The sequence below is a fragment of the Eschscholzia californica genome, unplaced genomic scaffold (genome assembly GCF_041429995.1).
Source record: "Eschscholzia californica isolate CP2 unplaced genomic scaffold, dmEscCali1.0.p SCAF_5, whole genome shotgun sequence".
Classification (NCBI taxonomy): domain Eukaryota; kingdom Viridiplantae; phylum Streptophyta; class Magnoliopsida; order Ranunculales; family Papaveraceae; genus Eschscholzia; species Eschscholzia californica.
This window is the reverse complement of record NW_028238472.1, coordinates 4,841,526-4,913,614: the sequence shown is the minus strand read 5'-3', so window position 1 is coordinate 4,913,614 and position 72,089 is coordinate 4,841,526. Positions and strand designations below refer to the sequence as shown.

At 35.6% G+C, this 72,089-nt stretch overlaps 2 protein-coding genes across 3 annotated transcripts; both read right to left on the bottom strand.

The window, feature by feature from the left end:
* Positions 1–42,014: 42,014 nt before the first annotated feature.
* Positions 42,015–45,915, bottom strand: LOC147536478 (uncharacterized). Of its 2 annotated transcripts, none has more exons than XM_086639051.1 (7): positions 45,623–45,915; positions 44,214–44,583; positions 43,773–44,000; positions 43,327–43,681; positions 43,102–43,229; positions 42,880–43,015; positions 42,015–42,654 (listed from the first exon to the last, which is right to left on the bottom strand). In XM_086639051.1, exons 2-7 carry the CDS (start codon positions 44,555–44,557, stop codon positions 42,415–42,417), a joined length of 1,431 nt encoding a protein of 476 aa, XP_086495177.1. In that variant the 5' UTR covers positions 44,558–44,583; positions 45,623–45,915; the 3' UTR covers positions 42,015–42,414. The 2 variants fall into 2 exon arrangements, with proteins under 2 accessions (XP_086495177.1, XP_086495178.1); XM_086639052.1 differs by having other exon boundaries at positions 45,500–45,688.
* A 426-nt stretch (positions 45,916–46,341) lies between these two features.
* LOC147536477 (ATP-dependent zinc metalloprotease FTSH 2, chloroplastic) lies at positions 46,342–50,627 on the bottom strand. Its single transcript, XM_086644856.1, has 5 exons — positions 50,264–50,627; positions 48,459–49,694; positions 47,805–48,118; positions 47,444–47,684; positions 46,342–46,860 (listed from the first exon to the last, which is right to left on the bottom strand). Exons 2-5 carry the CDS (start codon positions 49,644–49,646, stop codon positions 46,519–46,521), a joined length of 2,085 nt encoding a protein of 694 aa, XP_086500982.1. The 5' UTR covers positions 49,647–49,694; positions 50,264–50,627; the 3' UTR covers positions 46,342–46,518.
* Positions 50,628–72,089: the final 21,462 nt, after the last annotated feature.

Here is a 72,089-nt window from a genome sequence, read left to right as displayed (position 1 = left end):
AATTGACTCAAGTTATATGTGTGACTCGCGAGAATAGATGATTTGAGTTGATTTTTCGGGTCTCTTTGAATCCTACAAGTTAAATAAACTAAATATTGTCATTGAGGAAAAAGATTGACTCAAGTTATATGTGTGACTCGCGAGAATAGAAGAGTAAAATATTACTTTATAGTTTATTATTTGATAATCTTTTGTTTTACTTTTTGTAGTATTTACAAAGACTACTCAATTCTGATGAGAAGAAAAGATTGGATTTGTGTCAAAGGCTCAAAAGGGCATACGAGGCAAATTTTGGTTTCAGAATCCAACTACTTGGTTGCTGAGAAGTTGGATTGTGAAAAAAGAGATACAACTCCAATCATCCCGTCTCGCACAATGCTTACACAAGAAAATGAAAAGCTTGGAGCTGAAAACATGAAATCAAATATGGCTTGTGCGAATTTGAGAACTAGTCTCACGGAGCTGCAATTTTAAGAATCATCTCAGTGTTTGCTTCTTCTTCGGGTTGACAATTCGCTTGAACCTAATTGAGTTGTAGCCGAGACAACCTAGAGATTCGGTTAGTATGTAGGCGACTCACTCTCGAGCCATTAGTGGACACAATGAGTCGAATTTAATCACTTGGGTGTGCAATTTTTAGTATCAAGATTAAGTATTATATAATCAAATGTAACTTGTATATATGATTCTCTTCTGCTGTTCATAATGTATGATAATACCTCAGAGTTTAATTAGTACGTTAATTAGTACATTAATCATAAAGAGTCAAAATTATTCAATTTTTTTTTAATATAACTAATCTTGGTAATTTTTTTCCCTATTATTTCAATTGAAACTTGTAAAACCAGCTACAAGATGTGGATGGACATGACGAAGTCAGTCATCTTACTAATGTTTCCACCCAAGTTTTGGTAGAGCTCGTAGAGGAACAAGCAAATATGATGAAGGGAAGTTTTATAAGGCCTCCCCAATTTTGTTAAAAGGCCTCCCCATGAACTATTTTACTTGCTAAATTATCACTGAGGGGAGGCCTTTTAACAAAAATGAGGGGGCCCTATAAAATCTCCCATATGATGAATATGGGAATGGACTTGTGATGTTAACTATCACTTCGGTGCTTAATTTCATCATCTTCAAAGTTATGCCCTAAGAACTAAACCTTGTCGTCGCTATTAATGGGATTGTTAGAACGACCAAACTCACAGGATGACAAGAAACACTTTACTAGGAAGAGTATACGAGAGTTCTGCTCCTTCTATTGGACAAGAACCTAGTTGATTTGTCATTCTATTGGTTTGTAGTTGAGGCAATATGAATAAAAGTACTTCCATTATTATTTTAGTTTCAAGAATAGTTTTTCCTTTTAAAATCGTTGCAGGAAAAAAAAAATTCGGAAAAAAAAACGAAGTGTTGTCAGGAGAAAACGGGTTTAAAAAAGATTTAAAGATGCATTTAAAAATAAATAAATTGTATAATTGAAAATCTTAGGATTTTTACTAGTTTTTTTTTTTGTTGAACTATCCTTACATTAATTAATGTAAACGTCACTACAATATTTATTAACTAAAATATAGGGAATATTACACCACTTTTTACTTCTATTTTTCGTTCTCGCCCATTTAGCTAGCTTGTCTGCATTCGAGTTGAGCTCTCTTCTAGTGTAATTGAATTGAACTCCATCAAAATTTCTTCTGATTTCTCGGATTTTCCTGATGTGAATCAAGGATTGCCAGTGAACTGTATGCTTTCTATTCCGGATGTGCTTGATGAGATTCATGTTGTCGCTTTCTATTATTATTGATTTGTGATTCTGTTCTTTAGCCCATTCCATGCCATATAAAATGGCCATTGCTTCACATTCCTCACTGTTTCTTGCCCTCGAGGTTTTCACTTGAGCTTCGATAAATTTCGAGTCTGCATTGCGAGCTATTAAACTGATTCCCGTATTGGATGTTACATTCACAAAAGATGCATCAACGTTAATCTTAATGAAATGTTCGGTAGGAGGTTGCCACTTATCAGTGGGTTTATGATTGATTTTCTCAGGTTTTTTGTTGGTTTTTGGGAATGTTTTGATCATTCTGACGATCGAATTAATATCGTTTATCTCGTGCTGGAAACAGTGATCACATCTTAATTTCCATAATATCTATAGAATACTTGCCAAGTGGATATCATTACGGGTGTAACAATGCTGGGGATTAAAGTTAAACCAGACATTTTTTGCCAGTGCACAGTGTAAAAGTGCATGTTCAATTGTTTCGATTTTCATACAAAAAAAAAACTTGGACTCATGATTCCTTCATTCAAACACACTATCAATCTTTCTCATGTTTAAGGACTTCCTCCTTCGTACTCAACTCTAGTTCTGCTGGGAGTCTTGATAGTTAAACGCTCAAGGATGGTTATCTTTGCAAAATAAAAATAAAATAGCCATTGTATATCTGTGAGATCTAGGGTTTTATATGGTCAAACATTCAAAGGTCTAGTCCAACCGTAAAGAACCAGTCAAGGTGCAATAGCTCAGAAGCCCAACCCAAGTCAGTCTCCCATTTCTCCTTCTGCTAAAGGCAGCCACCGGAAAGAAAACAATAAATATTAGTTAATAACTAACTTTAGTGTTTTCTGTTATGTTATTTTATTTTTCTGTTATTGTAACAGTTTTCTGCTTTTTCTTCCTTCTCACTTAAACTAACTTGTCTCTTACATCTATATAAAGAGATTTGTAATATAACATGGCTCTGCAATGTTAACCATTATTTTAGTGGTTACATCTTCTTGTTGTTGTCGAAGGGACCTCAACTTCAACATCTACTCAAGAAAGGCATATAAACAATTGTTTATCAAAGTGAATAATGCATTATTCATATCTAGAAATTATAATATGTATCTGGGAAACATCTGATATCTGAATATATAGCTAAATTGCAATCCGTACCCGACATCGATACATACTGTTAAGAAAAATATGCAATCTTATGCCAACAATACGAAAATATGCAATCTCTCACCTGCAATCTCAATATATGCAATTTGATTCAAAAAATTGCAATATGGTTCAACAACAACACACCAAAGAAAGGAAACCAACATCCTGAAAAATATGAAGAAGGTTTAACCTACCTCTTAGATATGAGAGAAAAAAAAAGTAGATGAATGAAGTGTTGAGTATTAATTAAATCGATCGTGCCCACCAACTTTTGGTGCATCTGCTGGACACTCCTCTTAAGCCCATGTGGTCGTGGGATCGAGTCGAGGTGGAAGCAGTTTGCCATCAAGATTTATCCTATGTAATTTAGGCTATAAATAAAGTAAATAATGTAATGAACTTTTCGGGCTTCAAGCCTCTTTCATGTTGTTGGGTTCTAGGCCTATTTCATTCGTGGTTTAAATTCGGCGGTTATCAGGCTTATCACATCTTCCTGATGTATCAATGTCTTGTAACGACTAACGTAGATCGTTGTCGAATTCTCAAAAAAAAAATTAAATTAAATTGATTGTAACTTCATTTGTGGGGTCCACATTTTTTGGTTGCTAGACAGCCCATATAGCTTTGAGACTTCAAAATCTATGGGCCTGGTAGAGTGCTTCCAAATATATGTGTCTGGTAGAGTTCTAGCTTCATCGGTCTTCTTGCCCTTGTGCTTTGTGAATTACGGGCTTGAACGGTGCAGACTTGGTATTATGTAAATTCTTGGTGTTCAAAAGGCACCTACGGGTTTCGCAACATGTAGGCTTCCTATCTTACAGGCTTCTCTAAAGGGCAGAATTTGAGGGCACAGTGTCGAAACGAAATTTTTCGGATACAAGCATCACTGTGAAAATAAGCCTTAATTTGACCCCCATACTCGGTGTAGGAATTGTGTTAGTGAATTCGTAATGGCAACCACTAGATGCATTGACATACTCGGCGTTGAAAGCAGAAACAAAGGCAGTAAAGTTGGCACTTTCTATAGCGTTGAGTATTCCTGAATATGATTGCGTTATTGAAAATGAGGCGTTAACAATTATTAATGCATGCTAGAGGGACCCAATCGAAGCACCCTGGAAAATCAGACCTGTCATTGTGGAGATTAAAAGTGAAGCCTTGAAACTCTAAAATTTATTCGTTTTACTTTAGTCCTAGGAAGACAAATCATAGAGCACATAAATTAGCACAACATGCTTTGATGCTTTCCATTTGAAATTAGATCAAACTATGGAGATTCTACAAACTCCTAGTTGTATTGTAAGTCAGTTAGAAATATATAGAGTCAACAATATTTTAAGCTCAAGTAGCTAATAAACTGAGGCATTTGCTTCCTTTCATTAAAAAGAAATGTTTTAACCCCATATGGCAGGCAGGGATAGATACATTCTAAGTTGCCAAAAAAAAAAACAATAATAAAATATTCATTACTTCTCGGTTAACAAGGGTTTATATCATATACTCTATGATATATGATACGCCACAAATTGCATCTAATTTTTATTAGTCAAAGTTTAATATAGTATTTTTTTATTGGGGTTGTAGGAGAATAATCCAAAATAACATCCTAAAAGAGTTTAGGATCCTACCTTGCCAAAATAACCGTATTGATTCTAAAATTTCCAATTAAAAAAAAATCATTTATGTTTTGTCAATTATTACATGTCCTCGGGACATTTGGAGCGCCAAATTTAACTTAATAAGTAAAAAAATTAAGTACCCTAAATGATATATCTCATCAAATAAAAAAAAAGTACCCTATTTTATAAGCTAAAAGAAATATGAAAAGAAAAGATGAAAATCAAATAGTAACTCTCTTGTGAACTAACAACTTTGGTGGAAATGAAAACTAACTTCGATTAATAGTTTTCTCATACACATTAGAGTGAAGAGAGATTGGTATATATAGGCATCACTGCGTGGATGTCAATCACCATGCATTGACACGTTTGATCCTAGCCTAAAACTCATACTTGATACACAAGCAATTTGAAGCTTTATCCTTTTAATTGATATTGTGTATAGACATTAGGCTAGTAAATATACTACCTATTTACATGGCACAATTTCATCGGTTAGCCATATATATAATACTCCCCCTTGGATGACCATGTTCCTCCAAATTTTTTATAGTCACCGCGACCATGTTCCTCCAAATTTTTATTGTGGTAGTTGTCACGGTCACGACTCGTATAGTTATGTTCCCGTCTTTCAGTAGAGACGGATGTAGAATAAGTTTTTGAAAAGTTATTATATCCTGTCGGACGGGTTTCTTGATTTTTCAGAATTACTTCCCTATTTTGTTCTGCTATAAGAAAACATGAAATTAACTCCGAATGACATTTAAAATTCATATTTCTATACTGCTCTTGCAGATTCCTATTGGATATATGAAACGTGGATACGTTTTTTCTAGCATTTGTTCCTTAGAAACTGGATAACCACAATGAGCCAATCTTGTAGTTATTTTAACTAAGACAGAATTGTCTTCTCTAGTTGTTTGGCCTATGGGCTTCGATTTCAAGCTTCCAAGTAATATAGTTTTTCCCAGATAAGTCGAGGGCTATAAAATCGACACTTGTTAAAGTCGACATATTGAACTTGAAAATTTATAAATTACCTGTAAAGTTTTGATAGTCCCTTTGGACTGACTGAAATCTTTTCTACGACTAGAGTCTCGTGCTGATAACGTTTCATATGCTAAAAGAAATATGAAAAGAAAAGATGAAAAACCAAATAGTAACTCTCTTGTGAACTAACAACTCTGCTGGAAATGGAAACTAACTTTGATTAATAGTTTTCTCATACGCATTACAGTCAGGGACGGAACTAGGAGTAGTAGTCAAGAGGGGCCGAACAAAAAAAAAAGTGAAAAATGTAAGTCTACCAGTGCTCAAACCCAGGTATCTCACGTCTGAAACTCGAACATCTACCATCTCACCCACACTACATATATATTATGAGTATGACTCGAACTTTATTTATGCGAAAAACCAGAGAGCAATCAGCATTTCTAAAATAATTTACGGCAAGTCAAGGGGGGCCATGGCCCCCTTTGACCTGCATGTAGATCCGTCCCTGAATTTACAGTGAAGAGAGATTGATATATATAGGCATCATTGCATGGATGTCAATCACCATGCATTGACACGTTTGATCCTAACCGAAACTCATACTTAGTACACAAGCAATTTGAAGCTTTATCCTTTTAATTGATATTGTGTATAGACATTAGGCTAGTAAATATACCACCTATTTACATGGCACAATTTCATTGGTCAGCCATATATATATAATACCCTAGATAATAGTAGAATGACCATTAATTAATAAGGAAATATGGAGATTCAACAAAAATAAATGCTAAGAAATTATATTTTATTATTTTGTGTTAGTTTGACATAAGCTCTTCGATCTTGAATTAATATTTAACAGTAGTAAGTATTGCACCGTTTTGTTTGAATATCATGCAAACTCCTTGAGTAAATATAGATCATCAATTTGGCAGTAACTAGAGAAAAATATTATCCAATGCATTTGCATTTTCTACGTAACGTACTCTGAAATCTGTATACAATAATTGAAGTAAATTAATGTTTAAATAAGAGACGTCCTAATTCAACACCCAAATAACATAGTATATAACGACATTTTACCGAGTTATACAAAAACGTTTAATTTATAAATAAAAATAATTTTTAACACTATTGATGCGAACTACAAGTTGTGAGCAAGCATGCGTCTGAAAAGATGGGTGATTTTTTAATATTACTACCAATAAGATAAAACATCAATTCCAGGGGAAAATTATTTGATTGAGGTTGTTTGTAATTAGTACCAAATATTAAGAAAAAAGAAGAAACTATGGGATTTTTGTCTAGTCAACAAAGATTTGATTGCTCTATATGCCCAAACCTTTAGTTGAGGAAAAACCTTTAATTATAAAATATATGGGAGCAAAATCTTTTGCACTAAGTAAATGAGGAGCTAATTCAAATTTCCTTAAGAGCATTATCATTTGTGCCAAATATGAGTTGTCATGGTAATGAAGAAATTAGATCTTACCAACCGAATAGATATGCCTCTTTAAAGAAAATATTCTTTTTATATCGGTTACAAAATATTCCATGATCCTTTAAACTATAAATATATGTACAGAGTTATACCGAAACAAATCATCTTCCTTAATCCTTCTCTTTGATGGCTTTGATGTAGTATTTGCGAAATATGAGATTTGGTTTACCAATTCGATTTTTGATGCTTCTCCCACCGCTTGATAAATATATTGACACACTATGTGTTGATTTATAATGAGGTCACAGAGCCGATTCCAATTTTATGACATCCTCCAAACATTTTTATGATCCTCGAACTCGAACTTGTTGGTTTTTTCTAATTGAACTTGTCCATTCTAAATCTTGTTTGAGAGGGAACAGATCTGCGGACTGTCTGCCGAATCTTTGAGATGGTAACTTAATTTCCCTTACTTTAAATTTATTTTTGTTTTAATTTGTGAAAAGCATTTTTTCTTTTCATGAGATTATTAAAGCTGCAATTATTTAGACCATTTTTTTTATTCTCAGTTAGAACATTATTGGGTTATTTTCGATTTCAATATTACCATCCAATTAGAATTATTTAACAATGAGTCTTTGCAAATTGCTTCTCTTTCCATTAATTAGGGATTCAAATTATTCAGATTCTTGTAATATAACTCATCTTGGTACTTTTTTTCCTTGTTTTCATGGAAACGTTTAATAACAACAAGAAGGATATGGACAGCGAAAACGAAATCAGCCAATCGATTCCGTCAAGTTTAAACCCTAGTTTTGACGGAAGAGCAGGCAGAGATGATGAATATAACATGGCTCTGCAATGTTAACCATATTTTAGTGGTTACATCTTCTTCTTGTTGTCGAAGAGACCTCAACTTCAACATCTACTCAAGAAAGGCTCACGAAAAGAAACACTTAACCATGAAGAGTACATGGGAGTTCCTCTCATTGCGACAAAACCCCAATTAATTTGTATTTGAGGCAACCGGATAGAGTAACTTGGTGATTATTAACAACTCAACTTTTGTTGAGGCATTCATAGATGTATTTACTTTTTTATGCAATTTCTACTGACAAGTTTAAATATTAGGGCGCGCTTGTATTATCAATTGTGATATGTATGTATAATATATGATATTAATTTCCCTTTGGTCGTGTACGGAAAATAGATTAAGATCTAATAGTAGATTACTCTGTAACTGAAGCCAAATATGGGTTGAGCTCTTGAGGACCAACTAAGCACCAATTTTGTTTTGTTCTGTATCATAAGTTGCGCATATTGGACACACTTCAACGCGCAGGAATGTCCTTTGTTTATATTTTTTCATGCACAAGAAGTTTTTTCTAAGGAAGAAAAAGAGTATGTGCCAACGTAATAACACAAACATTTTAGGGAGTCATACTGAAATGTCTGAATATGAGTTAAAAAAATCTTGTAACACGATTGTTGTGAATCGCGAGTTGCATGCAGGCAAGTACGTGTTGAAAGATAGATTACTATTTTAAGATTATTAGCAATAAGATCGGTTGTAAGTAACAAATACTAGCTAACAATTAAACAATCATCCAAGTGAGGTAATTAGTAGTTGAGGAGTTTAATTTTTGGGAAATGATAGAGTGACTTAGAAATTGGTACTTACAGGTGACATATTTCCTCATTTACAAATAAAAGCGGTCCCCACCGTAGTCAAACTTTGAAAAAACCTTGTCTTTTAGTGATTCCACATCAGCTGGGCATTAAAATGCCCAAAAAATTTGGGCTCTCTAGCATCTCCCTTAATTTTTAAAGTAAATAAGAAACAAACTTTTTTCAGGGAAATGCTAGAGTGACCAGCTCCGTGACTAGTAACCAGGTCATCTGACGTGGAATTTACTAAAAGACAAAGTTTTACTGGTCAAACTTTGAAAAAACTTTGTCTTTTAGTGAATTCTACGTCAAGTGGGCTGATTACTAGTCATGGTGGCTGGCCACTCTAGCATTCTCGTTTTTTCGTCTGCTAAAGAAGATTTAATGGTTCTGATGAATTGAGGGAAGTCTTTATTTTGAAACAAAAGTAGGGCAAACACAGTTAAGTAAAATAAACAATTGGCAGATAACGAAAATTAGTTTAATAAAATGACAAACTAAAAGTTGGTAGCAAACACAGTTAAGCAAAGACGACCAAACAAAATACAAATATTTGTTGTTTTGACAAAAAAGAAAAATTAAAATTTGGGTTTTAAAAATAAATAAATATAACTTGTCGTTTTAACTTCAAAGTTTAAAATTGGGTCTTCGGCTCAATTTCTTGATATTTAAATGTGAGTTTGGTTTAATACTTCTTGATTTGTATCAATAGATTTGTATCAATAACGAAACACCTTTTCGTCAACACCTATTTTAGAACTAAGCCGATGAAAAGAAACACTTAAACTACATATATGAAGAGTATACGGGAAGTTCTCTCATTCTGTTGGACAAAAACCTAGTTGATCTGTAATTGGGTGAACAAGAAAGACTATGGTTTGAAGACTTTAGTTTGGACTAGCAATTAAGCAGAATTTTAGAAATAAAAGCGGTCCCCACCGTAGTCAAACTTTGAAAAAACCTTGTCTTTTAGTGATTCCACATCAGCTGGGCATTAAAATGCCCAAAAAATTTGGGCTCTCTAGCATCTCCCTTTCCACATGGGAAATGATAGAGTGACTTAGAAATTGGTACTTAGAGGGTGACATATTTCCTCATTTAGAAATAAAAGCGGTCCCCACCGTAGTCAAACTTTGAAAAAACCTTGTCTTTTAGTGATTCCACATCAGCTGGGCATTAAAATGCCCAAAAAATTTGGGCTCTCTAGCATCTCCCTTTCCACATATTGTTGACCGCTATTTCTAATATGTCATTAGCAATACGTATTTGCCGACAAAAATGTTTGGAACTCCCTACGTCTGTATATCATATACCATTATTATTTTTCCTTTCACGTCTTCTTTTAATGTTATCGCTAATGGTTTTTTGGTTTTCCCGACAACATAATACTATGGGAAACAGCCTTGATTTTAATAAGAATGATCCAGAACTTAATGATCTATGATTTTTAATGTCCTGAAACATATAAAGTTTCACCACCTAAAAGATCCTGGACTTCAAAATTTTAATAAAGGTTTCCGGAAACTCTTAAATTTTTTGAGATCTTTGAAGATCCGGAGTGTGAAGTTCTAATAAAAAGACCTTAATGAATAACATACGTAAGAACACTTTAAGAGTTTGTCACTTGTGCAAAATATGAGTTGTCATCCTAATGAGAAAGTAGAACCTGCCATCAGAATAGATATGCTTCTTTAAAGAAAATATTATTTTTATATCGGTTACAAAAATTCCATGATCCTTCAAACTATAAATATGTACAAAGTTATACCGAAACTAGATCATCCTCATTAATCCTCCTCTTTGATCGCTTCCATGTAGTATATGCTAAATATGATATTTGTTTTACTAATTCGATTTTTTATGCTTTTGCCATGTCTTGATAGATATACTTACATTATGTGTTAATTTATAATAAGGTCACAGATTCGATTCCAATTTTATGATATTCCCAAAGCATCCACATCTTGTTTGAGAGTGAATAGATCTACGAATTAGTGTTTGCCGAATCTTTGAGATGGTAACTTAATTTCCCTTTGATTTCTTTTAGCGAAGTTAAGATTTATTTTTGTTTTAATTTATGAAAAGCATTTTCTTTTCATGAGATTATTAAAGCTGCAATTATTTAGATCATTTTTTTTTCTCTCAATTGGAACACTATTGAGTTATTTTCAACTTCAATTTTACCATTCAATTAGAATTATTTAACAATGAGTCTTTGGGAATTGCTTCTCTTTCCGTTAATTAGGGATTCAAATTATTCAGATTCTTGTAACATAACTCATCTTGGTAATTTTTTCCTTGTTTTCATGGAAACGTTTAATAATAACAAGAAGTATATGGTTAGAGAAAGCGAAGTCAGCCAATCGATTGGGTCAAGTTTAAACCCTAGTTTTGGCAGAAGAGCAAGCAGAGATGATGAATATAACATGGCTCTGCAATGTTAACCATCATTTTAGTGGTTACATCTTCTTCTTGTTGTCGAAGGGACCTCAACTTCAACATCTACTCAAGAAAGGCCTGCGAAAAGAAACACTTAACCATGAAGAGTACACAGGAGTTCGTCTCATTGCGACAAAAACCTAATTAATTTGTATTTAAGGCAACCGGATTGAGTAACTTGGTGATTATTAACAACTCCATTTTGTTGAGGCATTCATAGATGTATTTACTTTTTTATGCAATTTGTACTGGCAAGTTTAAATATTAGCGCTTGTATTATCAATTGTGATTTATAAATATGTGATACTAATCTCTCTTTCGTCCTGTACAGAAGATAGCTAGGTTAGGATTAATTAGTAGATAACTTTGTAACTTAAGCCAAATATGTGTTGTTTCCCTGGTTCTCTTTTAAGAGAATAGTTCTTAATCTTTCTGTTTCACAAAACAGAGTACACTTACTTTTGTTTATCTTTCTATCTGATAAATCAGAGAGAGAGTTATCTTCTAATAATTAAGATAACAACAGTGATAATAAAATGAAAAAAAATAAAAATCAAATGTAAAATATCCGAGTCGAGGATACCTCTGTCCTTAAGACAATTTACACCCTGTATATCAGTACCAACAGTAATGGTGTATGTCTCCCAGGATAAAACGGATTACCTATCAAAGTAAAGATGGTACCTCTTAGTTATGATAGTCTGACGAACTTTGTAAGTAATATGAACTTCTGAACAATGATCTCTTAAACTCTAATGCTTGAAGATGAATGCCCAGGAAATGCTAAAAAAATTGATTGTTTTGTTTGCTGAACTCTCATGGTATTTATTTATAGGGGTATTGGCACCACTTCGTATGGGTGCCTATAGACGAATGGATGTTTCCTTTGACTGTTGGGTTACAGATTTAATTTCGACCGTCAGATCTCAACGGATCTATTTAGATCCAGCGCCACAAACGCCTACCGTTAGATCCCCACGGATATATCAGATTTATTGATTAAATCTCAACCGTCGGATTAAATCTCTGGTCTTAAAATCGAATGGCTCCAATCGCTCCTAGCGACGAGTGCAAAGTGCGTGCGGGCGCCTCTAAAGCGCCCTAAACGCCCACGCCGCGCGTGCGTGATGCGTGGTTTGCGTGGTGCAAACCACGCCAAGCATCCCATCATCCCAACCAATCTATTGTTAGTAACATAAGGAAAAGTCTATATAAGGAAGTAAAACTTTCCTTATTTTTCCAATACGGTACTAATACTAAAACTACACGTTTAGTTATCCGTATATTTTTCCCCAAGTAAATAAATGATAACTCATTCATATGAAATCGGATTTTGACAAACTTTATGTCTAAATTCAAGAGCTCGACGAGACGAATCCAATGGTCCATCCTGATCTTGATTCGGACAACGTTTGGTTGCCCAAATTGACCAAAAACAGATCCGGTTTCTACAATCCCCCACATGAATGATTATCATGATTTTACCAAAAATTCAATGCAAACTGACTGACACTACTTAAATACTAATGCAGACAGACAGAAGTTCATATCCGAAATTTTGCTGCATCAGAAGAGGTGGCTTTTGGCTTTGAACCTTTCCTAGTGAATAACTACATGTCTTACAAGGACAATAGTGAACTTTAAGTCTTGAACTGAGTGCTGGTTATTGTAAACCAACATAGCTATCACACAGCTAGTTTCTTACTTACGTAAGTTCTCGGTTTTGTTCTTTTCGGCCATGAACGATCCCGGATTCTTGTGTGTTATTAGAAAATTCAGCCTAAAATGACATTCTCATAGAACCGGCCACAGTTCTCACACATATAGGTTTTCCTACTTAGGTATCCTGCTATACCTTTACTTTAGAATTTAATTTATTCTAAGTCTTTTCGGAAATATTAAAAGCTTTCAAGCTTAGCCTCTTTAATGCAGGCGACACTAATATCATCCTTGGAATGGGAAAGAGATATGCTCTCTTTCAGTGTCACTTTCGAGTCAGGATATAACTTCAGTTGCCCTTTGAACCTAGATCGTGGGATCTCCAGTCTTCTAGGTAGGGTTTCATCATGCCTTTACTCATTTTTCTTTAGGCAGCAATCCCATTCCTCTTGATGAAGCAATTACAAGATCTCTAGATAACCCCTTGGTAAAAGGATCGGCTAAGTTATCTTTGGATTTCACATGGTCAATTATTATGACTCCCTCAGTGAGTAATTGCTTTACGGTGTTATGTCGTCGACGAATGTGTCGTGACTTACCGTTATACATCTTACTATGTGCTTGTGCAATCGCAGCTTGGTTATCACAATGTATATTGATTGCAGGCACTGGCTTAGGCCATACCGGTATATCTTCTAAAAATTGTCTTAGCCATTCAGCTTCTTCTGCGGCTTTATCCAATGCAATAAACTCTGAATCCATTGTTGATCTAGCAATGCAAGTTTGCTTAGAAGATTTCCAAGAGATGGCAGCCCCTCCAAGTGTGAATACGTACTGGTTGACTTTGTATCATCGGTATCTGATATCCAGTTTGCATCACAATATCCTTCAAGTACTTCTGGATACTTAGTGTAATGGAGTCCATACTCCTTTGTATATCGTAGATACCGTAATAGTCTGGTTATAGCAATCCAATGTGTCTCATCTGGATTACTTGTGAATCTGCTCAATTTGCTAACTGAGAGAGCTAAGTCTGGTCGAGTACAATTCATGAGATACATAAGGCTGCCTATAATCCTTGAGTACTCTAATTGTCTGACTCCGGTTTTTGTAACATTCTTTTTAAGATGAATACTTGGATCTAATGGAGTCCTTGCTATCTTGTCGTCATTTTTACTAAACTTTTCCAAAATCTTCTCAACGTAGTGAGATTGGGACAAACCAATCCCTTCAGCTGTTTTGGTAAGTTTTATGCCAAGAATGACTTCAGCTTTTCCCAAATCTTTCATATCAAAGTTCTTGGAAAGCATTTTTTTAGTTGTATTAATGACATCTAAATTATTTCCAATAATTAACATATCATCTACATACAAACATAATATGACACATCCTTTTGTAGCGCTCTTAGTGTAGACACATTTGTCACATTCATTAATTTTGAAACCATTTGATAGTAAAGTATTATCAAATTTCAAGTGCCATTGTTTAGGAGCTTGTTTAAGACCATACAATGATTTTACTAGTCTACACACCTTCTTTTCTTGTCCAGGAACAACAAACCCTTCAGGTTGTTTCATATAGATCTCTTCATCGAGATTTCCGTTTAAGAAAGCTGTTTTTACATCCATTTGGTGAATTTCCAAATTATATAAGGATGCTATAGCTACTAACACTCTTATGGAGGTGATTCGACTAACAGGAGAATAAGTATCAAAATAATCTAATCCTTCCTTTTGTCTGCATCCTTGTGCGACGAGTCGTGCCTTATACTTTTCGATAGATCCATCTGGTTTTAATTTCTTCTTAAAAATCCATTTACATCCTAAAGGCTTACAACTAGCTGGAAGATCCACTACCTCCCAAGTATGGTTTTGCATGATGGATTCTATCTCACTGTTTACAGCTTCTTTCCAAAATGGAGCTTCCGGAGTAGTCATAGCTTCCATAAATGTTTGAGGTTCTCCTTCAATCATGAAAGTGACAAAATCAGGACCAAAGGTCTTTTGTACCTTTACCCTTTTACTCTTTCGAGGTTCAATTTCGTGATCCTTGATTTCTATGTCATCTTCTTTAGATGGTTCTGAAATTTGATCACTTTGATCTCGGTCTCTTTTCTTAGTTTCAGATTGTATTTCCTGGTTTTGTTTATATGGAAAGATATGCTCAAAAAACTCTGCATCTCTAGATTCCATAATAGTGTTTACATGGATATCTGTTATATCTGATTTGTAAACTAGGAAACGATAGGCACTACTGTTAATTGCTGGTCCTAAGTAAATACAATCTACAGTTTTAGGTCCAATCTTAACCTTCTTAGGAGGGGGAACTAGTACCTTAGCAAGGCACCCCCACACTTTTGTGTACTTAAAAGATGGTTTTCTTCCTTTCCACAACTCGTAAGGAATGTTTCCTGTTTTCCTATGGGGTAACTTGTTTAATAAGTGGTTGGTTGTTAAGATAGCCTCCCCCCACAAGTTCTGAGGTAAACCAGAACTCAACAACATTGCATTCATCATTTCTTTCAAAGTTCTATTTTTACGCTCTGCAATCCCATTTTGTTGAGGGGTGTAAGGAGCGGTTGTTTGATGAATGATTCCATTCTTTGCACATATTTCAGCAAAAGGAGATTCATATTCTCCTCCTCTATCACTTCTAATTGCCTTAATCTTTTTATTAAGTTGATTTTCCACTTCTGCTTTATAAAGCTCAAATTTTTCAATTGCTTCAACTTTACTTCTTAATAAGTACAGATAACAGAATCTTGTGGAATCATCTATGAAAGTGATGAAATATTTCTTTCCTCCTCTTGTTTGAACCATTTTTAAATCACAAATATCAGTGTGAATTAAATCTAAAGGTTCTGTGTTTCTTTCAACTGTTTTGAAAGAAGGCTTAGTCATTTTTGACTCTACACATGTGGGGCACTTCTTTCTGGATTCAATTTCAAATTTGGGTAATAAATCCATATTCATTAATTTCTTTATGGAATTTAAGTTCACATGTCCTAATCTCTTATGCCAAATTTCAGAAGAAGATTCAACAATATAAGCAGAACTCATAGCTTTATTATTATTAATATTTGATGCCTTAGGCATTACAGTGGTTACATTTAGTTTGAATAGACCCCCTGACAAGTATCCCTTTCCCACATACATATTATTTTTGGACAGTACAAAGTTATCTGCCACAAATACAAGTTTAAACCCATTTTTACTAAGGAGAGATCCGGATACTAGATTCTTCCTTACATCTGGAGCATGGTACACATCATTCAAGGTTACTTCTTTTCCAGAAGTAAACTTTAACACCACCTTTCCTTTGCCTTGGACTTTGGCGGTTGAGTCATTACCCATAAACAGGTTCTCTTCATTATCTGCTTCTTTATAAGTAGAGAACATGCTTCGATCAGAACAAATATGACGAGTAGACCCTGTATCTACCCACCATTCTCTCATGTTACCAATGAGATTAACTTCAGAGACAACAGCACATAGGTTCATATTTTCAAATTTCTGAACCACATCAACGACCATATCTTCATTGTCAGTAACAAGAGCACATAAATTCTGAAGTTCTGAATCTTCAATAAGTGAAGTTTGATTCTTCACTTTATTTGGTTTACTGCCTGGTTTAGAAGACCAGCAGTCCTTTGCAAAGTGCCCTGGTTTTCCACAAGTAAAACAACCATTAGCATTTTTCTTCCTTTTGGCCTTACCATTTGATTTAGTTGACCTTTTTCTTTTATTAGCCTTGTTTGGTTTTGTTTCAACCACATTAACATTGGAGACTTTTTCATTTCTCCTTTCGGCACTTCGACTATCTTCCTCAATCCTTAATTTGAGGATTAGGTCTTCAAGACCCATATCTTTGTTTTTGTGTCTAAGATAGTTTTTGAAATCCTTCCAACCTAGAGGGAGTTTTTCTATCATAGCACGAACTTGAAAGGCCTCATTAGTAATCATGTTTTCGGCCTTTAACTCCTGTAACAACATTTGGAGTTCTTGTACTTGTAACATAACTGGTTTGGAATCAGTCATTTTATAGTCCAAGAATCTTCCAACAATGAATTTTTTCATACTCGCTGTCTCTGCCTTATATTTGTTGATGAGGGTATTCCATAATTCTTTAGATGTTTCTATAATATAATAAATATTATAAAGACTATCATCAAGAGAATTCAAGATATAGTTCTTACAGAGAAAATCACTATGCTTCCATGCCTCCACGGCAGACACATTCTGAATGTCACCATCCTCATTTAGGATATAGGTTTTTCTTCAGAAAGATATTTAACCAACCCGAGAGTGGTTAAATAAAACAGCATCTTCTGCTGCCAACGTTTGAAATCAATCCCCTTGAACTTTTCTGGTTTCTCAGCATGGTTCGAGGATGAAGCATTGACACGAACTGTTTCAATGTTTGTTGCCATTTTCTCTCTCTTAACAAAGAAACAAAGTAAGTTAATATTTTAAGAACTAGAAAACTAATTATAATAAATTGTCTTAAGATTGTTGTTTCCCTGGTTCTCTTTTAAGAGAATAGTTCTTAATCTTTCTGTTTCACAAAACAGAGTACACTTACTTTTGTTTATCTTTCTATCTGATAAATCAGAGAGAGAGTTATCTTCTAATAATTAAGATAACAACAGTGATAATAAAATGAAAAAAAATAAAAATCAAATGTAAAAATATCCGAGTCGAGGATACCTCTGTCCTTAAGCCAATTTACACCCTGTATATCAGTACCAACAGTAATGGTGTATGTCTCCTAGGATAAAACGGATTACCTATCAAAGTAAAGATGGTACCTCTTAGTTATGATAGTCTGACGAACTTTGTAAGTAATATGAACTTCTGAACAATGATCTCTTAAACTCTAATGCTTGAAGATGAATGCCCAGGAAATGCTAAAAAAATTGATTGTTTTGTTTGCTGAATTCTCATGGTATTTATAGGGGTATTGGCACCACTTTGTATGGGTGCCTATAGACGAATGGATGTTTCCTTTGACTGTTGGGTTACAGATTTAATTTCGACCGTCAGATCTCAACGGATCTATTTAGATCCAGCGCCACAAACGCCTACCGTTAGATCCCCACGGATATATCAGATTTATTGATTAAATCTCAACCGTCGGATTAAATCTCTGGTCTTAAAATCGAATGGCTCCAATCGTTCCTAGCGACGAGTGCAAAGTGCGTGCGGGCGCCTCTAAAGCGCCCTAAACGCCCACGCCGCGCGTGCGTGATGCGTGGTTTGCGTGGTGCAAACCACGCCAAGCATCCCATCATCCCAACCAATTTTTTTCTAGTAACATAAGGAAAAGTCTATATAAGGAAGTAAAACTTTCCTTATTTTTCCAATACGGTACTAATACTAAAACTACACGTTTAGTTATCCGTATATTTTTCCCCAAGTAAATCAATGATAACTCATTCATATGAAATCGGATTTTGACAAACTTTATGTCTAAATTCAAGAGCTCGACGAGACGAATCCAATGGTCCATCCTGATCTTGATTCGGACAACGTTTGGTTGCCCAAATTGACCAAAAACAGATCCGGTTTCTACAATATGCGTTGAAGACCGAATTTTGTTTTACTATGTAGAATAAGTTGCGCATTTTGGACACATTCAATGTAATAGTCCCACATTGCTCACAAGAGTGTCCAGAGACTGGGCTATATGTGTAAGCTCAAGCTTAGTAAGTACCGAAGCCTTTTGGGTAGGCTTGTGGTGCCTTCGCCAAGAACAAAATCCCGTACCCATGTGGGCTTGGGCCTGGGTGGTTAAAGCGGGGACAATATCGACAACTGCTAAGGCTTGGGGCGTTACAAAGTGGTATCAGAGCCGAGGACGGCTCTTCGCTGAGGGTGGGGGATTGTAATAGTCCCACATTGCTCACAAGAGTGTCCAGAGACTGGGCTATATGTGTAAGCTCAAGCTTAGTAAGTACCGAGGCCTTTTGGGTGGGCTTGTGGTGCCTTCGCCAAGGACAAAACCTCGTACCTGTGTGAGGTGGTTAAAGCGGGGACAATATCGATAACTGCTAAGGCTTTGGGCGTTACAAAGTGGTATCAGAGCCGAGGACGACTCTTCGCTGAGGGTGGGGGATTGTAATAGTCCCACATTGCTCACAAGAGTGTCCAGAGACTGGGCTATATGTGTAAGCTCAAGCTTAGTAAGTACCGAGGCCTTTTGGGTGGGCTTGTGGTGCCTTCGCCAAGGACAAAACCCCGTACCTGTGTGAGGTGGTTAAAGCGGGGACAATATCGATAACTGGTAAGGCTTTGGGCGTTACAAAGTGGTATCAGAGCCGAGGACGACTCTTCGCTGAGGGTGGGGGATTGTAATAGTCCCACATTGCTCACAAGAGTGTCCAGAGACTGGGCTATATGTGTAAGCTCAAGCTTAGTAAGTACCGAGGCCTTTTGGGTGGGCTTGTGGTGCCTTCGCCAAGGACAAAACCCCGTACCTGTGTGAGGTGGTTAAAGCGGGGACAATATCGATAACTGGTAAGGCTTGGGGCGTTACATTCAATGCGCAGAAATGTCCTACGTTTATATTTTCCGGTGGCCAAGAAGTTTTGGCTGAGCCGTGTTGAAGAAAAGGAGTATGTGCCCTCATAATAACATAAAGACATTTTAGGGAGTCATACTGAAATGGTTATATATAAATTAAAATCTATTGTAACATGATTGTTTTGAATCGTGAGTTGCATACAGGCAAGTACGTGTTGGAAGATGGATTATTGTTTTGAAATTATTAGCAGTTCCGTTGTTGTGAGTAACAAATACTAGCTAACAATTATCCAATTGTGGTTGTTTGCAATTAGTACTTGAGGAGTTCAAATTTTAAAGTAAATAAGAAACAATTTTATATTCGTCTCGTGAAAGAAGATTTAAAGGTTTTACTTAATTGAGGAAAGTCTATTTTGAAACAAAAGTAGAGCAAATTCTATTTAAGGGGCTTGTCGTTTGTGTTGTGGGCGATTTAAACACAGAAAGTAAAATAAACAATTAGCGAATATTAGTTTAATAAAATGACAAATTAAGAGTTGGTTGTCATAATGAAGAAAAGTTCAAACTTATGACGCTGATAGACAAGCGTCATAAAAAAAAAACCTACTTTTTATGTCAGTTACAAAATATTCATTATGTTTCGGCCATTAATATATTGAAAATTGCACAGAAACAAAATCATAATATTCCTTCTCTTTGAGCTACTTGATGCCTTAGACATAAATAGATCTGAAGTAGTATAAGGTAAACATTATTTTCTTGGCTTGGTTTTCGATGTCTTGATCATTTCTTGCTAATCACTTACATTAAGTGTTAAATCATAATGAGGTCACAGATTCGATTCTGATTTGGAGACAGCACCAGAGGTCCGTGAATAACAAGTTTTTGACGCTCATCTTGCTCGGGAGTGAAATGATTTTGAAAGGGCTTGCTCCAAATGCGAAATGGTAAACTAGTTTAGCTTATTTTGCCTTACTTTTGCAAATTCAAAATTTATTTTTGTTTTAACATATAAAAGGAATTTTCGTGGAATTGTTTAAGCTACTAGTTTTCATTACTTGGCAAATTCTTGTCATTTCTCTTTACTTTGATCTTACCGTCCAATATTTAAACATGAGTTTTGGTTTAATATTTCTTGCTTTGCATCAATAAAGAAACACCTCTTCTTCAACACCTATTTTAGAAGTAAACTTTGTTGTCCTTATGAATGGGATTGTTAGAAGGGTGGAAACTGAGCGGAGGAAAAGAAACACTTAACTATGAAGAGTATACGAGAGTTCTCTCATTCTATTGCACAAAAACCTAGTTGATATGTAATTGACGTGTGGAATCTAGGGTTTCGACTGAAAGAGGTAAAGAAGAGATTAGGGCAAATGTGATGAGAAAGAGGTTTTTATATGGTCAGCAAAAGTTTGGTCTGGTCTAAGCTTGACCGTCAACAAGTCTGGTCTGGTCCAAGCTTCCAGTCAACCAGGTCAACATCAACAACATCTGACTAAGTCAATAACTCTTGACTTGACTTCTAAAGGCACCTGCATAAGAAATCAAGATTGGCAGTTAGGAAAACAGTTTTTAGTTGTTATTTTTCTGTTAAATAGTTTTCTGTTTTTGTTAGTTACAAAAATGTTTTCTTCTCTACTCTATAAAAGAGAAATGTAAAACTAAATCAAAGTTTCATTGAAATAAAATAGAGAAAGAGAGAGTTTCTTACATGGTATCAGATAGGTGAAAAACGATCCATAGCTAGGGTTTTCTTCTCTCCATCTCAAGAACATTCAGTCCAAAATCTCGCAAAAATGAGGCAACTCATGATCAAAATTCAGTTAAAATAGATCAAAATCAGACAACAAAGATCAAAATCAGACAACAAAGATCAAAATCAGATAACAAAGATCAAAATCAAGAAAAAAATCAACAAGTTGTAAGTGATTAGAATCACTTACTGTTTTTTCAGACATATTTTCCAGCTTTCTCATGGTTCTTTACTCATCTCTTCATTTCAAATCATGGCATCTTCTATTCAAGGTAATCTTCCTCCAATCTCCTATGTTACTAGTTTTATCACAGAGAAGCTAGATGATAGTAATTTCTTAATGTGGAAGGACCAAGTAGAGACTCTACTTGGTACATATGATCTGTTAGGGTTTGTCAATGGTACTATAGAAGAACCACCTCAACTTAGAATCTTTCATGGTGTAGAACAAGTTAACCCAGACTTTCAAGTATGGAGATCAAAAGAGAGTTTTGTTAGGTCTTATCTCAAGAGTACTCTATCAAAATCTGTCTATTTTGATACTTATGGTCTAAAAACAGCAAAAGAAATTTGGGATTACCTTGATATTACTAACAATGAAGGCCTAGAGTCAAAAAAAGATCAACTAGAAGGAAATTACAAACAATTAAGCAGGGAAGTGCCACAATTGCTGAATATCTAAGAGAATTGAAACTTATAGCTGATTCTCTTATTTCTGTACATGACAAAATCAGTGAGTCTGAACTTGTCAGAATAGCTATTCATGGCCTAAGTTCAGAATATGACCAGTTTATAATTGCTATAAGGGCTAACAATGAACAGTTGACATTAGCTCACTTAAAGTCTAGGTTAATTCAGCATGAACAATGGTTACTTCAAAAAGAAACAGATCAAAAGGCTTACTATGTTAAAAGACTTCAGCCAAGACAACATCAAAGATATTCTAGTAAACCTTCTCCAACCTATTACAAAAACCAGACTTACAACAAGAGAGATGGGTCTCCTCCAAAAGGAAATTCTTCCACAAACAATCAATTGAAAGGTCAAAAGGCTGAAGATTTTGACTTCTCTTCAGTCCCATGTGGTCTATGTAAGAGGTGGGGTCACACACCTAATGTTTGCTATTTCAGATACAAACCAAATAGGAATTATCCTACTTATCACACTGAATCAAATTGTCCACAAGATGATATTGCTAAAGTTCATCAAGATGGAAATGCAGATACAGAATCTTACCCTTATGAAGAAGAGGGAATGCTAGAATGCAATAATGCTGTTCTATTTCCTTATGAAAGTAATGATGACTATGATGAGTTTCAAGAATGTCATACTGCCACTGTTATAACAGATGCAAGTGATGAAATATACTATGATTGTCTCTCAGATCAGGAACAATGTTTTGTCTCTACAGATGCATTTACTTCATCAAATAAAGATAAATCCTGGCTAGCTGATACAGGTGCCAGCAGCCATATGACCCACAGTGAAGAAAATCTTACTCTGATTCAGCCTTATACTGGGTCTGATGCAGTTATGGTGGGCAGTGGAAAGTTTCTGCCTATTTCAAGCACTGGTATGTCTAAACTTTCTACCTCAACTCATGAATTTGAGTTAAGCAAAGTCTTATGTGTACCACATCTTAAAAGGAATTTGCTATCTATTTCTAAATTCACAAAGGATAATTCATGCTCAGTGGAATTTCTACCATGGGGTTACAATATAAAGGATATTCACTCAAACAAAATCCTAGCAGAAAGGCCTGTCAAGAACAACTTATATCCTATTGAGGTACACCATGCTATATTACAACATAGGTTAAATTCTGCTTACTTATCTCAGACAGCATCTACTTATGATATATGGCATGCAAGATTGGGTCATACAAATAGTGTTGTGCTTAAATAACTACATGATGAAAGTAAAATTGCACTATCCACAAAGATTGAGAAAATTTTTTGTAAATCTTGTGAATTGGGTAAAAGCAAGTGTCTCCCTTTTGATAATTCTTCAACTACTACCAATACTCCCTTATATCTGGTTCATTGTGACATTTGGGGACCAGCCCCTGTCTCTACTCCTAATGATGCAAGATATTACATACTTTTTCTAGATGATTTCAGCAAGTTCAGCTGGATTTATGCCATGAAACTAAGGTCTGACAGTATAAAATGCTTCAGTCATTTCAAGGCAAGAAATGAGAATCTTCTAAAAGAGAAGATTGTATATTTCCAGTCAGATGGTGCACCAGAACTTAAAAAAGGAGAATTCAGGGCCTTTTTAGACAAAAGTGGGATTCTGCTCAGATGCTCATGCCCTTATACTCCCCAACAAAATGGCAAAGCAGAAAGAAAGCATAGGCATATTACAGAATTAGGTAACACACTATCTTTTCATTGCTCTTTACCAAAGTCTCTATGGTTTGATGCCTTTAGTACTGCTGTTTATATTATCAACAGACTGCCCACAAAAACTCTACAAGGCACAACACCATTTGAAACTTTGTTTCATCACACCCCTGACTACTCTTCTTTAAAAAAATTTGGATGTGCTCGTTATCCACATCTTGGGGAACTCAGAAAAGACAAACTTAGTCCAAAAAGTGTTCAATGTGTCTTTTTAGGCTATAGTAATGAACACAAGGGTTACAGATGCTATGATCCTCTTACAAAAAGACTTTATATGTCTAGACATGTCATTTTTGAGGAAGACAGTTTTCCTTTTGTCAACCTCACTTCTAGACTGTCTAGTGGTGATCAGAATTTACAGCCACATATTTCACTACCCTTACCCTCTATTGATCATTTTCGAGACATTCCAACTGAATAAGGGACACCTAGTATAAATACTCGTACACCAGCTAATTCAGTATCAAGACTTTTGGCTAGTGATGAGGGCATTGCTAATGTTTCCACTAGTACACCAGCAACATCACTAGGAACATCTCATCCTCCACCATCTAGACAAATCACAACAAGGGGTAGGAATGGTATTATCAAAAGTAAAAATCTTTCCAAAGATTTTGTGGCACATTATTCATCACCTCACACTTTAGATGTAGCTTATTTGACTATATTAGAACTACCCTCTGAACCAACAACATACAAGGAAGCAGCTAAGCATACTGCTTGGGTTCAGGCAATGCAAGAAAAATATCAAGCTCTAATTGATAATGAAACATGGTCCTTAGTTCCCTATAACAGCAACATGAATGTTCTTGGATGCAAGTGGGTGTTCAAATTGAAACAAAAGAGTGATGGCACAATTGAGAGATATAAAGCTAGACTTGTAGCCAAAGGGTTTCATCAACAGGAAGGAGTTGATTATGATGAAACTTTTAGCCCAGTTGTTAAAGCAAACACTATAAGAATGGTTCTGACTATAGCAATCACAAAAGCCTGGCATATTAAGCAGCTTGATGTATCAAATGCCTTTTTACATGGGGTATTAGATGAAGATGTATATATGGTTCAACCCCCTGGTTTTATAAAACCAGGCACAGATAAACTGGTTTGTCATCTTCACAAGGCTCTTTATGGCCTCAAGCAGGCACCAAGGGCCTGGTTCAACAAATTTGCTACCTTTCTTTTATCATATGGGTTTCAGAAGAGTAAATCAGACCACTCTATGTTTGTTTATCATCAGCAAGCTTCCACAATGATATTACTTTTATATGTGGATGATATCATTCTAACAGGCAACTCAGTTTCAAATATTTCAACCCTCATCAAAGACTTAAGCAACAATTTCAAGATGAAGGACTTAGGTCCATTATCTTACTTTCTGGGTATAGAGGTCACTTATCATCATGGTAAGATCTTACTTACTCAGAATAAATATACATTGCAACTATTACAGAGATCAAATCTATTAGATTCAAAGCCATCAAAGTTACTTGTTTCCAGTGGCAAAAGAGTTTCACTCACAGAAGGGGATGAGCTCTCAAATCCAACAGAGTATAGGAGTCTTGTTGGGGCTCTTCAATATCTTACTCTTACTCGTCCAGATGTATCATTTGCCGTCAATTATACAGCCCAATTCATGCATAAACCGACAACAGTTCATTTAGTAGTGGTTAAAAAGATACTCAGATATCTTAAAAGTTCAATGGGTTCAGGAATCACTCTGTCTGCTGGTGATCTAACCACTCTAACAGCTTATTCAGACTCAGATTGGGCTGGCTGCCCTTGATGAGACATAAAAATGTCCCATCTGAATCTCTTAACTCGGGTTAGTTAGTCCATCTCGAGCGGTTACTCTGATGATTTGTTTGATTTTCTTTCTCAGGTCTCATTTACGGAGTTCGATGCGAAAACGTCGTGATAAAGACATACTTAAGGGGCATTTTGGTCATTTTAATGACAAGGGTATTCTGGTCAATATTAGTGCTCATGTGAAAATAGAGTTCAAGACGGACCCGTAGGCGAAAGCGGAAGTCAAATCGGAGTCCGGATGTGCGAAATAGAGCGGATCAAAGTTTTGTTCCAAATCCGTTGACTTTGTGACACTTGGCGCACATCCAGACTGGGAATTTAAAATTGTGGTACAGTGTTCGGCTGCAAGGGGAGGCACTCGGGAATTATGTGGAAATCGGATGTGTTGCAATGCAAGCAGTGGTATTACCGTAAGCCGAGAGAATCTAACGGACGTCACATGCATGCACGGATCAACTAGCAAGTGGGCAGCCTATCCATTCTTCTTGATGTACACTGTGATAGCAAAACGGGACCCCTACCCAACAGTTTCACGGGAATAGCCACATTAATGGGCATCTTTTCCTTAATCTTTCAAAAAGATATCAAGTCAATTGACTATATTTGGGTAAGATTTCTTACTTAATTCTTTTTGATCTTATTCATAATTAAAGAGGGAAAGAAATCTGGGCAGAAAGATAAAATGGAATGAGGCATAGGTTTATATGGGAAGATTAGCAAAATAGGATCACCATCTCTTTCCTTTCCTTGCTAGTCTCTATCTTTAACAGTAAAGGGAGAAAGAGATACATGGTGGAAGAATATTTTCAAGAGAGTGGGAGATGTTCTTTATTTCACTAAGAAGGAAATCAGATTCTAGAGAGAGAGAGAGGTAATGAAAGAGAGATTACATGAAATAACAGAAAAGGAAAGTTTATTTTGAAAGATATTTCTAGAGAAAGAGACCCGGCCATGGAAGTATAAAACAGAGGTTCATCTTATAATCAGGGGTATCTCATCTTTGGGGGGGATCACCATTGTCCATTGTTGGCTCTTAATCAAAATTTTCTACATCTTCTCTGGAGCTTTAATGGTGTGATTTTTAGATGAGAGAGAGAGTGAGAACATTTCAATTTGGATAGGAATAAAAGAAAGAAAACAGAGACTTCTTAAAACAAAGCAAATCATCTTCTCTGTCTTCTTCTTTTTGTGAGAGAAAGAAGAAAAGCAGAGAGTTCCCATCATCTTCATCTCCTTCTTCTTCTGTATTTTCTTTTTGTGAGAGAGAGAAACAAAACAGAATAGAGAGAGAGAGTAGAAACAGAGAGAGAGAGATTTGTAGATTAAGAGAGAATTATTTTCTAAATCTTCTTCTAATATAATCTTTTCTTTGAGTTGTTAATGTTAACTTGTTATTATTCGTCTTTTGGATTGAAATTAACCAAAACAGTAAAGAGATTAGAAGAAGAACAAAACAGTAGAGGGAGAGAGAGAGGAAATTTCTCTGTTGGAGAAGAAGACCCTGTTTGGCTCAAATTTCTCACTGGAAAATAATTTTCCATCGTTGCTGGAAAATCATTTTCTCCAGGGAAGTGTTTGGTTGCAACAAGGAAAATTCAGCGAGAAAAGTTTAGTTCTTTCTTTCCTCTCTTATTACTTCATACTTGTTAGTTTTATCTCGTTCATCATGAGTAACTAATCTCCCAATCTAGGAATTTCGATGAAGTTTTGACATATGATTTTGATAAATTTTTTTTATGGCTTAATATCTTAAATGCTTTAATCGTTATAATATTAAATTCGTAGACTTGGTATAGGAAGATTTCTTCATTAGCTATGCTTTTGATTTGATGGTTCATGTTTAGGTTAAGTCCTTTAATGAGTCATGCTTAAAGATTGATAGTTAATAGTTGGACTTTGGTATTTCAAAACTTCGAGTTTAGACTTTAGTTTTATTCGGCTTTAACTAGAATATTTTCCGAGGTTTGGTACATTCGGTTACCAAAACTTGAGTGATAAAAAGATATGCATGATTAGATTATCATTGACAAATGTTAAGATGGATTCTAGAATTCTAGGTTGTCTACCCCATTTGAGTTCATTTTTATTTATTATTGTTTCAGCATTTGATTTTATTTTATCACCAAAACCAAAACCATTTTCAAAACCGTCTTACTTCCAAGTCTTAGAATAGGTTTCACTTAGTCTCTGAGGAACGAACCGGTCTTACCGGAATTATTACTTGACGCCCGTATACTTGCGGGTGGTGACCTATTTAGGGTAACCTTTTAGGCCCATCAGCCCTGACTCGAGAAAGTCGACAGGAGGTTACTGTATTTTCTTAGGGTCAAGTCTCATCTCATGGAGCTCGAAGAAACAAGCCACAGTGGCTAAATCTTCTACAGAGGCGGAATATAAATCATTATCAAACACAGCAACAGAGTTAGTTTGGTTATCATACCTCATGGATGAACTGCGACTACCACTCACTCGCCCTTTTCATCTCTTCTGTGACAACATCAGTGCTAAATACTTAGCCTCAAACCCTATATTTCATGCGCGAACAAAGCACATCGAAGTAGACTTCCATTATGTTCGAGATTTAGTCTCAAATGGTTCGGTTTTGGTAAATCACATCTCCACAACAGACCAACTTGCAGACATCTTCACAAAGGGTTTACCAGAAGATCTATTTCAGAAATTTCGAGCCAAACTGATGATGTTTCGTTCCTCTTCATCATCGGTTTGAGGGGGGCTGTGGAATCTAGGGTTTCGACTGAAAGAGGTAAAGAAGAGATTAGGGCAAATGTGATGAGAAAGAGGTTTTTATATGGTCAGCAAAAGTTTGGTCTGGTCTAAGCTTGACCGTCAACAAGTCTGGTCTGGTCCAAGCTTCCAGTCAACCAGGTCAACATCAACAACATCTGATTAAGTCAATAACTCTTGACTTGACTTCTAAAGGCACCTGCATAAGAAATCAAGATTGGCAGTTAGGAAAACAGTTTTTAGTTGTTATTTTTCTGTTAAATAGTTTTCTGTTTTTGTTAGTTACTAAACTGTTTTCTTCTCTACTTCATAAAAGAGAAATGTAAAACTAAATCAAAGTTTCATTGAAATAAAATAGAGAAAGAGAGAGTTTCTTACATGACGGAACAAGGGAGACTAACTTGGTTTGAAGACTTTAGTTTGGACTAGCAGAATTTTAGTTTTTCACATATTGTTGGCGGCTATTTCTAATATGTCATTCGGCAATACGTATTTGCCGACGAAAATGTTGGGAACTCCCTACGGCTGTATATCCAAAATCATTATTATTTTCCCTCCGACATCTTTTCTTAATGCTATATGTAACATTTCGGGTTACCGGCCGAAAAAAGGGAATGACTTAGTTGTTCTAGAGGTTGTTCTACAACCAGCCAAGGTTAGATAAGGGAATAAGTAGGCAAACGTTCAGAATCAGAGGTCTTTTTGCACTAATAACAAATACGGGGATTAAATTATAAATGGTGGTTTAAAGGAAGAAATCAGGTGGCTATGAGCTGCTCGTCACTTTCACTTTTGGGTTCCTGTTTGGAGATGAAACAATCGAAGAACAAGGGATTTTCGGATTGAATTTCAAAGGGAAAGCCTTGCTTTTGTTGAATTCAAGTTTCAAGAAGTGTATTGAACTAGATTTTATGGAGTTTCGGTAAGAAACTCATGGCTTTTCTCTCTAGAATCCAATATTTCTATTGAGATATGAGACGGATCGAGATGAAGTACTATGATCAAGATGAGTCCAAGATATTAGAAGATATTGATGATATATTTTCTTATATTTAAGATATTCTTGTAACTATCTAATGGTAATATTAGATAGAGTTTATATTGTTTCTTAGTTTAGTTAGGACTTAGGAGAAACTAGGAAACCATAAACTCTAATTTCTCTATAAATAAGAGAGTATTCTAGGGATTAAATCATTCGATTATTATTCAATTATTATAATGAATCACCACAATTGGGAGGAATAAAGTATGTAGCCGTTGTGGTTTTTCTGAGGATGTAAGTCTTGAATATCCGACTGTACCTCGTTAAATATGGTGTTCTTTATTTATGTTCATCTATCTCCGATTATCACATAATCGGGATTTTAACAATTTATGTAAATGGAGTTTTAACGGGGTTTCTCCTTCTAATTTGTAGGAAGTTTGGGAGGAATTGATGAAGATATGAAGAAACAAAGTAAGAACATCTAAGTGAAGGTAAGAATTATAGTTTTGATGATGTAATTATCTTGTTCCTAAATTGTAGGGTTTATGGGTCGGAAATTTGAGGATTTTTGTGAGTGCATTTTATTATGTTCAATTCCTAAGCCTAGAGAATGACATAGTAGAAGGTAAGGTTGAGGGAAGTTGCAAATTCTATTCGATTGAGCAAAACAAATGATTGTACAGTGCAGTCTGTTAGTGGACAATCTGGGTCTCGTAGAGTACCGATGAACTTTCCGGAACACGAAAGTTGTAGCTTAAGATGTTAGATTTTCGAAATGGTACAATTTGAGTAATTTGGAGTTCGTACGAGAAAGTTATGAATGTTATAGTATGCCGCACGCTATTACACAAATTTGATTATTGATGTACTGTATTTTTGAGTTTAAGAGGTCATAGAAGTCTTAGAAGCTCTTCAAGTCTTTATAACACCTGAAAATCGATTTCTTTTTACAAAAGGATCATCAATAATGACAGATTGCTAATGTGTCTGGTTCTCTTTGGTCAAGACCGTGCAGAGAGAGATATCGTGACCAATAAGAGTCGATCACACGCTTTCTGTCTGTGGTGGAACCACATTTTCGGACAAATAGCAATTCTGATAAACAAGTACTTTTTTTTTAGATTGATAAACAAGTATTTAGAATTGCACCAACATTTAATCTCTATCGATCTACTACCACATCATGTGGAGTAACTTTTTTTTTTTAATTTGAGGCTTAGCTGATTGTCTTTCTGTACTGTTATGGAAATTGCTTGTTTTTTTCTACATTAACAGTGTTATCCTAATTTTAATTTGAGGCTTAGATGATTGTCTCATGTCGTTTATATCAACAACGGGTCCAAATTTTTCAGTTTCTTTTAATATAACTGATATTGGGTTTTTTTTTTGTACAGACTTCGACACATTTAGGCAGTCTTGTGAAAATTGAGACTCTGGTTATGATAGAAGAGCAAGCTAAATTGTAAATATTAACAAGGATCAATCGGAAAATGATCAAAATATATTAAGAAAAAATATCAGATAAGAGAAATATCATTGTTATATTTCTAATTAAGAAATCAAACAATTGAAATGTAAAGATCTACACTTTGTCTCTTTGAAAAGAACCTCCCACAATCTTTAGTATTTTTAAGTCAAATTAGAAATCTCCTTAAGTCTGAATTGACTCAAGTCATATTCTATTACGTTTTCTTTTTTTTTTCTTTTTTTTTTTTTGTTGACAAACGTTTGTTTTTGTTAGGCACTTGACATGTGACTAGTGAGAATGGATGATTTTGAGTTGATTTTTCGGGTCTATTTGAATCCTACAAGTTACATAAACTAGATATTCACAATGAGGAAAAAGCCAAACACCACCTAAGAAGAGTAAAAATATTACTGTATAGTTTATTATTTGACAATCTTTTGTTTTGCTTTTTGTAGTATTTACGAAGACTCCTTAATTCTGATGAGAAGAAAAGATTGAATTTGACTTAAAGGTTCAAAGGGCATACAAGTCAAATTTTGGTTTCAGAATGGAACTACTTGGTTGATGACGCAGCACGAAGAACAAGCTTAGCAACGTAAGCTTGAAGATAAAGAAACTTACCAGCGTAAGTTTCGAATTGATAGAATTCTGGAGTCCACTAGAGAATATAGAGTAGAAACTCAAATGATAAAATGATAAAATCATCATAACAACTTACTAGGACTGCTTATATAGCATCAAAGACACTTAGGGACTACTAGAAAACAATAAATAACCTAGGGAACTAACAAACAAAACAGAAAACATGAAAACATAAATTCAGACTTTGGATTTGGACAACTAAAACAGAAACTTTCCAACTTCTATTACTGCCCTACATCAGTTCTATTGTTGTCCTACATCAGTCCCTTCCACTTCAAAAGAACTCGTCCTCGAGTTATCTTCGGGATATATCGCCTCATCTTCTTTGAACTCATATAGGTCAGCCACATTAAAGGTATTTGAAATCTCCATTGTATCCGACAAATCAATAACATAAGTATTGTTATTAATACGCTTACGAACTTAATTTAAAAAGACCATACTTACGAGTTTTTAGCTTGTTATATGTGCCAGCGGGAAAACACTCTTTTCTTACGAACACCATAACTGAATCTCTTTCTTGAATACTTTCTCCCTACGATGTTTATCTGCTTCTTCAATGCCCTGTTGCATCTCCACTTCATTACTAGTGAGAGTAAGAAAGCTAGTTTTCTTTACTTTTGGGGGGACAGAAATTGAAACAGGAGCCATGGCAATTTTTCGATTATGCCAATTGAATAAGATCACGTTATCTCACCCTTTGAAAGTAGAATCCACATGAAACTGCCAAGGTCTTGCTAGCAATATATGGCAAGCATCCATATCAATAATATCACGTATTACTTCATCTTTGTAATGCTTACCAATTGAAAGAGGAACCCGGCAAATCTCGGAAACACGAACTGAAGGTCAGCAAGAGAGTACTGGTTAGTATGGGCTTCTGTAGGTAATCGTAGTCTTTCCACCACCTTTTTGGCTATGAGATTCTCACAACTTCCATTGTCTACAATGAGTTCACAAACCTTACCATTAATGGAACACTTCGAGCGGAAGATACTATGACGTTGGTTGGTCTCTTTTGGAGCTAAGAGAACTCGTTGTAAGAATAAGGTGAGACGTTCCAATCCTTCTTCCGTTGCAAATTCTGCATTTTCATAGTCATCATTATCATTTTCGTCTTCAGGACGGTTGTTCGATCGATGACCAGGTTGTTACACCTGTAACAAATATCAATTGTGGGCTTCGCATATGGATTTCCCTTTGATGTTTGAGTTCTGATCTGTTCTTTGTATCTAGTCTTACTAGGCCCTTCCTTTTGTGCTCGAGAAGAAAAATTGGAAACATTAGAGTCTCTGCTGGTTTGTTGCATAAACTTTCGTCTTTTTGCATTCTGACTATAAGTTTCTGATTGCTCTGTAAAATTCCTTTGAAAAGGAATTTGGCATTTTTCTTTATCTACCATCTCCGCCTTCAAAGCCATATTAATAGCTTCTTGTAAGTTCCACAAATTCTGCAATCCAATCTTCTCTTGTATAGAAGATTTTAACCCATTTACATACATGACGACTATTTGGTTTTTTGTTTCAGTCAAATGATTACGTTCTAAAAGTCGCATAAACTCATCTGTGTAATCAGTCACAGACTTGTTCCCTTGAACACAACTAAGGTACATTCGGTATAGAAGTTGCTCATAATCTGCGGAGAATCAAGCTATTGATTTGTAAACAGTTTTGGATATGGAGATGAACTAGAAAAAATTGCGCCAACTCTTTCCTCATTTAGAGATGATTTGGGGCACCCCAAATTTGGGCCCCTTTTACAAAGGACACCCCAAAATTCTGGCTTCTTATACGAGGAACTCTAAATTGTTTTCGCAATTTTTTTGTTATAAAACTTGATCGACATCTGCTACCTTTTTGACGGTTCATTACCGTCACCAACATTTCATCCGCGACGGTTTATTTATAGTAAGAACAATTATGGTCATTGGTGATAATATAAATTCTTCACTACAATTTGTTTAACGGTGACATGTGACATTTTGAAAACCTAAATTAACATCACCAATAATAGTATTGTTGACGTAAATGGTACGTCATTACAAATAGTTCAACGTCGTGATATTGTGATTCAACAAAACAAATTATCCATCGCTAATATATTATTGGTGACAATTTAAGTTTATTGATGGCGGCCTTATTCCTTTGCCAAAGACCCCGTGGTTTATAGTGATTTGAGATGATTGTGGGTAACAAAAATCAATACTAACAAAAACTAAGTATTTGATTGAGGTTGTTTGTAATTAGTACATAAGGAGTTCGAAATAAACAAAGAAATTATAGTATTTCTTGTGGTTTACAAAGATTTGAGGACAATTCTCTGATTTTTAAACAATGCGTAGTAAAATCTATTTGCACAAGCAAGTGGTTGTTTTATCAAATTTTTACGATAGTAATTAAAAAGTTTGTCGATTCTTCAAAGAATAATTTTGACACACCAAATGATACAAACAATTCTTGCAACAAAAAAAAAACTAACACAAACAATTGAGGATATTTGTTAGTAATGAGTTAGTTCAACAAAAAAAAATGAGTTGTTGTCTGAGAAATTCAAACTTACCATGAGAATATGCAAAGCTCATCAAAGAAGATATCTTTTTAGAGTAAAAATAATTGTGCTCATTGGTGATAATATAACTTTTTCATTACAATTTTTTGTAACGGACATAAAACGATTTGAAACTAAATTAACCATCACTAATAGTAGTATTTTTGACGGCAATTATACGTCACTATAAATATTTCAGCCTCGTCATATTGTGTTTCACCAAAACAAAGTGACCCTCGCTAATAATATAATTGGTGACGACTTATGTTTATTGATGGTGTCCTTATTCGGTCGCCAAAGACCTCGTGATTTGTAGTGATTTGAGACTACTACCAATAAGATTTATTGCGGGTAACAAATATCAATACTAACAAAAACTTTTTTGATTGAGGTTCTTTGTAATTAGTACGGAAGAAGTTCAAAGTAAACAAAGAAATTATGATATTTCCCTGTAGTTAACAAAGATTTGAGGATAATTCTCTAATTTTAAGACAAATGCGGATCAAAATCTATTTGCACCAAGTAAGTGGGTGTGTTATCAAATTTTTGTAACAGTATTTAAAAAGGGGTCTATGGGTATATAGACCAAAATAATATTCAAAATGGATTTAGGGTCCAATCTTGTCAAAAAATGGATTTTTAGTCCTTTTGCTCTCGAGTCTAAAACCCCTTACTATGTATATAACAATTCCATCTGTGTCCCAAACCATTTTCGCAGGATTTTAAATTATGGGGTCGGACCGAAAATTCCAACGGCTTATAACCGTGAATTTGGATAAATTATAGGAAATCGGATATTTCTGACCCTCAACTTTCTCTCCCATCCTTAAACAGTTTAGAAACAAAATCGAAACTTTCCCAAAACGAAACGTTTCCAAAAATCCTAACCTAAATCTTCGAAACGCCATTGCTAGAAACTAATCAAACGCTGAAAAGAAGGAAACCAAATTTGGGCGTTTGAGAGATTTATTAGCAACAAACGGATAGAAACAAATCATAATTTCTCTTTCCTCTAAACAGATTTGGAAATCAAATTTTCTCTTTCTTCTTTAAAGATTTGGAACAAATCAATTTTCTCTATCTTACTATGTACTCCCTCCGTCCCAAATTAAGAGTCTCATATTGGTAATCCAACTTATTTTCATATTTTTTTCTTCTTCCAGGTTTACCCTTATTTATTTGCCAACTTTTCTTGAAGTGATTCAAGGATTATAATTTCCATCTTAGAAATACATTTAACTTTTCGTAAAGCAATTAACTTTTCTTGAAGTAATTGAAAGATTACAAAGAAAAACCAACTTTTGTATTGGAAAATGTCAAATATCTTAATTAGCTTAACTAATGCACCATATATTGAAAATATCAAAGAAAAGGTATTCATGGAAAAGTAAAGGATTTTATATGATATATTAGGAATGGGACTCTTAATTTGGGACGTCCAAAAAAGGAATAGTGGACTCTTAAATTGGGATGGATCGAGTAATATTTTTTTCAATTCAAATCAATTTTCTCTTACTAAACTTTCAGATTTGGAAAGAGTATATTTTCTGGGATCAATTTAGCGTGATTTGGGGGTTAATATACAAAACGTATATATCACTTTCTCCCACTTAACTTTCAGATTTGAAAATAGTATATTTTTCTGGGAACATTACAACAACATTTCTTTTCGTTTTTACTCATACATAAATACACATCGAATACAAATTATGAAACAAATACGTAAATTATGTGTTATTTATGACGAGGAAACCATCATTTGTCATGTATACAACGTAATTTATCAATTGTATGTGTGTCATGTTCAATAAATTACACATAATTTCTTTTACATTACACATTGTTTACATTATGTTACAAAAAAATCGTTTACACTATATTGTCGAAGAGCATATGTAGTCTTGATCAGGACAAACAACATTTACACTATATTGTCGAAGAGCATATCCAAATGCGTTTGCACCACCAGGAAATAAATGACCAACTTCAGTAAATATTTTATCCCAGCGATCAGATTTTAGTTTTATGGTCTTACTTAAATTGGATGATTCTGTAGGAAATTCCATAAGTAACAGCAAAACTACAAAAAGAAAACATATATATTTGTCAACAAAACATATAATTTACTAGAAACGACATGTATAATGGAATAAATTATGCATATTGTTTGTTAAATTTCATAATGTGTTACGAGACAACCATAACTTTAGTTTGAATCACAAGGTCATTGTTATGTGAAAAAATATGTATAATGTGCAATAAATTACATATAATTTTTGGAACATTTACTTGACTATAAACGGCAACTGTTTTGGGGAAAAAGTACGCGTAATGCTGAATAAATTATATATAATTTATAAGATGTTTTTGATATTATTTATAAAGTATGTATAATTTGTAACAAAATACATATATTTTACATTCTGTTATACAAACATCGTACAGAAGATGTTTGCGTTATGTATGTGTTATGTTCAGTAAACATCATGTAATGTCCTATAAATTATATATCGTTTACATTCTGTTACAACCAAATCGTACTAGATCTTCTCTGGATCAAAAATGATATGTAATTTATTGTAAACGATCTGTAATTTATTTTAAATTATATATCGTTTGCATTCCGTTATAACAAATCGTACGAGATCTTCTCTGCATAAAAAAATTGTACGGTAACCTTGATGAAGATTTGAAAAAATGATCTAAAAATTAAAATCTGTAACCTAAAACTACTAAAAAGTAACAAAATACATAGAGACAAACACTTCTTAATCGAATAAAATGAATTGTAAAGACTGATTTAACATTAACATCATAAAATCGGTTATGAATCTTAGAGAGAGAAAATACTGAATAATGATGAAGATTTGATTAAATGATACAGAGAAAAATTTGATTATAATGAAATTCATGAACACAGTAGATGAAGATGAAAAACATTAAACAGAAAAGAAGAAACCAAAACCTTTAACATTACCTGAAAAGCAATATTAGTCTGATTCAGAATCTGTTTCAATGGTACGAACAAAGACTTCCGAAATGTGTAAAACTTGATAAACGATGAAGGTGTTTACAGCTGCTCTAATGAAGATGAAACAAGCTTTCTGAGTTTAATGGAGGATTATCAGATGATTCGGATTTAGAGAGAGAGAAAATAAACAGATTTCGGTTACAGAAGATAAAAAAGATAGGGGTTACTTTGATTAGAAACGTGATTGGAGAGAGAAGGTGTGAGATAAAAATGGCAAAAGATATTTAGGGATTTTGTAGGTAAATCTGTTTTTATATATAAGGAAGGTTAGTTTAAGTATTAAGATTTATTATGTATTCTAAGGATTTGTGTTTTCAGGGCCGGTCCTGACATTTTGGTGGCCCGAAGCGGAACTCATTCATGTGGCCCCTAAGTTTTAGATGTCATACCTTCACAAATAATTTTTGACAAGGGAAATTTGGTCAACACTCCGTATAAATTTTTTTTTGTGAAAAATGAGCCCTAAAATTTTCTAGTCTTCTGCTTCTTAGAGATTTTTCGAATATTTGAAGTGCTTGCATGAGGTTTGCAAGAGGTATGCAACTGATTGGAAGAAGTTTGCAAAATGGTTGCGATGGCTTGAGAAAATGGCTTTTCATTTGAGGATCACTAAATTTTCTTTGCGCTTTTTTGCAAAACAACTTCCCTCTTATTTTCGTCTTTTTCACCATCACCAACATGATAACAGAGCATCAACTAAATATAGTATTTCTCTCTATCCCTTTATCTCCCTCTTCTAGTTTTTTTTTGGCGAGGGAGATGTGTATGTGTGTGTGTGTGCCGAACATAAAGATGAACAAGAGAAAAGAAAGAGGGCTTTCAACAAAGATAAAAATAAAAGAAAGAGGGAGGATTATGAGCCTGCGAGATGTTGGCGGGGGTCAATCGTTATTGGCGATGACCTTGTAGCAACTTTCTATATTTGTAACAGTAACCTTCTCAATTTGAGTCGTTAATCAGATTACATAAGAAAATAGCGTTGTGTATTGTTATATTATGACTGTTATTAAATTTGCAAAATAAAAATATATATTTATAATAATATTGATATTGATAATGATATGTTGATAAAGATGAAAGTGATAACATTAAATCTTAACAACAATAAAATCACAAGGATATACCTAATAAATCAAAATAAGAAGCCAAAGAAAATTAAACAAGTTAATATACTACAAGTAATAAAGTACATTTATTATTTCTTAATATGTAAGAGAGGAAGACATGGGGAGTGGAGGGAAGAATGAGTTACTCTGGAGAGTTAGAAGAAGGGTAGAGACTGAGCAGGACAGAGGAGAGGCTGAGAACTGACAAGGGTACAAAAGACTTTGTGTGTGGGGCCCATAAATGTTCAAATCAAGTTGTTTTGGGCCCTTAAATAACACTAGTGTGGCCCTCATTCTACAAAGTTTGTGAAATTATAAAAGCACCCCATAAGTAATTCTTCCTCAATGTGGCCCCTAAATTTGGGGGCCCAAAGCGACGCTTTGTCTGCTTTGGGCCCAGGGCCGGCCCTGTGTGTTTTCTCTCGAGATGGATACAAATGGATTAGATATTCATTTATATTAATATTTTGGCTTTGAAACCTTTATAGGATTAGAGAGGACTAAATGTCTTATTAGGGCCCGTTTTTTGGGCTATAAGCCAAAAAATTATTTAAAGAGTTTGTCGTTTCTGCAAAGAATAATTTAGACACACCAACTAACACAAACAATTCTTGCAACAAAAAGAACTAATTACATAAACAATTGAGGATATTAGTTTAATAACCTAACAAAAATGAGTTGTCGTCATAATGAGAAATTCAAACTTACCATGAGAATCTGCAAGGCTCATCAAAGAAGATATTTTTGTATATCGGTTACAAAAATTTCCATTATCCTTTTAACTATAAATAAGTAGAAAGTTATACCGAAACAAGATCATCTTCTTTAAGACTTTAATCCTTGTGTTTCAGCTACTGATGCCTTCGCCATCGGTAGCTTCTAAGTAGTATAAGCTAAATATCAAATTTGTTTCTTAACTTTGGCTTCCATGTTTATGTCATTTGTTGATCAATATACTTAGATTAGTTGTTTATTTGTAATGAGGTCACAGATCCGATTCCAATATCAAGACATTAACCGAAAACCCATGACCCACAAATTTTCTGGCTTTCATCTTGCTTGGGAGTGAACAGATCTTCGAAGTGCATGCCGAATCGCTGAACGGTAACTTAATTTCGCTTATTTTGCTTTCTTTTAGTAAATTGAAGATTTGTTCTTGTTTTAATTTATAAAAGAATTTTCATGGGATTATTAAGCTTTACATTATTGGGTTTTTTTTCTCTCAATCGAGACATTATTGACTTTGATGTTATCATCCAATTAGAATTATTTAAGCACGACTCTTTGCAAATTGTTTCTTGTCCTATTAATTAATTATGGGCTCAAATTATTCAGATTTTTGTAATATAAATGATCTTGATACCTCTATTTTTTCCTTACTGTTTTTGTGTGAACTTTTAAAAACAGGAAGAATATGGGTTCTGAAGTTGATGATGAAGAACTCAGCGGATTCGGTGAAGTTTAAACCCTGGTTTTGGTAGGAGAGCAAGGGAGATTATGAATATGACAATGGCTATGTGGTTACATCTTCTACTTGTCAACTCTCGTGCAGCACAGACTTCTCCCTCTCACTCAGACACCTATTAATGTATTAGCGCTTGTATTATCAATTGTCACTTGTATATACGATTACTAGTCTTCTCTTCTTAATGTGATCATGTATGAAAGGTTAAGATTTAATTATTAGATATTTAGATTACCCTGTAATTTAAGCTAAATATGGGTTTCTATTATGAATAAAAATACTTATACTTTTAATTTTTCTAGAATAGATGTTTTAATGTTGTTTACAAGAAATTTTACAAGTTTGCTTCCAAAAATAATTTAGATACAACTCAAGAATACCTTGAAAGGTGCTCCTCCAAGTTTAATCTAAAAGAGTTTGGAGATGGAGTCAAAATTAATTTACGAAATCTTGTATAAATATTCTCATCGTCCACATTTGTGTCTCCTGTTTGAAAACTCAACCTTTTAAGATGATATTTTATTTTATAACATGTAAGTTTTTTTCTTTTCCTTTTTTTGTTGACAAAACATATAAGATCATAATGTTCAAGATAACAAAAATATTGTTTTTTGGAGAAATTGTTGTTTCTTATGCTCCCAATATAATGACTAAAAAGGGGGACGATTGTTGTATATTCAACATTGTTCAGGCAAAGGAAGAGTAGTTGGCCAACTACTGGCGGAGGTCTCGGAATGAGATGGTTCAGATACCTCACCAAGACTCTAAGGTCATCCGCCTAGCTCTGAAAAGAGGACTTCGACAGGACAACGTACTAAGGAAATAGCTAAGGATGAACTTCCTACTTTGAGGGGATTCATCGAGACGATCCAGTTTGTGGTCAAAACCGAAGAAAACTACATAAAGATAAAAGAAATTGTCACGACTCGACCCGAAAAGGACCTGCCCAGAAGGAGGGAACAAGAGGAAGACCGCTAGCCCAAAGAGCAGGATAGATACAAGAATGTCAGGTCAGAATATGACCTCTACACCCCCCCCCCCCCCTCCCCCCAACCAGAAAAAGAGGTAAAATCCTGCTGATACTAATGAAAGAGGAAAAAGTTCAATTGCTGAAGTCGAATTCTGATAAAAGGGATTATGGGCCCAGGGATATGAAGTGTGGTGCGCTTTCCCTAAGGATTATGGCTACAAAACCGAGGATTGTAGGCACCTCAGAGATCTCATAGAGGGTATGATAGAAGGGGGATAGCTCGACAAGTACATCAAAAGAGAACATTGGGCCTCAACTCCCGAACGTAAGACGACGAAGTCTTCCGGAAAGGAAGGGGTCGGGTCAGGGCCCAACACTAAAAATCACTTCACCTCAGCAAGAATGTCTGGAAAAGAAAAGGAGTCCGAGAAGGGCTTAGAACCCATGACAGTGGGTACAACCACCACTTTAGCTGGAAGACCAGCGTCAGAGGAAAGCAAGAAAATGCTTGTCGAAGCGAAGCCAGGGGACCGCTTCCCATGTACAGAAAGCCCAAAGGGGGAACACCCTCGATCATCTTCACAAATGACGACTTACATGGGATAATATCTCCACACAATGATCTCCTAGTAATCAATGTCACAATAGCAAACTGGAGTGTAAGCAGAATCATGGTTGACAATGTCAGCTCAACCGACGTCATGAGTAGAGTATTTTACCAACAGCTTGGCGTTAGCCCAAATTACCTCAAACCTTATAAAGCATACGTTGTGGGATTCGAAGAAAGTAAAGTACCCACGGATGGTATAACACTGCCTGTGGCGATCGAAGAAAGCATGGCTAGCTAATCGATTGATTATGGTAGACTTCATCATAGCCGAAAGATTAACAGCCTACAATGTCATCTTAGGAAGACGTTTCTTGCAAGACGTTGAAGCCATCTTCTCCATCTCTCACTCAATGATAAGTTCCCTATTCCGAGAGCCAGCATGATAGGAACTATCTCGGTGAAGGGTATGTCCTTTCGGTCTTACGAAAATTTCCTTCTGAAGGACTGTCTTTCGACCAAGATGACAACGCGCTCAATTTGCCAAATAAGATTATGGTAGCTTTATCTAGAAGATCATCTAGCTCGGTCGAATTAGGGATCGCAATGCTTAATTAAAAGCCCAATTATAGTCGTCGGACCACTTCGGCGATTCGCGGTTAATATCAATCAGATCTTACAACTGGTAATGCTTAGCTAAAAGCCAACAACGATCATCAGATCACTTCAGTGATTCGCGACTAATTGTATGGGTTGATCGGAGAGTCGACTCGAGGGAACAAGTCAAAAGGATTATGGTAGTATAATCGACCAATTGTATGGGTTGAAAAAGTAGTACTCTTCAACATGTAACTTTTAGAGCAAAATTAAGAATATAACCCGTGTTAATTTATATGTTTAAATGTTTAATAGGGCAGATTGACCTTGGCTATCTAGTAAAAACTTCACAAATTCAACTTCTTAAGCCAGCCTAATGAGATCCATTACTAGGTTAATCAGACTCAACTAATTTAACATAATAAGTTATTTGAACAAAGAAATACAGCAATCCTACCGCTGCTAAAATGGGTCGCGCACTCATCTACAAATTATTGCATCAAATGGATGGATCACTAAGCTTCCCACTAAAATCTGGTACAATTAGCACAAACAGATCCATACGAATATAATCGATAAGCTGACATAGAGCTGTGATTTTTAACCCTATCGAAACTGAAAATTGAATCTTACAACCATATACAAGTTTTAAGCAAAGAGAAGATGAAAACCAGTATAAAATAGTAATATCGCAGGTATTTTAACTTGAATAACTAGTTGGATATATAGTACTTGCAATTAGAAACCTCGATGTCTAACTATCCTGTAAGTTCTACACACAAGGACCAACTGTTACAGAAAAACGGAATAGTAAAGAAAGAACAGATGATATAAAACCCTAACTTATCTCCGTTCGACTCCCTAATAAAAAGAAAATTACAAAACCAGAAGAGAGAAAAGAGAGGGGAGAGAGTGAAGTAAATCAAGCTCACACAAGCATTTGATCTCTCAATTTATGTGATGTTAAATGAGAAGGAAGATCTATTTAAATCTTTCATCTCATTGGAAGTGTTAAAGAGCTCATCATCCGTAAGAAACCATAATTACTCAAGAGTGAGAAGAAAACGTAACCTCTAACTTAAAGACCGAAGAAACCCAGCTCGCTAGCTCGTTCCTTCTCAAATGTCTCGAAGTACTGGTATATAATTGTGACGGCGAGCAGAATTCCTGTTCCGGAGCCTATTGCACCCATGAAATCTGCCAAAACTGTTAATGCTCCAATACACATGCCTCCAAATGCTGCTGCTGTGGGTATGTAACGGTTCAGTTCTTTCTGCAGATTCGATTCCCTGTGTCCAGGCATCACCATTTGTTGCTCCTAATTTACCAGCCAAACAGAACATAGTGCGAAGTCAAAAATCATGACGTAATATCTGATCAGAAGTCTCTTGATTCAATCAATAACAAAAATACCCATTCAGAGAAAGAGAGTAAAAGCATGATATAACGGAGTCACAGCAGCAGCAGTTTACATAAACCACTTCATAAATAACACAGAAAACTGAATGGAATGGGAAGTAGCCTTCAGAAACATAGAAAATACCTTGAGTTGCTTAGCAACATCTCTAGCAGAGGATCCAGAAACTTCAATCCATGTTTTGGAGAATAGTGCACATGCCGACAGCATAAACACAAGATAGAATAGAGCATGGAAAGGATTGGCGGCCATATCTGCCAAGCTGCAAAATAAGACACGAACCTTAAATGTAAATATCTAAATGTTACCTTGAAGGAATAACGCCCACAATAATATTTGCTGCCTAACCTTGATGGAGCGGTGATATAATATGCTATACCACCAACAGGGATGAATTGACCACCTGAATACTCAGACTCCTTCCACACACCTAGTAAATTCACAAGGAAATTGCCGCTATACCTCCTGTACAACAACTGTATGAAAAGAACAAGAGTGGTATTAGAGTTCCCTTAATGCCAAAAATAAATTAAGAATTTCCAAACAGAAAGTCCAAGTAAGAAAAACTATTACCTGGGAAATGAAGTACAGGTTGGAGACAAGTGCGGATTGTAGGATGATAGGCATGTTGGAGGTGTAGAAAAGCTTGATTGGGTATGACCCTTGTTGACCACGGGCATTCTTTGACCTAACAGGCAAAACAACACGGAAACCTTGGAAGTAGATGACGATAAGGAAGATCAAGACCGTTGCAAGCAAGTTCGTGACATTCGGGAGGTTCTGCCTATAAAAGGCCTCACGGAGAGCACGAACTTTGTCTGTCCGAGTTATCAACAGATGGAATAGAGCAATGACAGCGCCTTCAAATTCTGCTCCTCTTCCACTGTTAATGGTTGTAGGGCTAAATGCTTTCCAGATGATACTTTCACTACAATGAACATCAAATGTTTCAGACGCCTAATATGCAAATAAAAAACCATATTAGTGAAGACTAGATAAATAAAGAGGAAGAGACATACCAGATGTTGGTTGCAATGAATAAGGAAATACCAGATCCTAAACCATATCCTTTCTGAAGAAGTTCATCTAAACAGATAACGATGATCCCAGCAAAGCAGAGCTGAATAATGATAAGGATGGCATTTCCAACTCCAAGTTGGCCGACACTACCATACATTCCAGATAGAACATATGCTACAGCCTCTCCGACAGCTATCAAAATACCCAACAACTTTTGTGCTCCGTTTCTGAAAAGAAAGATAACAATGTCAGGTACGATACGATAGACATTTTCAACAGTCTTGATCAAAACAAAGATAGAACAATGAGATGATAAAACATGAACATCCACTTTTTCATCTCATTCTGTCCTACTTTAAGTATCAAAAAACACTGTAAAGAATGGTGATGTAAAATAAGCATTCACAGAGTGATATTTAAAAAGCAAAAAACCAACTTACAGGAGAGCACGGTCTTCTCGGACACTGTTGTCCACTTCAATGATCTTTGACCCAGCCAAGAGTTGCATCACCAGTCCAGATGTCACGATAGGGGTGATTCCGAGCTCCATGACAGTACCACGATTTGAGGCAAGAATTACACGCATCCAATAGAATGGATCCGCTCCTGTTGTTGAGTGTATTCCATAGAGAGGTAGCTGACTGCACACCAGAAAAATGAAGAGAGAAATGACGGTGTAGATGACCTTCTCTCTGAAGGGAACCTTCCGGTCAGCACTCTGAACTTCTGGCAGAAATGCCAAGAACGGTCTGACAAGATGCAGCACTCTAAAGCCTCCTCCCATCGTAACTAAAACTCAGTCGTTGTCACCTGCTTTCAGCCATTCATAAGAAGTTCTTGCTTAGTATACATAATTTTGTAATTTGTGAACATATATACAATAACTGACGTACATATCAAACCAAGTTACAGAATTTCGCTGATAAATGAGAAACCATAGACAAAACACTACTAAGTTTAAGCAATGATGCCTTCACTCCCACATACCCAAACCACCAGATGAATCATTAATGGGTCACTAAGAGGTTACTAAGCGCACAAAAACTCTCCTGATTATAGGCTTGTGAAACACTTTTTCTCCAAACCCAATTCTCATTTGAGCTCTATATTCCAATATTAAGAAAATAATTTCTAAACAGAGAAGCTCTCCCCATAATCCACACCTTCTCTTCATTACTCTCACCCTTTAAAAGACATCAACATGCACAACAATTTAATGGCTGATTTTCGTCTTACACCTTCAAACTATAAACTATCTCAATTGAATCTCTATATTTCAACACCCACACATCCAAACCCATTGAAACCCATGTTTTCTAACAAGAAAATTGAAAGACTAGATGCTTTAATAGCTAAGACAATGAAATTGAAGTATAAACATGACAAACTGAATCAAAACGGACACAGCAAATGACAACATGAATATATTCATTTACAAATCGTTCAAATCTAAAGATGCATGAAAAGATTTAGAAAATCTGAACCTCTCAGGCAACAATCACATCAGAAATTTTCCAAAATAGATAAGAATTCAGCATGAAAGATGATTTTTTTTACAATAACCTAATATATTTCGCCCTAATGAACCATTTTTAAGGTGAAAAACATGTAAATCATTAACAGATATCGCCGTAAGCTAATTTCCAGATCAAAATAACCAGATCTGGTTCAAATAAGAAGAAATGAAAGGGTAAAAATGAAGGATTATTGGTCTAAAAAGGTCAACCTGAATGAATCGCTAGATCTTCAAAACTCTAAAAAAAATGAAAAGAGATATAGAATCGAGAATAATAGAAATTGATCTTGAGAAATTGAAGCGGAAAAGGGTTTGAGGGAAAGAGACGCTTACAGGCGTATATGGAAGATTTCAAAACCCTAGAGATCTGAATGTTCTTCCTTTGTCTGATACCTACGTAGAAATAAAACCACGACCTTCTCCGTCTTATTAGCTTTTTTTTCTTTTGGAAGATTCTATGTCCACTCTTTTTCTTACACCATATTTACACCTATTTTTTGGGCCAAGTTTGGAAAAATTTTAAGGGGACTCTCACTTCTCAAGGGAAATTGTATATTTATTTATCTTCATCACTGTCTCCGACCAAGACTACCACTATTTTTTCTCCGATATCTCTTCAATTTCATATTCATTATCGCCCACTACCGTTTATTTCTTCTCTTTATTTATCTATGTGTGCTCAAAAAAAACATTCATATTTAATCAGCTCCTCAAACGAAGGGTTCCGATGAGGTAAACCTGAGAGAGGGAGAGTTCGATGTGAGAGAGTAGAGGATGAGAGAAATAAACATGGTGGTGAGTGTGAATGAAAATTCAATAGTCGAAGTCAATTGACCTACGAGGGACGAGTTAGATCCTCCAAGACCAAGCTTTGTTCAAATAAGCCAATTCATTTGAGATCGTACATATCCATGAAAATAGATAGAAATGGTACATAAAATGCGTATCCACCCGTAAATCTATCGCCCTTTCGGTAATGAGGATGTTTGGTCACAAAATGTGTAGTCCAGTTTGAACTGAACTGATTAATAACCAACAACTACACTGGGTGATTACAAAGCAAAAGTTATAAATTCATAATTAGCATATGTGTGGATTTATAATCTTGTTTTGGGCCAACACTGGCAGTACGATTATACAAATTTTCGAAATATGATACATAAAATTCTTACATGAGTAGAGTTACTGACGAATCGAAGATCTGGTAAGTGCTAGACTTTTCGTAATATTTATACTGGCACGGCTGATTTGACCGAAGGAGCAACTCTGTTTTCGACCGGAATTTCCACAAATTCAGATAAAAGTGCTCTGAATTCATCTCCACTCATGGTTTCCTTCTCAAGGAGAACTTCAACGATCTTGTCAATGGCTTCACGGTTATTTCTAATGTGAGTGAGAGCAATCTCGTAAGCAGTGTCTGAGAGACTTTTGGTTGCAGCATCAATGTCTTCGGCTAGTTTCTCTGACATTGAGTTCCTAGCCATCATTCTCATAATAACATCACCACTTTGAGCAGATGTATCCATAAGAGACCATGGTCCGATCTCAGACATTCCAAATGTTGTTACCATCTGTAAATCAAGAACAAAAGATTATACTTTGAATTTGAATGAAAACATCAAACCGAAGCAAAAAAAGTTTAGTAGATAATAAACTGTTGAAATTGGTCAACGACCTCATTAACAATTCAGAAAACAACAGTGTCCTATCCTTTAAATCTACGCTCCACATGCAGATTTTCTTGATGCCTGTGTGTTTCTCAAATTCAAATCTGGAATCTGACTCGAGATTTGAATTGACTCGGGTTAGATTTCAAAATGTGTGTTTCTTATCTGATCTGTTCGTCTGACTCATCCTCATGCTGACTTAGGATCATTTGACTCAGACATATGATAAGTCTGAATTAAGAGCTCAGGTCTGAAATAACTATTGTGCTCCGGACTAAATCAAATATAACTCGGACCACTCGGATTCAAACAAGTTAGACTTAGGCCAGTCAAATCCAGACAATAAGGAAAGACCACCTGAGGAGGTCGTAACTCGTAAATTTAGGCTATTTCTATAATTATATGGGTAACTCATAATTTTAAGGCTCGTCTCGTTAGTTTAAAAAAGGTATTAAAAGAAATGGTGGACTGATATTTTTTTACGTACTTGTTTCGCCAAACCAGTAATTTGCTGCAAGTCACCAGCTGCACCGGTAGTGACCTCAGGCTCACCAAAGATCACTTCCTCGGCAGCTCGGCCACCAAGTCCACCAACTATTCTAGCAAACAGTTGCTGCTTAGAGATAAGAGTTGGATCATCTGAAGGAATGAACCAAGTCAACCCTCGTGCTTGCCCACGTGGAACTAGCGTCACCTTTTGTACAGCGTCGTGTCCAGGAGTCAAAGTACTGCAAAATCATTTTTTAGGTTTCAAGTAGCAGAACTTTCATGTATATGTTACTTAATGAACGCATTAAACGTAAAACAAGAACACGCAGAAAAGCGAGAGTATAGGAATTTTCTCTTACCCACAAATGGCGTGCCCAACTTCATGATACGCCACAAGGCTTTTGCTCTTCCCATCGGTCATTACGGTTCCCTCCATTCCAGCGACAATCCTGTCAATTGAATCGTCAACCTCTTTCGACGAAATTGCAGTCTTTCCACGACGACCAGCTAAGATAGCTGCCTCATTTAAGAGATTCGCAAGATCTGCTCCACTAAACCCAGGTGTTCTCATTGCTACAACTTCCAGAGAAACATCCCCATCAAACTTTTTGTTGCTACCATGCACCTTTAAGATCTCTGTTCTTCCACGTACATCTGGAACATCAACAGATACCTGCAATAATAGCGTATTTCAAACAAAAGCAATAGTTAGATCGCAAAAGATCTACCTAAGCAATTGGAGACTGCATCAGACACGTGCCAATCCCCAATGCCCACCAATCAAAGCCGAGTAACTCAGACAAACATTCTTCTTGCTTGTACATGACAAACTCTACTCTAATGATTCTAATTAGACTCCAACATTCAAATTTTCATAATAAACAACCAAGTTCAAGGTTAAGCATGGTGGGATCAGCTCAGACTACCTTTGACCCTGACCCAATCCATGAGTAACTCGAAGGATTGGACGATCCCGACTAGTTAAAATCTAATACTAATAAGAAAAAGCTGACCTGTCTATCAAAACGCCCAGGTCTCAGTAATGCGGAGTCCAGAATATCAGCACGGTTAGTAGCTGCAACTACAATGATACCAGTGTTGCCCTCAAAGCCATCCATTTCAGTCAGAAGCTGATTCAGAGTTTGTTCTCTTTCATCGTTTCCACCTCCAATTCCTGCTCCTCTTTGTCGTCCAACAGCATCAATTTCATCCACAAATACGATGCAAGGTGCATTTTCTTTTGCTTTCTTGAAAAGATCACGAACTCGAGAAGCACCGACACCAACAAACATTTCAACAAACTCAGAACCTGAGATAGAGAAAAATGGCACACCTGCTTCCCCAGCAATTGCCTTGGCAAGTAATGTCTTTCCAGTTCCTGGTGGACCAATAAGAAGAACACCTTTAGGAATTCGGGCACCAACTGCTGTAAATCTCTCTGGTTTCTTCAAGAACTCTACCACTTCCATGAAATCTTGTTTCGCTTCATCAACTCCAGCAACATCATCAAATGTCACGCCAGTGTTTGGTTCCATTTGGAACTTAGCCTTTGATTGACCAAAGGCAAGTGGATTACCAGGACCACCAGGACCACCCATTCCACCGGGAGAACGCCTTGATAGAAGAAATAAACCTCCAATTAGGATTAGAGGGAAAGCCAAATTTCCTATCAAGTTAAACAAAAGAGAACCCGAGTCTTCCTGAGCATTGTGTGCCGCAAAATCAATGTTCTTTTCTCTAAACTTCTGAAGGAGCTCTTGGCTAAGACCTGGGAGCTGAACCCTTACTCGTTGAACTCGATTACCCAACTCAGGCGAAACTGCCTCAACAATGGCTATTGTTCCATTCTCATAGAGATCCACCTTTTGCACTCTATCCTTGTCTAAATACTCCAAAAACCTCGAGTAAGACATCCTTGAAGAAGATACTCCTTGTTCATCAGCATAAGCATTTCCAGTTCCCACTAAAGCAGGCAAACCAAGTCCAACATTACCCATCATCAGCTTTAGAAAACCTCTTCTCCCTTCATTCTGCCTCTGGTCCAAAGATGCTTTTACCAAGACGGATTTTGATGTTCTTCCTAATGAGGGAAGTCCGGAGAAAGGAGAGAGGTGTCTTCCAAATATTTCTTTACTCAGACATTGTTTGCTACTGTGAGTGGCTAAACCGCTTCCAACAAGGCATGCCGATGAAGCTGCCATCTTTCTATGTTATAACACAACACCTAATTATTAACCAAAAAGGCAGCCCTGGAACAAATGAACAAGAAAAAGTGTCACAAAACAAAATTCTAAATCACAAACAAGTACACCAACTAGTTTAATAAACGAAATGTTAGAAAATTCAAGAACAAAGTGGATGACTATGTTATTAACTTCTGTTCTATCATTGTAAATTTCAGAGGACAAAAAACCCTTTTTCAAATTCCAAAATCAAATCCTTTAGTCACAATCTTAATATACATGACTTGGAAGAACCCCTTTTTTATCTGATAAGCAAATACAAGGCAGACAATAATTCTTCACCAAAAGCAACTTCAATAGCAATTCTAATCATTTTTAAGGATTAACAAATTTGGGTCAAAGTTACACCAAATGACACTTGAATCGAAACCCTAATTAAGAAACTAAGTTATCTTTCTAGGGTTTCAAGTGATTCTACTATATCTACACCTTCAGAAGAAGGTAGAAAAAAATAAGCCTACTTCTTTACAAAATTAAGAAAAACATAAACTTTACTTATTACTACTTTGTTGAGAAATTGCTTGAATAAATGAAGAAAACAAGATATAAAAAAAGGGTTTCATAAGTTAGGTTACCTTGAAATCTTGAGGGTTTCAGAGTGTGGATTGATAATTGGAAGAGAAGAGGGAGAGGAAGAATCTGAATTTAACGAAAGTGGATGTGGTTTATAATAGCAGACGTGGCAAATCCTAAATGGTATGAGGTTTACAACTCCATCTTCCCTACCTTACCCCAAGATTTTTTTTGACTTCTTACTTATACAACTATACAAGTGACTAGTTCACCACCACCCTTAACGGTTGGACCTCTCTTAAATTCATGAGATCCTGGAATGAGTCTCGGTAGAAACAATCAAGATTTGTCTCATGTAACTTAAGTAATATATAAAGTAAATATTGTAAATAAATTTGTCGGGTTTCAGGTCTCTTTCATATTATCGGGTTTCAAGTCTCTTTCATTATGGTTTAAATTAGGCGGTTATCGTGATCATCACGTCTTCATGATATATCAATGACTAACGTAGATCGTAGTCGATTTCTCGAAAAAAAATATATATACCATTGTGAGTACAGTCTTTAAACAGAAAGAAAGTGAGTATAGTGCACGGTCTGCGTTGGGACATCCATATTTCTAAGAGAATATAGATTTTGGTCATTTACATTTGATTTAGAAGATAATTTATTTTGAGTCTAAAAATTAACTTACAATCTTTGTCTCCTTCCTTCTACTACTATCCACCACCTCCAACCAGTCTGATCACCACCGCCACCATTCTCTCTCTTTCATTCTCTTTTTCTTTATTTTCCTTTTTCCCTTTTCTTTTCTTCACTCTTTACTCTCACTCATGTTGTTTCTATCTATCTCTCTCATTATTCCCGCGAAGGGATCGAGGAGTTGAAATCCTCAATGTCCCCTTCGTTTTAGGGAACGGGGTTCTGGCGAAACGAATCATTCCTGAAACAGTGAGAGATTGAGATAAATAGAGAAATACATAAGGAAAACGGTGGTGTTGGTGATGATCAGAGGTGATGGGTAGTGGTCGAGTTGGGGGTGGTCGGAGACGTTGGGTGGTGGTCCAAGGTGAAAGATGAAGATTAGAGAGTAAAAATAAAAACAAGTCAACTTTGGACTCAAAACAAAGTCGTCCTTAGACCGTATATAATTGACCAAAGTCTTTATTCTCCTGATAATATTTTGGATGCCCCAAGGACGCCACCTCTTGAAGCCAAAAATATAATAGGGCATGCCCTTTTGGCCAAAATTATTGGGGTGCATGAAAATATATCACCAGACAATTTACCAAACTCGTTTTCTTTTTCATGATTTTTTTTATTATTTCTTTTGCAAATTTGGTTGCAGATCGTGCAAACTAGATTTACAGATCGTACAAACTCGGTTTGCATTGTCACACATCTTACGAAGACAACACTGAAAGATATTCTTATTCATGGCTAGAATATTGGATTTTGTTTATATGTTATTTGTGATAGAAGAACATAAACATAGATTTGCAAACCGATTTCTACTAACAAACAAATATGTTTTGCTCAAATCATCATCTTCAAAAACTAGAGAAAGAGACAGATGGACAAGATGAAGAGGAAGGAAACCAAAAACTTTGATCTAGTTTAAAAAAAACATTGGAAATCTGTTGCTTAAATCATTATCTTCAAAACCTAGAAAGAAATAGAAGAAGAAAGGTTCAATTTTTCTCCATTAAAAAATCTGGGCGGAGAAGAGGAAGAAGATGAAAAAGGGGAAAACCCCAAAAACATTAGTTCTTCTTGAGAGAGGATGAGGAGTATTGATGAAAAAGATAGAAAATGGCATGGTTGATGATTATAGACACTAGATATAAATTACAATTTCACATAATTGAGGGACCAAAACGAACTGTCGAACATTTATGGAAGCTAAAACAGTAAGTTGGTCCCAAATTGGGGGCTAAAACAAAATTAATCTTTAATATAAATAAAAGATGTACATCTATTCTATACTATACGGTAGAAAATGCTATATGGGCTGGCAAAAGCGCATGAACATAGTCTCGACCTATAAGACATGTCAATCCATTATTCACTGAAAACGTTCAATATTACTTTCCTAATTGTGAGGTCATGTTCAGCCACCTTTGTCGGGCCATATAGCACCAGTGTTTCAGTATTCTGCATAGTATTTTCGGACACGGTTGAATTCCTTTTAAATCCCTGAAATATTTTCGGAAACAGTTGAATTTTTTTTTACTTTTTGGGAGTCATTACGAATTGTCGGACACCTATAGGGATCAAAACGGTGAATTGATCATAAATTAAAGAGTTATTTCTTTTTTGCCCCCTACTTTGTGACCAGCTTCCTTTATGGCCTCATGTTTTTCGTAAATTCAAATATGACTCATTTTTTTAATGTAAGTGTCGTAACTACCCTTCATATATACAGTATATTTTTTCAAAATAAAATTAAATAGAAAACATGATTTCCACCCGACTTCCACCTCACATCTCTCTCCACGTCACCTCTCTCTCCAACTCACCTATCTCTCACCTCTCTCTCCAACTCACCTCTCTCTCTCTCCAACTGACCTCTCTCTTCTTCGACGACGGTCGCCGGCCGGAAACTTTTCCGCTCGGCGAAAAATCACATATCTCTAAACACTCCAGCGAAAGGGGGTTTCCCTTCGCCTGAGAAAGGTGTGTTCACGAACAAATCTTGTCTATTCGTGAATAGACCTTTGAGGTCTGTTCACGAACAAACCTTGCTCCGGCGAAGGGGGTTTCCCCTTCGCCAGGGTGTTTAGGGAGAGAGAGAGATGAGAGTTTTGTTTTTAATGTTTGAAGGTCGGCGGCCGGAAAATGTTCCGGCCGGCGACCTTTGTCGAAGAAGAGGGAGGTGAGTTGGAAAGAGAGAGAGATAGGTGTGTCGGAGAGAGAGGTGAGGAGGAATTCATGTTTCCTATTTAATTTTATTGTGAAAAAATATATATAGGAAGGGTAGTTATGACATTTACATTAAAAAATGGGTCATTTTCTAATTTAAGGAAAACAGAGGGTCATAAAAGAAGCTGGTCACAAAGTAGGGGGCCAAAAATGAAATAACTCTAAATTAAAGTTAAAACTGAATTAACCCTTTATTAATGAAAAAAGACTGTTAATTTTCAATTGGTTTATATCATTAAAGGCATTGTGGGGATTGGTAGTTTTGCTACTCCCTAAGATGGCCCCATATACTAGACCAAGCAATGTCAAAACGTCTCATATATCATTTATTACCATTAGTTCGGTTGACCACTTCGTCTAAAAAACAAACAAACTAGTTGGGTGTTGCATATATTGTGGTGAGATTTGGGTAGGACATATCTAAAATAAACATGATTTATGTGCAAACAGCAAGGCTTAGTTCATAGGCCATTTGGTCAATTGGTGCTTCTTGTAACCATTAACTACCACATGTTTTTACCTAGAAGACGAAAATAGCTTGACCCTTTACAGCTTTACTTCTCTTTATAGATATCTTTTAAGGAACATGTAACAAAATTCTTTTGTAGATTAGGTGTATTTTTCTTTTCTTTTTTGTTGAAAAAATTACTTGTATATTTAGTTGCCGACATTTGGTTAGGCGAACAGGTCTAAGTGCATGCAAAAAAAAATTGGTGCTAATGTCATCATTTTGATGTGAAAGAAAATATAAAAAAAATTGATCAGATTTTTTTGAATGCCATGAGAAAACACCGAAGGAAACTTTTAAAGGCACCCAACTACATAGTTAAGGTGTCTTTTTGAGAAGTTTTAGAGTGATTTGGAAATGTAAATGTATCGGAATTGGGTGGTTCATTTGATTGGCTTCGGACGAATAGTAGTTTGATTCGGTAAGCATGTTCTTGGACTATCCAGACCCAAAGTCACATAGGACATAAGGTTTTGTTGCGGAATATCAAGTCTGAGAGTAGTGCAAATGGATAATGTGACAAGTTTGTTTTCGATTGTCCACAAAGTGGCTTTCCTGACTGGACAATCCAAAACTAAACATGCCTGACTGACCGCAAAGGGTCTCAGATTGAACAGTTTGTGTGCGGGTAGATTATCCTAGACTGGAGCCAACCCGAGACATTTCAGATAGGATAGCGGGAACACCAATAGATTAACTAGTGCTTGTGGATTTCAGACACAGTTACCACATTCAACATGTCACCTCAACCCAATATTCGTTTGAGTCTGAATGGTTGTTGAACTTTTTGTACTAGATTTTTTTTTTTGCCGTGGGTGTCAGAGGCTTTTTCTGAAATAAACTATCCCAACTCCTCCCATAAATTAGTTTTAACTTAGATTTATTACCACCATTCCTAAAAGCTATTTTTCATGTCAAATTGAAGTCACATACTTGTGTGTTTTTCTAATTTTCTTTCGTACTAGTTTATTCGAGTTTCAGATACACTTTTATTTAGAAAATATTTACCAACATCAACATTAATTACCCGCCCATCATTAACAAAAAAAAACATTAATTACCCGCCCGGCTCTTGAATCCATATTATCATTTGTCCAAAAGCGGGGTACTATTAGAAGCATCGGTTTTCAATTACAACATAAGAATCAAATTAATAAATACATGAACATAGAATCTCTTAATAATATTTTTGACCCCCAAACACAAAACCTTATTAAATCTATTCCTATTGATCCAATAGGAGACGATCAACGGATGTGGAAGCTCACAAAATCAGGCAAATTCACAGTTAAATCCATGTATAACTACCTTACCACTAGTATGAATTCTCCCTCTACTTTTAATCCCAACTGGAAATTCATTTGGAATATCCATAATGTCCCCAGAATACAAGTCTTTTTATGGAAGATTTGCACCAAAGCTCTACCGGTCAGAGAGAGAATTGGTAAATTTATTGATAATAACCTTATCTGCCCCAATTGTAATGAGATTGAATCAATAGAACACGCTCTTCTTCATTGTCCTTTAGCTAATAATATTTGGTTCTATTTCAATATTATCTCAGAAAATATTAAGAATGTAGTAGAATGGATATTTTCTTGGGAACACAACCCTCAATATTGTGATTCAACCGTTCAAAATCTTCTATCCACTATTCTATGGATAATATGGAAAACTAGATGTGATCATTGCTTTCAGCACGAAATCATTGATCTTACCCGCATTATTAAAATGATTTATAATTTCCCCAAAAAAATGTCTTTACACAGTAACAAAACCAATCCCATACAAACTAGATGGAACCCACCAGATTGTCTCTGGTTGAAAATCAATGTAGATGCATCCTTTATCAATGTGAATGAAATTACAGGTACGAGTTTAATTATTCATGACTCGGGTGCAAATTTCATAGAAGCTCATACAGCTATATCCAGGAACAGGAATAGTGAAGAAGGCGAAGTTGTCGCTATCCTCAATGGCCTCATCTGGGCAGCTGAACATAACTACCAAGACATCATCATTGAAAGCGATAACATTAATATCATCAAACATCTTCAGAATTCCAAAAGGGAGATACAATGGCAATCTAGAGTTCACATCAACAAAATCCTTGAAATCAAAAGCCGGATAAATAGGGTGAAGTTTAACTACATTAACAGGAAATTCAATCTGCCAGCGGACAAGTTAGCGAAACGTGCGAGAAAGAAGAATAAATCGGAAACTTGGCATAGAATACCTTTCTTTTTAATTCCTATGTATTGTAATAACACTTTTATTTCGTAATGTTATTTGAACCTCTTAACATAAAAAAAAAAAAAAAAAAAAAAAAAAAAGACACTATATTATGACCTCTGGAACGTAACGAGATACAAACCCATGGACCATAGACCCATTTGTTATATGTACGTATACGAGGGTATAATTCGTGTATGCTGGGCACGAAAATTTCTAGTATCAAATGCATAATTTCAACTGTTGAAGATAAATTTGGGAGATCTAACTTTAACTATTGAAGATGGTTAAAGATAAGTTTGGGAGGTATAATTATAGTCATTGAAGATAAGTTTAGGAGGTGTAATCTTAGTCATTGAAGAAAAGTTTGAGCGATACTATCTCAATCCCTGAATATAAATTTGGGAGGTGTAGTTTTAGCCATTGAACAAGAAGGTACATTCTAAAAGAACATATCCTCCCACATATTATATAGATTTAAAGTTCGTCTTTGTTCGTGCTTCTAGAGCTTTTAAATTCATATTATCGTTTAGACACTACCAATTACTGTTAAATGCACCCCCTTACAACAAAATCTCGTGGGGGGCACTATTGATGTGAGGCGAATTTTAGACAAATACAACAGTGTGTTAAAACAACAATCCGTGGTGTCCACCACTTTTTGTTGTAGTGGTCGGACACTCACTCTGTAATCCGAAGGTCCCAAATTTAATTTCATGTAAGTGTAAATCTAAAATTTATTGAACTCGGGTATAAATAAAGGTAGTTTAGATGGGGTTTAGGCCCGTATTTTATATATATAGGACCCCTTGTGATGGTCTTTAAGAACTAATATATATATGGCCTTTTTTAAGGGTGGAGTGTGTAAAAATCAGTTGTAGTGTTATTCTATTCATGAATCTTGATGTATCCTTGTATTATCTTTTTATGATGTATCAACGCCTTGTAATGACTTTTGTGGTCCATTTTCTAAAGAAAAACGTACTAGGTAAATTTCCCTTATTTCAGTTAATGGGGGTGTCCATAGAACTTCACAATCAAGTAACTATCTCCTAATAACAACAATTACCTTCATAGATGACAATCACAAGTTTTTTGATGAAATGACAATCACAAGTTAGATATATATTAAGTCCATGTTAACTCCTAACGTATATGATTGCTTATATACCTCAATGTAACTTAAGCTTAGATGTAATTGATTTAATATTTTGTGGATATATCAAGATTCCAATTTTGGACCTTACAAGAAAAATTAGACAGTTTTTGGAAATACGGAGACACATGTTAAACTAAGCACTTTGAACAGTAATGTTCTACTCATCTAGAACCTATTTGAGTAAATTTTAACTCTATATTCAAGATCTCGAAGAAAAATTGAGAAAAAGTATACATCGAGTGTGCATTTTTACATGACAAGTAGATCATATCTGATAAGGAGCTCAGAGTGGGCACATTGTGCCTTGAAGGCCAGAGCGGCGAGAATGCGCTCTACTGGTTCACCAGATCACAATTCCTATTTACCTTGGGGCACCTCAACCACAAGGAGTCTTTTAATATATGGTGTCTATTAAAATATAGCATCCAAACACTATAAATGTGATAAGAGATGGAGATTATGATATTCATAGTCAACAATTGCAGCTGAGTCTGGATTCATGGAAACTTATATCGTATGATCATATCTACTTAGCTTAACAGCTATTCTAACATTTAATAATACATATGCTAAAACTAGGGCTTTCGATTGGATTTTTTAGTCTTTGAGAAAGAATATAAACTAGGTCTTCATGAGTGGCTCATGTGAAAATGTGAAATACCAATTACTTCTCTAACGTGAGAGAAAACAGAAAACGATGAGATTGTCACTCTCTTCCTAGACATATTAAGCTCAAATGAAGTTCTCTTTTGAGCAATTTCATGGGAGAGAAATCTAATATACGTTTCGAGTTTGTATGTAACTAGTGAAAACTATCGAAACTTTATATACCCAATTCGAATTCAAATATACTCTTCTTATTCAATATCTCCTTGTAGGTTTCGGATATATGACAGTTTGCCAACTGATAATTATCTGATATCCTATTATTATCGTCTATTATTAGTTCCATTAATCTGCCAATAGAGATTAGCACAGTTCAATAAGAAAAGACCTATAGTCATAATGAAGTTGTCCGATATCATAGTTAAATCATATAAGAGAATTCCATCAAATATCTTAGCAAAAACTTATCAAAGTCACGTACGAGTATAATCATATTTGATTAGATAGTCTACTGTTTGCATTCTTAAGTTGTAATAATCTTTAGCGGTATGAATGTAAAACATCAAAATTATTCTTCCCAAAATCCATGGGATATGAACACAAATAATCACTTGAATTTCTATTATGAATGTGGTCAAAGTAGTTGAAATTTATACCGTTAAAGTAACATTTTCAGATAACGAATAAGTTAAAGTCTAGTTGGAGAGATTTTGCTTAGGACTTTGTTATTTTACTTTTATGTCTTTCACTTTTTCTCCGACCTCGTTTATCTCCCTTACTTCGATAAATCTTTCGCTCTTGTGGTTGTTTCTTTTACTTATTAGTCAATAATATTTTATATTTGAGCGCCGATGTTTACAGAAAATGTAGATTATAATAAAAGATGAGATTAATTAATAATATGAAGCCCCACATATATTTCAAAAGTAAAAGATCAGAGAAGGCATGATGAATACTAAGGATGAATGCCAAAGTACACTTCCATATCATTAGATATTAAAAAAGGAAAAAAGGGTTTATGCAGAATCCAAGAGTAAATTGAACTCTAAGAAAAAGTTGATGAACTACTTCTAAGAAAAAAATATACGAGTATAATCTTTAAACAAAAAAAGGTGAGTGTAGTGCACGGTCTCCATTGGGGCATCCATATTCCTTAAGAGATATAGATTTTGGTCATTTACATTTAATTTAGAAGATAATTTATTTTGAATCTAAAAATTAACTTACGTATTTTTATTCTCTAGTCTTTGTCTCCTTCCTTCTACTACTATCCACCACCTCCAACCACCACCACCTCCGATCACCACCTTACCATTTTTCTTTCTTTCATTCTCTTTTTCTTTCTTTTTCTTTATTTTCCTTCTCTTTTCTTCACTCTTTACTCTCGCTCATGTTGGTTTTATATATCTCTCTCATTATTCCCACGAAGGGATCGAGGAGTTCCTCAAGGTCCCGTTCGTTTTAGGGACGGGGTTCTGGCGAAACGAATCATTCGCTGAAACAGTGAGAGATTGAGATAAATAGAGAAATACAGAAGGAAAAGCGGTGGTGTTGGTGGCGATCAGAGGTGATGGGTAGTGGTCGAGTTGGTGGTGGTCGGAGACGTTGGGTGGTAGTCCAAGGTAAAAGATGAAGATTAGAGAGTAAAAAATAAAAACAATTCAACTTTGGACTCAAAACAAAGTTGTCCTTAGGGCATATCTAATTGACCAAAGTTTTTATTCCCCTGATAATATTTTGGACGCCACTATTGAAGCCAAAAATATAATAGGGCGTGCCCCTTTGGCCAAATTTATTGGGGTGCATGAAAATATATCAGCAGACAATTTACCAAACTCGTTTTCTTTTTTCATGATTTTTTTATTATTTCTTTTAGCAAATTTGATTGCAGATCGTGCAAACTAAATTTACAGATCGTACAAACTCGGTTGGCATTGTCACACATCTTATGAAGACAACACTGGAAGATATTCTTATTCATGGCTAGACCATTGGATTTTGTTTATATGTTATTTGTGATAGAAGAACATAAACATAGATTTGCAAACCCGTTTCTACTAAGAAAAAAATATGTTTTGGTCAAATCATCATCTTCAAATCCTAGAGAAAGAGAAAGATGGACAAGATGAAGACGAAGGAAACCAAAAACTTTGATTAGTTTAAAGAAAAACATCGAAAATCTAAATCCACAAACCGATTTCTACGGAGAAAAGGTAGCAAATAAATTGGTGTTGCTCAAATCATTATCTTCAAAACCTAGAAAGAAATAGAAGAAGAGTTCAATTTTTCTCCATTAAAAAATCTGGGCGAAGAAGAGGAAGGAGATGAAGAAAGGGGAAAACCCCAAAAACTTTAGTTATTCTTGAGAGAGGATGAGGAGTCTTGATGAAAAAGATAGAAAATGGCATGCTTGATGATTATAGACATTAGAAATAAATTACAATTACACATAATTGAGGAACCAAAACGAACTGTCGAACACTTATAAAAGCTAAAACAATAAGTTGGTCCCAAATTGGGGGCTAAAAAACAAAATTAACCCTTAATATAAATAAAAGATGAACATCTATTCCATACTATACAGTAGAAAATGCTATATGGGCGGACAAAAGTGCCTGAACATAGTCCCTGCCTATAAGACATGTCAATCCATTATTCACTGGGAACGTTCAATATTATTTTCCTAGTTGTTGGGTTATATTTTGGCATCTTTGTCGGGCTATATAGCACCAGTGTTTCAGTATTATGTATATTATTTTCAGAAACTGTTGAATTCCTTTTCAATCCCTAAAATATTTTCGGAAATGGTTGAATTTTTTACTTTTTGGGAGTCAATACGTACTGTCGGACACCTATGAGATCAAAATGGTGAATTGATCATAAATTAAAAATTAAAACTGAATTAACCTTTTATTAATGAAAAAAGACTGCTAATTTTCAATTTGTTTATATCATTAAAGGCATTGGGGGGATTGGTAATTTTGCTACTCCCTAAGATGGCCCCATATACTAGACCAAGCAATGTCAAAACGTCTCGTTTATCATTTATAAGTTATAACCATTAGTTCCATTGACCACTTCGTCTAAAAAACAAACAAACTAGTTGGGTGTTGCATATATTGTGGTGAGATTTGGGTAGGACATATCTAAAATAAACATGATTTATGTGCAAACAGCAAGGCTTAGTTCATAGGCCATTTGGTCAATTGGTGCTTCTTGTAACCATTAACTACCACATGTTTTTACCTAGAAGACGAAAATAGCTTGACCCTTTACAGCTTTACTTCTCTTTATAGAGATCTTTTAAGGAACATGTAACAAAATTCTTTTGTAGATTAGGTGTATTTTTCTTTTCTTTTTTGTTGAAAAACTTACTTGTATTTTCAGTTGCCGACATTTGGTTAGGCGAACAGGTCTAATGGCATGCAAAAAAAATTGGTGCTAATTTCATCATTTTGATGTGAAAAAAAAAATTCATCAGATTTTTTTGAATGCCATTTGGAAACACCGAAGGAAAGTTTTAAAGGCACCCAACTACATAGTTTAGGCGTCTTTTTGAGAAGTTTTAGAGTGATTTGGAAATGTGAATGTATCGGAATTGGGTGGTTCATTTGATTGGCTTCGGACGAATAGTAGTTTGATTGGGTAAGCATGTTCTTGGACTATCCAGACCCAAAGTCACATAGGACATAAGGTTTTGTTGCGGAATATCAAGTCTGAGAGTAGTGCAAATGGATAACGTGACAAGTTTGTTTTCGATTGTCCACAAAGTGGCTTTCTTGACTGGACAATCCAAAACTAAACATGCCTGACTGACCGCAAAGGGTCTCAGATTGAACAGTTTGTGTGCGGGTAGATTATCCTAGACTGGAGCCAACCCGAGACATTTCAGATAGGATAGCGAGAATGCTGATAGACTACTCATGCTTGTGGATTTCAGACACAGCTACCACATTCAACATGTCACCTTAGCCCAATATTCGTTTGAGTCTGACTGGTTGTTGAACTTTTTGTGCTACATTTTCTCTCTTTTTTTGCGGTGGATGTCAGAGGCTTCTTTTGAAATAAACTGTAATCCCAACTCCTCTCACAAATTAGTTTTAACTTAGATTTATTACTATCTTTCCTGGCAGCTAATTTTCATGTCAAAGTCACATACTTCTGTGTTTTTCTAATTTTCTTTTGTACTAGCTTATTCGAGTTTCAGATACACTTTTATTTAAAAAATATTTACCAACATCAACATTAATTCCTTTCATAAAAGAAAACTTCAACATAAGAATTAAATTAATAAATCTCATTAAAAAAAATCAAATTAATAAATACACGAACATAGACCACATTTTCCCCTTAAGGGTATCACCTTAAAAGTCATCATAAGGGGTCTTACAAGTGCACCTCCACCAAGACACTATATTAGGACCTCTAATGTAAGTGTAAGGAGATACAAACCCATGGACCAAAGACCCATTTGTTATTTGTACATATACGAGGGTATAATTCGTGTATGTTGGGCACGAAAAATTCTATGAAATGCATAATTTCAACATTTGAAGATAAATTTGGGAGATCTGACTTTAACTATTGAAGATGGTTAAAGATAAGTTTGAGAGATATAATCATAGTCATTGAAGATAAGTTTAGGAGGTGTAATCTTAGTCATTGAAGAAAAGTTTGAGCGATACTATCTCAATCCCTGAGTATAAATTTGGGAGGTATAATTTTAGCCATCGAATAAGAAGGTACATTCTAAAAAAAAATATCCTCCCACACATTATGTAGATTTAAAGTTTGTCTTTGTCCGTGCTTCTAGAGCTTTTAATTTTTTTTTTTATGAAGTCTAGAGCTTCCAAATTCATATTATCGTTTAGACACTACCATTTACTGTTAAATGCACCCCCTTACAACAAAATCTCGTGGGGGGGGGGGGCACTATTGATGTGAGGCGAGTTTTAGACAAATACAACCGTGTGTTAAAACAAAAATCCGTGGTGTCCACCACTTCTTGGTGTAGTAGTTAGACACTCACTCTGTTATCCGAAGGTCTCAAATTCGATTTCATGTAAGTGTAAATCTAAAATATATTAAATTTGAGTTTAAATAACAGGAAATTGGGTCGGAGGCCCAATTTCATGTTTCTTTTTGTCAAAAAGACAAGTTATCTTTTTGTCCTTTTAGGCCCCATATATAGTTTGGAAATAGGCTTGAAGGACAATTCTAAAAGCACTCCCATTTCTAATGCCGAAATTGCCCTTGGAATCTTAGCTTGCGAAGCTTTGCAAACTGGTTTGCAGTGCTTTGCAATCTGGTTTACAGAGCTTTGCAAACTGGTTTGCACTGGTTTGCAATCTGATTTACAGAGCTTTGCAAACTGGTTTGCAGTGCTTTGCAATCCCGTTTGCATTGCTTTGCAATCTGGTTTGCCTTGCAATGACTTTGCACACACTTTGCAATCTGGTTTGCAGAGCTTTGCAAACTAGTTTGCACTACTTTATAATTTGATTTGTCTTGCAATCTCGTTTGCAAACTGGTTTGCACTCTCGATTGCAAACTGGTTTGCAATCTGGTTTGCAATAAGGTCAGTTTCGTCTTTTCCCTAATTAGATTATTTACAAAAATGTCATAGGGAGCTGAAGTCTATAAAAAGTAAATAAATCCTTTTTAACCAAAATTCAAATTTTTTAGGGAGTTTTGGCCAAATTTCCCTTTAAATAAAGGTAGTTTAGATGTGGTTTAGGCCCGTATTTTATATAGGACCCCTTGTGATGGTCTTTGAGAACTAATATATATGGCCTTTTTTAAGGGTGAGAGTGTATAAAAATCAGTTGTAGTGTTATTCTATTCATGAATCTTGATGTATCCTTGTATTATCTTTTTATGATGTATCAACGCCTTGTAATGACTTTTGTAGTCCATTTTCTACAAAAAACCGCACTAGGTAAATTTCTCTTAGTTCAAAAAAAAAAAGGTTAATTTCTCTTATTTCAATTAATGGGGGTGTCCATAGAACTTCACAATCAAATAACTATCTCCTAATAACAACAATTACCTTCATGGATGACAATCACAAGTGAGATATATATTAAGTCCTTGTTAACTCCTAAGGGATATGATTGCTTATATACCTTAATGTAACTTAAGCTTAGATGATATTGATTTAGGATAAGGCTACTCAGATTCCCAAAGTACAGACAAAGTTAGGAAAGTAGGCACTATTTGGTTAAAGATTTGTAAATCAATTTTGTTTTGATAAAGGTGAATAAAACCCACACCCTCAAAATGTTTACGTTCTTGACTTTGTTTGTACTTTGGAAGTCTGAGCAACATTATCCATTGATTTAATATTTTGTGGATATATCAAGATTCCAATTTTGGACCTTACAAGGAAAATTAGACAGTTTTTGGAAATACGGAAACACATGTTAAACTAAGCACGTTGAACAGTAATGTTCTACTCATCTAGAACCTATTTGAGTAAATTTTAACTCTAAATTCAAGATCTCGAAGAAAAATTAAGAAAAAGTATACATAGAGTATGCATTTTTACATGACAAGTAGATCATATCTAATAAGGAGCTTAGTGTGGGCATATTGTGCCTCAAAGGCCAGAGCGGCGAGAATGCCCTCTACTGGTTCACGAGATAACAATTCCTATTTACCTTGGGGCACCTCAACCACATGGAGTCTTTTAATATATGGTGTCTATTAAAATATAGCATCCAAACCCTATAAATGTGATAAGAGATGGAGATTATGATATTCATAGTCAACAACTGCAGCTGAGTCTGGATTCATGGTAACTTATATGATATGATCATATCTACTTAGCTTAACAGCTATTCTAACATTTAATAATACATATGCTAATACTAGGGCTTTCGATTGGATTTTTTAGTCTTTGAGAAAGAATATAAACTAGGTCTTCATGAGTGGCTCATGTGAAAATGTGAAATACCAATTACTTCTCTAACGTGAGAGAAAACAGAAAACGATGAGATTGTCACTCTCTTCCTAGACATATTAAGCTCAAATGAAGTTCTCTTTTGAGCAATTTCATGGGAGAGAAATCTAGTATACATTTCGAGTTTGTATGTAACTAGTGAAAACTATCGAAACTTTATATACCCAATTCGAATTCAAATATACTCTTCTTATTCAATATCTCCTTGTAGGTTTCGGATATATGACAGTTTGCCAACTGATAATTATCTGATATCCTATTATTATCGTCTATTATTAGTTCCATTAATCTGCCAATAGAGATTAGCACAGTTCAATAAGAAAAGACCTATAGTCATAATGAAGTTGTCCGATATCATAGTTAAATTATATAAGAGAATTCCATCAAATATCTTAGCAAAAACTTATCAAAGTCACGTACGAGTATAATCATATTTGATTAGATAGTTCACCGTTTGCATTCTTAAGTTGTAATAATCCTTAGCGGTATGAATTTAAAACATCAAAATTATTCTTCCCAAAATCCATCGGACATGAACACAAATAATTACTTGAATTTCTATTATGAATGTGGTCAAAGTAGTTGAAATTTATACAGTTAAAGTAACATTTTCAGATAACGAATACGTTGAAGTCTAGTTGGAGAGATTTTGCTTAGGACTTTGTTATTTTACTTTTATGTCTTTCACTTTTTCTCCGACCTCGTTTATCTCCCTTACTTCGATAAATCTTTCGCTCTTGTGGTTGTTTCTTTTACTTATTAGTCAATAATATTTTATATTTGAGCGCCGCTGTTTAGAGAAAATGTAGATTATAATAAAAGATGAGATTAATTAATAATATGAAGCCCCACATATATTTCAAAAGTAAAAGATCAGAGAAGGCATGAATGCCAAAGGATGAATGCCAAAGTACACTTCCATATCATTAGATATTAAAAAGGAAAAAAGGGTTTATGCAGAATCCAAGAGTAAATTGAACTCTAAGAAAAAGTTGATGAACTACTTCTAGATTATAAAGAGAGAGAAAAGTAATAAAGAAAGCATAAAATATTGGTTAATTTGGAGTTTAAGGTTGCACGTTTTGGTGCGTGGGTCACTCCTGACTATGAGGTCCCAATAGAATATATTTCTTTCTTCTTTATAATTTATAATTTCCAAGTACAACTACAAAATATTCTTTTAACAAAGAAAGAAAAGAAAAATGGATGCAGAGCTAGCCTAAAATTAGAAGGAAGTAAAGAATTAAAAGCATATGGGAGGCGCTAAAAGCCCCTGGCCAAAATGCTATTCGCACTCGGAGATGATATTGACCTTAGTCAATCTCCTTCGTCTCCAAACACTTATTGGCATCCCGGTATAAAGGACACGAATCTATCTGTCCGAGACCCAAAGCAATCCCCCGGATTTAGACAGGTCTGATTGGGTTTGAATCAAGAAAATGAGGGTTTGGATTTCGAGAAAGAGAATGAGGGTTTGAATCAAGGTTCTTTTCACGATGGTCTTACTATTTTTCTCTTTCTAAACGAAGTTCTTTCTTTTTCTAACTCCTCGTTGTGGATCGATGATGATGGGTTTGGAATCAAGGTTGTTTCCATGATGGTGTGATAATGATGATAAGAAGGAGAAGACACAAAGAGGATGAAAAATGAAATTAGGACAAAGGGGGTCGGGTGCTAAGTGAGAAGAGTTGAGTCAAGATACCCTACAATGTAGGGATTGTGTTGTATTTATAATAAATCAAAGTTAGCTCAATTACAATTATAACCTCAACATCACTCTCAAATACATATACACTCACTACACACTCGATTCATACTAATACCCCCCCCCCCCCCCAAGCCGAACGTCCATTAGTGAGTGAGAGCTTGAACTTCAATTCATTAAACCGAGATGTGGAGAGACCTTTGGTGAAGATATCAGCAATTTGAGAGCTACTTGGTGTATATTTCACTTGTAATTTACCTTGGCTGACCCTTTCTCTCACAAAATGGAAGTCAATGGCAGCATGTCGAGTTCGAGAATGCAGGATTGGATTAGCAGCAAGATAGGTGGTGCTAATGTTGTCACAGAACACCATTGGAGGAGATGAAACAGGAACCCCAAGTTCAGCCAAGAAGTTTTGTAACCAAATGAGATCAGCACTTGTGTGAGATACAGCTCTATACTCTGCTTCTGTGGATGATCGAGCTACTGTTGGTTGAGTCTTGGATGTCCAAAGAATTAAGTTAGGACCAAGGAAGACACAGGAACCAGAGGTTGATCTTCTGTCATCTGGAGAACCAGCCCAGCCTGCATCTGAAAACCCAATAATGGGAGATTCTAAAGCTCTTCTAAAGCATAGACCTTCACCAATTGAACCTTTTAAGTATCTCAAAATTCTTTTGGCAGCTGAAAGATGGGTTGTTGTTGGTGATTTCATGAATTTAGAGACTTGATTAACAGCATAGGCAATGTCTGGTCGTGTGAGAGTGAGATATTGGAGTGCTCCCACCAAGCTTCTGAAGATTTGTGGATTTGGTAATGGATCTCCATCATTCTTAGATAACTTGGACCCTGTTGGAACTGGAGTGGTAGTAGGCTTGGAATTCTGTAGACCAGACTTCTGAAGAAGATCATTAGTATACTTCTTCTGTGTTAGAAGTAAAGACTCCGAAGTTCGAAAGGCTTCCATGCCTAGGAAGAAATTGAGGTCACCCATATCCGTCATATCAAACACATTCTTGAGTTTTTGAATAACAGAGTTCAAGGTAGAAGAGGAAGAACTAGTGACAATAATGTCATCAACATATAAGAGTAAAATAATGAGAGCATTTGATGACTTGAAATAGAACATTGAGGGATCTGAGATAGAGTGTTTAAACCCTAATTTTAGCAAAAATGAACTGAATCTATGATGCCAAGCACGAGGTGCTTGTTTAAGACCATAGAGGGCTTTATTCAATTTGCATACATAATTTGGAAATTGAGAATCAAGAAACCCTTGTGGTTGATTCATGAACACCAATTCATTTAACTCACCATTTAGAAAAGCATTCTTTACGTCTAATTGACGAATAGACCAATTACCTGAAATTGCCAATGAGAGAACAGCTCGAATGGTAGCAGGACGAACAACTGGACTGTACGTTTCCTCATAATCAACACCATGTTGTTGTGTAAATCCTCGAGCCACTAATCTAGCCTTATAGCGTTCTATCGAACCATCTGCTCTCTGTTTTACTTTGTAGATCCATTTACAGTCGACTAGGTTCATAGAGGGATCTCTTGGAACAAGAACCCATGTGTTGTTCTTTTGTAGGGCTTTAATTTCTTCATTCATGGCCAGTTGCCAGTGAGAATACTTAATGGCCTGAGTAAAGGAAGAGGGTTCAAATAGACTGTTGTCTTTACTTACACAATCAGAGGTAGTGGTGATTAATATTTTTGGTTTTCGAGTGCCATCTCTGCTTCGAGTGATCATTGGATGCTTAGAAGGGATGGTAGTGGAGGGCGAGGGTAACGGAGGTGGTGGTTGGACTGGTTGATCAGAGGGAACATCCTCTGTTTCCGCTGAGATATGAGAGACAGAAGGATGAACATGTGAAGTGGTGGGAGACAAAGGAGGACGATGGTCCAGATGATGGACCACAGGGTCTGACGATATTAATGAGTCAGCAGAAGAATGAGGGAGAGGTGGGTCGCGTAGAATCACAACTGTATGTTGGCAGTTTGTTGGGACCACAGCTGAGTTGGGTAGTGGAGGAGAGACGCGTGGTCCAGAAGTAATGAACGGTTGAGATGTAACATCATTAACGGTCCGATTAAAAGAATTAAGGCGTGGTCCAGACGGATCCAACGGTAGAGGTGTAAAAGAACGGACAGACGGATTAAAAGGAGAAGAGGGTATAGACCAAGAGAGGGACACAGGAGGAGGAAAATTAGGGTTTATCGAATTTGAATTTGGAGAAGAAGAAGCAAAGGGGAAACAGAGCTCATCGAAAATTACATTTCGTGAGATGTAAACACGGGATGATTTCTCATCTAAACATCGATACCCCTTGTGTTGAGTACTGTAACCAATAAAAATACAAGGTTTAGACTTCGAATCAAGTTTATTCGATCTATATGGAGAAAGCAGAGGGTAACAACGACATCCGAAGGAACGAAGTAATGTGTAGTCTGGTTTTGAATTAAATAGCTTTTGAAAAGGTGACAGACCATTAAGGACAGAAGATGGTAATCGATTTATTGTAAAAATGGCTGTTTGATAGGCATCAGGCCAGAATTTGAGAGGAACAGAGGCTCGATGTAGAAGACAAATCCCAGTCTCAACAAGATGACGAATCTTTCTCTCTGCCACCCCATTCTGTTGAGGGGTGTGAGGACAAGTGCAACGATGAATAATTCCATGTTGAGAGAGAAAATTGGACAAATCATTGTTTATATATTCCCCTCCACCATCGGATTGGAGAATTTTAATGGGATGGGAGAATTGTTTTTCCACCATGGTTTTGAATTGTTTAAAAACATTGGAAACTTCTGACTTGTGATGGAGGAAGAAAAGTCAAGTATAACGAGTAAAATCATCAATAAACAGAAGGACAAATCGAAACCCACTGTTAGAAATTTCAGGTGAAGGCCCACATAGATCAGAATGGATAAGTTCATTAGGATTAGATGATAAATGAGTTACAGGATAAAAGGGAAAACGATGATGTTTCCCTGAAATACAGTCAACACATTTAAAATCCTTGATTACAGTACTACTTAATGGTAAAATTTTTTGATTAACTAGATTCTTGAAACTTTGAAGATTAACATGAGCTAAACGACGATGCCAAATCTCTGGAGAAGCTTTTGAACCAGGAGTTAGTGATTGAGCAAAGAAGGATTGAGGAGATTTTGAAGCTGAAGCAGGAGAGAGGCGAAAGAGGCCATCACTAATCGTGTCGGCGAGAAGTATCTTCTTTGTGAGAAGATCCTGAACAAAGAAACCATGTTTATGAAACATCACAAGACAGTTCAGATCATGAAGGAGACGAGAGATGGAAATGAGATTTTTCTTAAATGTGAGAACAAACAGAGTATTCTTAAGAACAACATTAGTAAAGGGAAGAAGAATGTTACCAACTCCACTAACAGAGGCTGACTGACCATTTCCCACCATAACACTCTCTGGAGGAATCGAGTCCGATCGAGAAGCCAATGAAACAGTGTCTGCAGCAATGTGAGAGGTTGCACCTGAATCCACATACCAGTAAGGATCAGCATTGATGGAGTCAATTCCAAGAGCAGCAAATGATTGATTGAGTTCTTGAGGACGAAGCAGATTATAGCATTGGCGAGCAAAGTGGCCAATACGACCACAGTATTGACAAGTTAAAGGAAATCGATCTAGAGGAGGGCCAAGAACAGAGGTACGAGAGTAACCTCCTCTGTTCGAGTGTCTACCACGACCCCCCAGACCTATTTGAGCCTCTGCCTCTATTGTTTCGAGAGTAAGAAGGATTATAAGAACGAACAGAGGGTTGAACAGAGGAGTAAAGGGTTGTGGGTTGTGGGGTAGTGGAGCTAAGCATTTGAAGGCGACATTCATGAGTGAGAAGGAGAGAGTTTAGCTCAGAGTAAGATGGGGGAATGGTACGAGTTGTGATAGAAGTAATTAGGCCTTCAAAGTCTGGTCCTAGACCAGCTAGAACAAGAAGCACAAGTTCATCATTTGAAACAGGATGTCCAATAGCAGCTAGGGAATCAGAGATGGTTTTGATTCGAAGGAGATAATCAGAGACAGAGAGGTTTCCTTTCTTTGTTGTTTGAAGATGCAGTTTGAGATTCATCAGCCTAGCTGAGTTAAGAGAGGAGAAGGACCTTTCAAGAGCATCCCACACAGCTCTAGATGAAGTGAGACCAAGAACCTGAGAGAGAACTGGTTCTGTAAGTGTGGCATTCAGCCAAGACAATAACATTTGGTCCACCCTATACCAATAAACAAAGTCTGGGTTAGGAAGAGGGGTTGAAGATTCAGGAGAAGGAATGGTTTCAGGTGGTGGTGGAAAAGTGTCATTAACAAACTTAAACAAATCCTGTGAATGAAGAATAGGTAGAAGTTGGCTTCTCCAAAGAAGGTAGTTAGTATTATCAAGTCTAATGGAAACAAGATGAGAGATGTTGGTGAGGGAGGGAAAGGTTGTCAAGGAAGAAGAAGAAGAGGGGGAGGGAGAAGAGAAAGTAGGTGGAGAGGTTGCTTGAATAGGAATATCGACCATGATTGAGAGACAAAGAAGAAGAAGAAGAAGACAGTAGGGTGAGGAGGAGAAAGAAGAAGAAGGCACTGAAAACAAAAAAAAAACTTTTAAGGATTGGTGGCTCTTGATACCATGAGAAGAGTTGAGTCAAGATACCCTACAATGTAGGGATTGTGTTGTATTTATAATAAACCAAAGTTAGACTCAATTACAATTATAACCTCAACATCACTCTCAAATACATATACACTCACTACACACTCGATTCATACTAATACTAAGATCCCTAACCCAAACCGCGCCCCGCGCTAATAGATACCTATTGCAAATAACAATTTGGTCGATGCCTTTAGCCGGACCTAAAGCATGTTTGTCGGACTTTTCGCTTTTCCGGCTCCTGTCGTTTTGTCATAAGATTCTAATAACATGATAACAACTTACAGAGACAAAGGTGAAACTTAGGAAAACCCAACCTAAGCCATGGTCAAGGGAGATTTTATCTATCTACTTAAGTGAGATTAGACTTTGGTTAAAATATCTTGAGCATGTACCTTACTATGAATATATCATCCACACATGGGCGGAATTACTCGAAGAATAATCTGAATTATCAATTATGTCCCAGATTGAATTTTTCTAATTTTTCTCTACAAATATAACATCCTGACATCAAAATCCCCACTTATTACCGTGATCCTCATCTAATTTCAGGTAATTAAGTAGAGCTTACTTTTTTCCTTCAGCATGTACGAACTCTACAGACAATTCCCAACTTAAAAACTTGTTTTTTGTTTCCTACAACAAATAGAAAAAAAAATCAAGATTTCGTAGAGAGAATTTTGAAACCATAGTTACTTTAGTCGGTTTCACCATGTTTGCAAGTGTTACATGGAATTTAGCCTTGGATTAGTCCTTTGATCATATCACAAGGTGAGATTGTTACATGGAATTTAGTCTTGGACTATCTAAAAAGAATTTTCCAATCAGAGTACAATACTTTCTAGTCAAACTACAAAATGGTGAGATTGTTTATGTTATGCTTATATATGTTTATGTTTTTAACAAAGATGATCTCCATATGACATAACACACTTATCTTACACACATTATCCCCATTGAGCTAAGTAAAGAAGATGTCAATGAAATCGACCACAAAAAGATCAGAAAAGGTAAACAAATAATTTGTCTTTTTTTCTGTCTCAAAAAGAAAAAGTTGTATACTGATTAAAAGAAGCAGTCGAAAGAGGTGAAGAAAGAAAAATCTAAACAAGATATT

What these genes read in the sequence shown, in the direction of transcription:
- LOC147536478 (XM_086639051.1), bottom strand. Translation starts at nt 44,557, where the DNA reads ATGGGAGGAGGCTTTAGAGTGCTGCATCTTGTCAGACCGTTCTTGGCA. An exon ending in CGAGAAGACCGTGCTCTCCT is followed by an intron (nt 44,001 to 44,213) that starts GTAAGTTGGTTT and finishes CTTTCTTTTCAG; the next exon opens with AAACGGAGCACAAAAGTTGT. An exon ending in ACCTGTACTTCATTTCCCAG is followed by an intron (nt 43,230 to 43,326) that starts GTAATAGTTTTT and finishes CTTTTCATACAG; the next exon opens with TTGTTGTACAGGAGGTATAG.
- LOC147536477 (XM_086644856.1), bottom strand. Translation starts at nt 49,646, where the DNA reads ATGGCAGCTTCATCGGCATGCCTTGTTGGAAGCGGTTTAGCCACTCAC. An exon ending in GTTGGGCACGCCATTTGTGG is followed by an intron (nt 47,685 to 47,804) that starts GTAAGAGAAAAT and finishes ATGATTTTGCAG; the next exon opens with TACTTTGACTCCTGGACACG. An exon ending in TTACTGGTTTGGCGAAACAA is followed by an intron (nt 46,861 to 47,443) that starts GTACGTAAAAAA and finishes CTTGATTTACAG; the next exon opens with ATGGTAACAACATTTGGAAT.